A 72,089-nucleotide genomic window follows, 5' to 3' on the forward strand; every position below is an offset into this window, starting at 1 on the left:
AGGGAAGAATCTGGTGTCTCTTGACTCTAAAACATTAATTAAGACAATATACTGTACAGTCAAGGACAATCCTATTGACAGGAAAACCTAGATATCAACCATATTCTAAGGAAGATTTATTCTTTCAGTATTGGAGAAAATTTTAAAACTATATAAGCACACTGAGATAGTGTTTCACAAACAACAGCTTTGAAATTCTTAAAAGACTCACAAAATGAATTTACCCTAGGAGGACAAGTTATATTCATGAATTGCTACTCTGTGAATATCACTGTGGAAAAGATTTTGACATAACCAGCAAGAATATATTATTTTACCTGTCCTTTCTTTGATCCAGAGATTTCATTTTTTAATATATATAGCTAGATTAGGAGTCTTAACTTGCAGTTCCTATTTCTGAGATTATTGGAATACCCTTCAAAGTGTACCCAGGCATAAATAGAAAATATATACATATAAATAGACATATAAATATGGCTATATTACATATACATACATATATTTCCAGAAATTCAACTTTTCTATATACTAAATTCTAAACTCTTTCAGGCTAATGAAGGATTAACATTTTCCTCTCTGTGATCTCTCGCTTTCCCTCTTTTCCATGAACATTTTCCCCTTCAACATTAGCCAGATTCCCCTTTAGAAAACACAGGTACATTCCTCATCCTGTGGGACTCTCCCATAGTGCATTGCCAAGCATCAAACAAAGTGGAAATGTCAAGGTTGATTTTGAGAAATTTCCTTTAATGTTAACTCAGAGAACAAGACACCTTCCTTATATGTCCTTTTGAAAAAAAAAAAAAAGAATCTAAAGTAACAACTTTAATAAAGTTATTTTTTGCTTGGATGAAATGTGCAGATACCAATTTTGCCTAATGTCTTTCTAATCAGTGTGCATTAATATCATTAAATATTTATCACAATTAATCATTCACCCACGATGTTTGCTCAATGTTATGCTATTGTATCAAGCAACCACCAAATCTTATTTACTTTCAATAAGCATAGTTCTCTCTGTTTTCCTCCCTCTCTCTCTGTGTTTTTCTCTCTATCTCTGTCTGCCTGTTGATTAACAGCAGGTTCAGCTACATAACCCATGTCTTGTTCAGTTAGATTCACAATGAACAGATCTCCTTATTTAGGACATGTCATTCAAATGTCAGAGGTGGGGAGGAAATATGGAACTTTTCAGGGACTTTTAAAAGCTTCTGTTTAGCACTGGCCTACCTTATACTGCTGATATATCCTCAGGTCAACCAAAATTCATGAACTGAATTTCAAAGGCAATTTCAAAGGCATACAAAAGCATAGAAAGCCACATATGAGCAGGAAGGAGTATCCAGTCCTTTACAGGGGCAGCAGTGAATAATTAGTAAAATAATATTCTCTACAACAGTCTAGTTTTCTTTTTTAATTTTAAGTTGTTGAGTACTTACTGTTGACAATAAAATTATGTGCTAGCTATAGGAAAAATTGATCATTAGCATTATATGCTTTATCTTTCATGAAATATGTATGAAAAGGCTGAATATGAATATGAGATTCTGTTTTTATTGAGACTGATTTTTCCCAAAAGCTGAAAAAGAAACATGTTAATCACACTTACAGGTTTACTTAAGGAAAATCATGGCTTATAAACTTTACTTGATTAAACAACTTTCATTTTTCTCTGTATTTATATTGCCTTACTGCATTAAAATGAGAAAATGCTGGTTCATATTTTTATTTTATAATAGTATGAAAGTGGAAATTATATTCTTACACTGTTAATTTTGACATTTTTATTCTGTCCTCTGAAATACTCATTTTATTTATGTGACTTCCCTAGTAATACCTCAAACCATTGGCAATACCTACATCCTCACCCACCCAAACTCAGTCACATGGTGTCTATCTCACTTAGTTATACTGTAATACTCCATGCTCACAACTCAGTATTCTACAAAAAAATTATCCAAAATTTTTTTTTATTCTAATCTCATGGGCATGGATACATAATTTTTCTCATTACCTATTCTCTCTTCTCAGAGGACACTTCTCAGTATTTCCTAGGAAGAGTTACACCAGTCTTCTCTTTTCTCGCCTCAATGCACTGTCCTGGTTTGGGTTTCCCAGGAGAGCACTCTGAGATAAGGATTCTTGTTTGTAGGCAAGAATGACCAGTAAGAGAATGTGAACGTGATTTAGGAAAGAGAAACAGCCAATAAATGGTATATAAATTTAGACAGCCTCCATAGTAGGTGACTGCAGTTCAATCCTGATAAAATCTAATCAGCCCAAACCCACTGCAACAGCCTATAACTTGACAGAGTGACATTTATTGAGTCCATGCAGGGCAGAAGGAAACTTGAAAAGAGTCAAGGAAATCTCAAGATGAGGGACAAGGAAGTATAATTTGTCGGATGAATTCTTCTGAGAGGTTCTGAGTAAGATCCAAGAGAAGAAGTGATCAGTTCAGGACTGGTTACTGGTTTTGAAGCAGGATTAGAAGTGAGGATTTAGTAATGATGGTAGATAAGAGCAAAGCAAAGCAAGTGTGGGTGTGTCACTGGTAAGAAGCAAGTAGTCACTAGAAAAGTAGCCTCAAAGGGATGTTTTTCCTCTTGATATTCAGTGCAGAAACACTGTGCAACACACTTCTCAAAATTATCTCTCCTCAAGGGCCAGTGAACTGCAGTTAGAGACCAACTCCTATGAGCTATTAGGTAAAGGGGTATAGAATATAATTAGTATGTGTGTATAATTAGTATGTGTGTTGGGGGGGTAATAATATCTTTCTAACCCCCAAAACCACCTCTGTCCACATTATAGACTTCAGGCAGAGAAATGCAGATATGGTGATTTGAAGTCTGCAAGAGTGTGCTGAAATGTCAGAGAAGTACTGACAGCATATGCAGGGTGTTTATATAGACCAGAGTGTGTTGGGAGCATAAATTGGTACAGTGCTTTGAAAAATTGTCAGATTCAAAGCTGAATATATGTATACTTAATGACCCATCAATTCTAACCCTAGATGTATGGACAACGAAATGCATACAGATGTGAGCAAAAATGCAAGCATGAGCTTAATTGCATAATTTTCAACAGCAAAAGTTTGAAACAAATTAATTTTTTAAATATCATGCAATAGTCATACATCAGCATATTACATTGCAATGCAGATAAATGTCTGTTACACATAACTGATGTGTGTGAATCTTACAAAGAAAGCACTGAGAGAAAATAACAAGACAGAAAGTTCATACTGAATTATTCCATTTCTAAAATGGTTAAAAACAAGCAAAAATTATCAACAGGAATAGAAGTCAGGATGGGAGCGGGGAGTAGTAAACAGGAAAGGTATGAGGTGGGGAAATTTCTATTTTCAGATCCAATTGTGCCTACTTTGTGATAATTCATCATGTTTTGCACTTTATGCATTTTTTCTGTATGAATGCTGTACTAGGTAATTTTGCCAATAAATACATTATATCAATTTGCCTTCCTTCTTTATTTGGATGGATCTTGTTTATTATACATCTATAAAACCATATATGTAATGTATTTTTTCCAACTCCAACCTTTCCACTAGTAGATGACAATCAAGGGAAATTGTATCTGTCCTGTGAAATGAAACTGTTCTCTTGAAAACTGTACCAAGGTCCTCAAGCTGCAAGAAGCGAAGGACAATTAATTTCAAAATTTAACCCTTCTCTAACCTATCGTTCAATAGTATCACAGTTTCTTTTAATTCTGACTCTTTAGCTCCTCTCACTAAATTTTCATTGTTTCTGAGCTTGAGTGAGGAGGATTTTTCTCTTGGACCTTTTCAAATCTCAGTGTTGCACACTAGTGATTTCAGTCCACTTTGGGGGCATGGGGTTTCTGTCAACTCCTTCCTTTGGTATTGGTTTCCTGTATGCAGAAATGGCTAGTTGTTTTTCCATATTCATCATCCCCACCTTCATTCATGTAAGCACTCTGAATATCCCACTAAACACATCACAGCTTCAGAGGAAATTATACGTTCTGTGATAAGCAGAGGCATGAGGTCAAATCCAAGTAAATACATTACGCTGTGTTTGTGTGACTTCTCAGGAATGGACTTTTTAAGAGGGTAGGTTCAAGCCCTCCCTCTCCTCTTTCTCCTTCCTTGTGCCTGGAGTATATAGAAAGAAGCGGCTGCAACACTCACTGTTGTCAGGGGCGGGCTCTGAGGGCCCCAGAGCCGCACCCTGGCCTGATTTCTAAGATGGCGCCTGGCAGTTTGCCAGACACGTCTGCACTCTTAAACAAGTTTCAGGAAGTAACTGTGATTGACTGCTGTGTGTGAGGCGATCTTTGTAACTACCTAGTGACTGATCCTTGATAGGCTAATATCTCAGACCGACTCTGATTGGCTTATGCTTGCTAACTGCCTAGTGACTGACCCTTGATAGGCTAATATCTCAGACTGACTCTGATTGGCTTATGCTTGCTATATAACCCAGACACTTCCTCTAATAAAGTCCTTTGGTCTTTTTGTTCCTGTGAAAAAGAAGCGTATGCGTTGTCATTGTCCCCGCAGGCAGTGGGCAATGATACACTGTGGTCAAGGAAGGAGCAGGAGTCTGATTATTGCAGTGTCCCATGCCAGACATGGATTACATTTTCTTTCCCAAAAGAAAAGACCATTTCAGATTTTAAAATTTCAGTTTAAATCTTACCGGTAAATACTGGTGAATGACTTATGATATGACACCTTCCTTATTTCTAGTAATTACCTCAGTGGAATACAGATAACGAAATGCAGACAGTTTGGGTACAAAGCTAAAATAGAAAATATGCTTTGTGAAAGGCAAGGTAAATTCTTTAATATATTATCTAACAAGTTCTTTCCTTACACATTGTTAGTTTAATTCTCAATATTCCTTTTAGGTTTAATCAAGTATTACCTGAGCTATCATCTTTTTTTGTCTATATAGAATATGCCAATTTCTGTATTTTTTGGGAATACCTGGAGAAATTTTTTCCATAAAATTATAAATAAGAGTTTATTTTCACCAATGAACTAAAGTGTACTTACCAGTCAACATATTTTAACCAAGATGCCTTGTAAACTTTGAGGGCGATTAACCAAACTTGTGACAAATCATGCCTCCTGCCCAGAGCAATTTTTATACACTGCGATTGCATGCTAAATATGTACCTCTTATATTCTCAGTTTTAAACTACCTAAACATGAATATCTCTATAGTCCTATTTATAAAGTGTTCCCCTTGAAAATTATAAAAAGACAACATGTTTACTTAAATTTTATTGCTTAGACATGATAAATCTGATTTTAACAACAAAGAAATCTGTACGGTCAGGCTATTTCTATGGCAAAATGCTCTTCCAGGAAGTTTTAAAGTTGAGACTTAGGGAAAGACAGAAGCATAAACACTCATTCTCACACCTAAGAATTTAAGAATAACTGAGACTCTCTAATAATTGTATGTGTATTTTATTAAGTGTACTTCTGTGCAGCAGTGTATAGAATCTTCAGTGGGTGTGGCACTGACTCTCATTCCCCACAGGAATCTGTCAAGATGTTTTAACCAGTGCAGTAATGAAAGTGCATTGAATCAACTTCTGCCCTGCACCGCTGTCCACCCATTTTCCAGTTCTGAAATGCTTAGCTGTAAACTTTGAATCTGTACTTTTTGATTTCTGCAAAATGGAGTTTTGGGAATGAGTCTTTATCCGTTGTTTATTCAGAAGCTCAGCTTCCCATGTATAATGCCCAATAGTCTTCATGGCTGTGGAGGTCCACTGTTCTCAGTCTTACTAGACTGAATCCTGAAAGTCTGTATTCACTTTGATCCTTAACTAAGGTAACTTTATTATTTTATGTGGGATTACTTCCTTCTTTATGACTCCTTTTAGTATGAAGTTTTAAATCCTTTCTTTGCAGAATGAAAAATGTACAACAATAAAAAATTCTCATTCTAAAGACTTCACAAGCCATAGTATTACATGACTCTTTAGAAAGAGCAATACAGAAATAGTTCAGAGTATTGTTTCTAAATACTGCATGCTTAAAAATGCATATATTTCATGTTGCATGCATTATTTCAATTAAAGTCTACTAATTCTAATGTAGATGGTAAGGATGGTAAGTCATAGGCAGTTAAGATGACTTCTAAAATTATATCAAAGACATTTTATGTGGTATAAAAAATGAATCCAGTTAGCTCATTGATGTCCATGCTTTTTATCTACTTTAATAACAAATCTAACATACGTTTAATTTACATTCTACAATGTTGACTTACTCAATTTCAATGGAAGTAATGGATGTGGAAAATTTCCAATAACTGTTAAAATCTGACAAAGCATTCTCATTATAATAAAACTCATTGGTAGCACAATAAAGACCCCATAACTCTACAGCTAAATGTTATACTAAATACTTTTTGACTATCATAAAAAAAGAATTATTATATTTTATGCCTTTGGTTATATTTTGATATTTATTCACAAAACCCAAAAATGTTAAGCAGTGTTCTGCATAGCTGTATGAATGTAAAAATAATAGCCTTCAATAAAACAGACTATAATTTAGGCACGCTACTCATATGCTATGAAACATTATCATATAAGAATCTAGGTATTGGAAATCCAGTTAGCTTCAATCAACAAACAATATGTAGAATGTACTTTAGCTTTTCCAACAAAGCATTCAATTAAAGACAGACATCATTTGCTTAAATAAAACCTTTTCATTTACAAAACAAATGCAATACCAGTGACCAGGAAATAACTGAAAAAAGAAGAATGATATTTAGGTTCCAATTTATGAATGTCAATAGCCTCACAAAAGTACAGTTTTAAAAGCTGTCTTGAATCTTTTTACAGCATCGGTATCAATAAATAAAATTGCTGTCATTACATTACATAATTGAAATCAAACCACACAGTAATGAAGTAATGAATGGACTTCCATTAGAAGCCCTCTTGAGAATTTACACGTTTCTACTTAAGAAGCTGTGATCCACCTTCTTTCAGGATTGCCACTTCTCCTTGATTTCAAGGACAAGTGAAAGTTTTCAAGTGTGTAGAAATCTCTGAGGGGATTAGTGGTTTCTAGCACATGTTAGGATAATCACTGAATTGTCTTCTTTATCATGTCCACAAACCATACCTAGACACTGTGCCTCAAGTGGGATATAATTTTATTTCTCTTATGTAGCCACTCAGTATGGATAGACAGTTTCTGTTACACAGGACCAGGATCTGAGCTAGCTGAGCAGCTCTGCCTTACCCGTGTTAACAACTAAGATTGTTTCATTTCGAGTTAGATGCACCCAGATAAAGAAAAAAGGAAGAATGTGACCCATTGTAAATATTTTAAAACAGCATGGAATTACTGAAGTAATTTTCATTCATGTCCACACAGTAATAAAATAGTGACATGGCCATACCTAAGTGGAATAAAAGCTGGGTAATGTAGTCTTTAGCCTGACAGTTATGTGTGCAAGGTGGAGGAAAATGATTTGAAATAGAGTTGAGGAGATAGCTATCAAGTGTGCCATAGACAGCAAATATTCTTTCCCCAAATTAATGAAAAACTAAAGGTGTAGGGACATATCGCTTCCCATGTAATTTGTTGTATTTAGTTAAACAGGAATATCCAAAAACTGATGATAGTGATAATGAAGACAATATAAAAAACTATATTTGGTAATAATAGTTTTTCAGTTGTTACTCTAGAAATATTAATTGGCGTGGTGAACAACATTACCTGGTAGGTAAGAGCTTGAACCTAAGAGCCAGATTTCCTGGGGCCAAAACTAACCCAATAACCAGCAATCTGACCCTGGGATAAATGTTTTACTTTCTCTGTGTTAGTCAGTTTTCTGTCACTTTTATGCCTGAGATTATCAAGACACTAAGAAAAAGGGTTTATTTTGATTCACCTTGTGGAGGTACAGGCCATGACAGGTGGACTTATTGCTGTTAGGGTTCTGGTGATGAATCCAGCTGGCAATGGCATGGAGCACAATGTGAAGGGAAGCCACGCATCTCAGGAAGCAAAATAGAGAAAGAGACCAGAATCCTACAGTCCCCTTGGGGACACACCTACAATGACCTTAAGACCCCCTGGTAGGCCCTACTTCTTACTGTTTGTATTACCTCCCAACTCTTCCAAGCTGGGACCAAACCTTTACCAAATGCACATTTGGAAGATACTTAAAGTTCAAACCGTAGCAGTATCTCAAATGTCTTCGCCTGTAAAAGACCGATATGAATAATATATAACTACTGGAATTTTAAGATTTTTGGGATGATACTTGCCACTTAGAAACATATCTGACCCATAAAAGGCACTGAATAAGTTTGAGTTACAATCCTTATCTTTCCTACTATTCTGTTTTTATTTTTTAATTTGATTTTTCATTGTCAAAGAAAATTGTACACATTTATGGGCCAAAATGTGATGCTTCTACAAATGTACATATTGTCCAATGAGAAAATAAAAGTAATTAGTGTGTTATTTCAAAAAGGTATGGTTTTGCCAAACAAGGTGATGCACAATCCCAGAGACCTGGGAAGCTGAGGTAGGATGATATCAAGTTGAAAATCAGCCTCAGCAACTTAGTGAGGCCCTAAGCAACATAGCAAGACTCCCTCTCAAAATAAACAATAAAAAGGGGCTGGGGATGTGGTTCAGTGGTTAAGTGTTCCTGGGTTCAATCCCTGGTACTAAAAGCAAACAAACCAAAATGTACAGTTTTATCATGGTGAAGCATCCAAAATCCTCTCTTCTAGTTATTTTGAAATACATAATTCATTATCATCGACTGTAGTAACCCTACTATTCAATCGGAGGACAGAATTTAGCCTGACCTGTTAAGTTTATAGAACATCCTGTAGGTTCATTCATGTTGCTGCAAATGTCACAATTTCGTAGTTTCATGACTGATTAGAACTCCACTGTGTGCATACCCAACATTGTCTTTCTCCATTCATCCACTGATAGATGCTCAGGTTGATTTCCCATCTTGGCGATTGTGGTTAGAGCTACCACAAAGATGAGCATGCAGATGCCTCTTCAGCACATTAGTTTCACTCCCTGTGCGAGTACCCAGTTGTGGGATTGTTGAGTTGTATGGAAGTTCCATTTTAAGCTTTCAAGGAACTCCAATACTGTTTTCCCTCATAGCCCTGCTAACTCACGTTCCTCCAGGTTAGCTGTGAGAATCTGCTTACTCTCTGCCTCCTTACCAACACTTCATTTCCATCTTTTTGCTGGCAGTCATTTGATTGGGGTAAAATGACATCATCCTGGATTTGATTTGCATTTCCCTGATGATTACTGATGTTGAGCATCTTTTCATATACACTTTGGCGATTTGTATGTCTTCTTTTAGGACCTTTCGGATTGTCTTTTGTTGTTGTTATTGAGTTGTTTGAATTCCTTGTGTACTTTAGAGTTTTGTCACTTGTCACATGTATTATTTGCAAGTATTTCTTCTCATTCTTTAGGTCATTTCTTCACTTGTTGATAGTTTCCTTTGCCATGCAGAAACGTTTAAGTTTAGTGTAATTCCATTTATCTATTTGCTTTTATTGACTGTGCTCTTCGAGTATTATTAAAAAAAAAAAAAATTGCCCATACACTGCACAAACACAGCACAAACACACATATACAAGTTTGCACAGTATACATCATTAGAAAATAGAAACACAATAACAACAATAGAAGCTCCCATTTAATATAGTTATAGGCAAGGAGTAAAAACAGCATTCTACAGCACTATAGGATGACTATAGTTTACAGAAGAATTTAATAATCCTAAAATTTGTATGCAAACAAAAAAGACCCAAAATAGTTAAAGAATTTTTGAGAACAAAGAGCAAAACTGGTGGCATGAAACAGTTTGAATCAAATTCTATCAATCAAAACAGTGTGTGCATAAAAAGAAATAGGAGGACCAGTGAGACAGAACAGGGGGCTCTGAAATAAACCCGCAAATATAGTCAACAGACCTTCAAAGAAAGTTTCAAGAACTACAATTTGGAAAGGATGTTCCCTTTAATAAATGATGTTGGGAATACTGTATATTCTCATGTAAAGGAATTAAGTCAAACCTCTACCTTAAACCATATGCAAAATTGAATTCGAAGTGTATTAGATTTAAACACAAAACCTGACACTGCAAAAAATACAAAAGACATAGGAGAAAAGCTCCTTGACATTGGATTGGGAAACAAAATTTTGGATAGGACTCTACAAGCACTGGCACAAAGACCAAGACTAAACAAGTGGAGCTATTGCAAACTGAGAAGTTTCTACACAGCAAAGGAAGCAATCAAGAAAACAAAAAGACAACCTATGAAATGGGAGAAAGTGTTTGTAAACTATACATGTGACAGCGAGATTCTATCCAAAATATAAGTCAATATGACTCAATAGCAATTATAAGAATTAATGTATAACCAAATATCCCGATTAAAATATGAGCAAAGGACCTGAAGATACCGTTCAGCATGAAGACATACCAGTGGTCAACAGATATCAGAAGGTGCTCAACATCAAGGAAATGCAAATCAAAACCACAGAGAACTATCACCCCACATCTGAGAGGTTGGCTTATAACCAAAGGACAACAGGAGTGTCGGTGAGATTGTGGAAAAGGGGAATTCTTATACACTGTGAGTGGAAATACAAATTGGTACAGCCATTATAGAAAATGTTATGGAAGGGAAGCTGCTAAAAAATTAAAAATAGAGCTACTCCATAGCCCAGCAATCCTACTACTGATTATATGTACAAAGAAAAGAAAATGAGTATCTTCAGGCGGTAGCAGTTGAATTCCCACATCCTTTGTAATACTGTTCACAACAGCTATGGTATAGAAGGAAACTTGTATTTGTTGAAGCTTGAGCGCATAAAGAAAATATGATACACACACACACACACACACACACACACACAACACACACACAACACACACAATTTTTTTTTTGCCTTAAGGAAGAAGAAAATCCTTCCAATTCTGATAGCATGGGTAAACCTGGAAGACATTATTCTAAGTGAAATAAGCCAGACATGGAAAGATAAACACTGCATGATCTCACATATGCAGAATCTAAAAACATTTAACTAATAGAAGCAAGGTATAAAGTGGTGGTGGCCAGAGGCCGGGGTGTATGGTTGAGGGAAATGGGGTATTCAGTCAAGAAACACAAACTTTCTGTTATAAAATGAATAAGTTCTGGGGATATAATTTACAGCATAGTGATCATAGCTGATTATAATATATTCCATACTTAAAATTTGCAAACAGTAGATTTTAAGGATATTCACACACACTAAAATGTGACTATGTGAGGTGAGGAGAGGCTAATTTATTTAATTGGGAGAATCATTTTAAAATAGGTATGTAGATCAAAACCTCATGTTATACACCTTAAATATATACAGTGTTTATTTCTAAATAATAACTCAGAATGGTGGAAAAATGAAGGGTGAAGTGGGGATAAGATACTCACAGCAAATTCCACTGGAGAGACTGAGAAGGCATCTTACCCTGGGAACAGAAAATTTCTTAAACAGACTCTAATTCCTGTCCCCAAAATCCAGGAGCAGAAACATGGTGATCTTGGCTCTCTCATTCTCTCTCTCTCTCATATTATATATATATATATATATATATATATATATATAATTATAATAATATAACATTATCTCATACATATTATATATATGACATAATATGTATATATACAAAATACATAATATATATATATATATATATATATATTTTTTTTTTTTTTGCCATGAATTCTCTTTTCTTTTACCATTTTGTCGTATAGGAATTGGGCCCAGGAAAATTTATCCTTCTTAGTGGGTGAGCAATTTTGTGAGTTTCCTGTCAGTAGAAAATTGGATACTCCAGGGCCACTTCAAATCTCAGAAGTTTCACAGTCTCTTATAATCGTATAATCGATAAATTATCCAAAAATAAACAGTTATAAAGCATGGAAGGGAAGGGCAAGGGATAGGAGGAGAGGGAAATGCAAAAAAATATTGGGAAACTTAAAAGCTTCTGTGATGGTTAATCTTCATTATCAACTTGATTGAGAGAAGCACAGGAAATTAATAAAGCTCATTTGTGGGTTAAAATAATTAAAAATAAGTAATTCTGCAGTTTTGGGAATCAGGATGTTTATTTCCTCTGCATAGCAGATAGGTTACTTATTTTAATTATTTTTATCTTTACACGAACAGAACAATAAAGTATTATCTAATAAATGAAAGTGTTGGACAATGTAAATATCAATTAAATATATAATATAATGTTAAAATTAATTAAATATATAATTCATCAGTGACAAATGTAGGACTAGGTGTTTCTATGATAGAATGATTTTTACAGGTTTATCAATTTCTTTTAAAGATATGCCTATTCAAGTCCTATTTCTTCAGGCATTCTTTTATAATTCATGCTTTTTAAAGTTTTTTTTCACTTCTTTTAAATTATCAAACTTATTAGCAAGGAGCACTTTATGTTTTTTATCTTTTTGGTGTCCTTTTAATATCCTTTTTTCCTTACTGCTATTGGTGATTCCCATACCTTTAGTCTTTCTTTTTTCTCTTTCATTTGTTTTTAGTTTTACTATAGATTTATCAAGTTTATTAGTAATTCAATGAACCGACATCAGATTTTGAAGTTTATTGATATTTGTTTTCTGGCCCAGTATGTGATTTTTTTTGCATATCATGTATCTGTAAAAGAATAAGAATTTAGCAACTGGTGGGCACAGTGTTCCACATGTATCAAGTAAGTTAATCTAATTAATAATTTTCATTATATTTTCCACATACTTATTGAAATTGTGAGTTTGTGTATTTTCATAATAACTGTTATCCACCTGTACCTGCTAATTTATGTGTTTTTCTATTTATTGTTAATTTTGTATTGTTGGTGATTCTATCATTAGGTATATACCTTTGATATAATGTGAGGTATCCTCCATCTAATAAAAATCTTCCACTGCAAAAAAAATAATTATGGTATTTATTAAATAGATTCACTATAAATAAGACAACACATGGTGGTAGCATAGAAAGAAAAGGTTTTATGATATAGAGAAAAACAGAAAGAAATGTGCAATATGGAATTCTTTTCCAAAGCTCTGAATTTAAAGAGGCAAGGATTGCTAAAGGTATGGTCCACAGGTACAGCATCCTCCTAGGAGTCTGTTCATCCTTTGTTACCGTGGCCTCTAAATGTATAATCGAAGATCCAACCCATCAATTGTGATCCCTTTGCCATCAAGCAAAAAAAAAATTCTAAAAATAGCTGCCTTTCATTGGTAAATCAAAATATATTCTGACATATTTTAATTTAATATGCCATCTTACCATTTCATTTGCTTCTATGTGTTTCAAGTATTTCTCTATGTAGGATTTTTAAATTATTTGCCTAATATTTAATTTTCTCCTTAATAGGTTAATGTTATACCTCTTTTTACTATTTTTTGGTATTTCACTTAAAAATAATAATATGCATCCTTTACATATCAAGGTCTCATATGATTTTTAAATATTACATTTTTAAAGAGGGTACATATCCTGAATAACATTTGCTTTCATTTTTCTTCCTTCCTGTATATGTTATTATTGTAATATATTTTAAGTCTACTGATATTTTAAAATTGAGTTTTCTGCTTGAATGAAAGTAATCTGATAATACTATATATATTTATATAAGGCCAAAATCTAATAAAAATAATTTTATACATAAACCCTGTTTATCATCAAAAATGTTTGATTTTAATGGAAGAATATTAAGGAGTTCCAGAAATAGGATTGAGAGTAAAAATAGACAGTAAACAGAAATCCACAGACTACCCACATATTGGTGTTATAAAAGGTGACATCAAGTTGTGGTTAATATATTTTAAAAATAAAGAAAAACATGCAGGTGTTTAGCATAAAATTAAACTCCTTAAATAAAAAATTAATAGATGAAACTTCTACTACTGGTAAGTGAAATTTCTGAGATAAAGAATTTAATAGATGGCTTTAACAGAAGATTTGTCATGGCAGAGAAGATAACAGAGGTAACTAAGAACAAATAGCAATTCTGAAACACAGGAGCAAAAATGACAGAAAATTTTAGTTTAAAAAGTTGAAATTCATCAGATAAATAGTTTAAGTCTTAAGCATAAATATGTTGCCACATGTTAGCCATAAACGAATGTTATATTTACAATATTTAAATAATTTTTGAGATAGTATCAGGCATTCAAATAAAAAACAAAGTGTAGATTCATGAAATCCTATGAAGTTAGGACAGAAAAAATTCAAGCACACAAATGTGCACATTCACACTGTTAGTACTTTTTTGTACAATTTCTTAAACCAAATATTGTAACTAAGAAAACATAAGTATTCCATTAAAAAAAAAACTTTAAGCTTTTTCTTTGATGGCACTGGAATATTTGTGACTTTGATTTTTTTAAAAACAATTTCCTATGAAAAATATGGACTTTTATTCTTCACCTACTACTTTACATTTTTAAATGCCAATAAATTAATATTATAGTAATAATTATTCAAAATAATTTAGAATTGAAAATGAAATGATAGTTATTCTTTCAGGGAGTTCTTCCATTGTTAAAAGCATGCATTTCTATGAATGTTTAGTCTATAAGTTATAGTGTTTTTTTTTTTTACAATTTTACTTATGCTTTGATCTGTACTTCTAATATAGTCATGCATTTTGCTTAATAGTGAAGATATACTCCAAGAAATATGTTGCTAATCACAGGTGCTTACCCAAACTTAGATGGTATAGACCAATTACTTGATGTGCTCTCCTCATGCAAAGAAGCCACATTTAATAAATACATAGAACTGAAACTTAGTTATTTGTTACCATTTCCATATATTATATATTCTATGTAGTTATAAGTTTGATAGTTTTATATGACTGGCACCCCAGTAGGTTTGTTTACAACATGAACACATAAGTAATGCATTTTTCTACAACAGCTATAACATCACTAGGTAATAGGAATTTTTTAGCTCTATTATAATATTGTGGGACCAGTACCCTCTATGTGGTCTGTTGCTGACTGAAATGTCATTATGGTATGGTTATACCTAGCTTATTGTCTACTGGGAAATGAGAAAATAAAACCTCAAACACCCTTTCCACTGACTTTTAGTAGCAGCAATTTATTTTGCTTAATCTTCCCTGAAAGGGAAATGAAAACTCTGTAAAAAATAAATGTCAGTGATGGAGAATATTTGAATTTGCATTTTGGGGTCAACATCAATTGTTTATAAAGAAGAAAGTCCAGGAAAGATGCTATGAATTATGTAACATGCAGAATTCTATATAATTTTTTTGTATGCAATTTGTTTTTGATTCTTTAGAGTGCATGTAACATAAAGATGAACATTTAAACATTTGTCCCAACTGTTTTTTTGATATACATATCTCATGTTAAAATTTAATACACTTTCCTTTAATTTAAAGACAACGTGGAATTAACTTTTTAATACAATGGAACATTGGTTTAAATTTGCACACTTGTAAATTAGGAAATACTATCTAATGGTAAAAAATGTCTTACAGAACTTCAGTTATTCTTATGAATGGCATAATACGAGTCAAAAATATTGTGTTTCAATCATTCTGCATATTTCTCATTTTCTAAAATTGTCTACCATCAAATATGCAGTGCTTCAAATTAAGCTATCTAAAATATTCTATATTGATCCTTTAGGTAATGTTTATCATATGGCTGTTAATATTTTTTCACTAACTGATTAAATGAACATGCCTTTACTTTTCATCATATAATTGAGAAACTAATTATCATCTTTCATAGAAATATTATTAAATTCCATGTATATTCTGAAAATGTTTGAATTTTACATTCAAAAATAATTCTAAAAACCTATAAAAGAGACTTTGCAAATTGGCAAAGAGCAATGAAAAAAGAACTTGCAGAATGGCATTTTCTAACTGTCATTGTGTGTGAAAGAGTTTGTATGCTTTCCAAAATTGGTGTGAGCTGCCAGGTCTGTCAGACATGTTTGTTGGAGTTTGGAAAAGAAACCCTACCATATTCTCCACTCTTGGCATGAGCAACAAGAAAGTTTTAAATAATATAATTTGACCTATAGCTATATATTTCAAGTTTTGGCAAAGTAATATAAAAGAAAAACTGAATTTGGGTTAATGACTAAAATTTTATGTTTGAATTTCAGTATAAGTTCCTAAGTCATTGTTCTAAGTCATTGTTTTTCAAAGACATATTTGAAAGGTACTACTGTCTATTAATTTGATTTTCTTATCCTGGGTGTTAGTCCATTTTCTGTTGCTATAACAAAATATTTGAGGGTGAATACTTTATGGATAAAATAAGTTTATGTGAATTATAGTTCTGGAGCTCCAAGAGCAAGGTATCATCATTTTCTTGGCTTCTGGTTGAGGGTCTCATGATGCAGCATGACCGGAAGCCTAGGTGATGAGATTCATGGGGAAGGAGCATGTGTACCAAACAGAAAAAAAAAAAAGCACTTAATATCAATCTGCTTTTAATAATTAATCCTCTCCCTAAAAAGCAAGAATTCACTCCAATAAGAAAAGCAATAATCTCTCAAAGAGCTAATCGACTTTTAAAGATCCCTTAGTCTCACAGCATCATCCCTTTAAGGAATGAAGCCTCAACACCAATTTTGGTGGGAAGGACCATATCCAAACCAAAGCATTTTCCAATCATATATGTAATACCATTTGTTTAAACTTTACACTTGTCAAATGCAGGCTGCATGGTAGATATAGCATATAGAAAAACGTCTATATACTGAAATTAGTAAAGGACAATTATCAAAATGCATGTTATTATAATTTCAATAATAACACTGCCTTTTAATTCTCAATATGTCCTATTGATTCTGAATAAACCCAGAAAATTCAAAAATCTGCTAATAAAATATATTCAATAATGTTAATCATAAAATATTTGATTAGAAATAATAATTATATCGCTTAGAAATACAGAAGTAATTAATCAATCATTTTATATGTTTAGGCTAAGTCACAAACTGAAATTTGTAGAAGGCAAAAATTCATTCTTTTTGAGTGTTAAAAATTGTCCAACATTTTTCTTTCATTAAAGATAAAATAAATTGCATAAGGGAACTCTGAAGAAGGTCAAAATCTTACATTTTGAGGAACTAAAACTAATTTTAGCTTTGAGTGATATTATCACTAGCTGAATATTCAAGTTTATACTTCACATATACATTTACATTTTTATTTCTATTTGAACTTTGATATTAGTTTATTACCTTTAGTAAGGATGGTCACATCCATTAACTTAGTCAACTCACATAGAACCATTCACATAAAAACTACCTAGAGAAGTTTGCTATACCAGAAAAAAATTTAGTTAACTAAATGAATAATATAGCCCTCTGGAGAATAATCTAAGCCTTCTGTTTTATCAATAAAAATAATTTTTTAAATTTATATTTTATTGATTCAAACGGACAGACAACTAAATGCAAGATTCATTTCCTAAGCATCCATCCATTTAATCAACTGTTCACCTACCCTGTATGATTATCCTTATATTCCTGTTTTAATGAGACTACTGCCAATGCACAGACATTAGCTCTCACCATTCTTTAGAACTTTCTTCTATTGGACAAAGAATCTTCATCAAAGGGTCTGCCCATTTCTCAAGGTGATGTGCAGCCAATAAGTGAGCTATATTGAGTCAAATTTTCTTGGTTCATCTCTGCATCAGAGTCCCATGTAGGACTGAATAAAGATGCATTAGAAATCCCATCTTGGTGTTCCAGGAGAAATCAACTGAGAAAGGGTCAAAAGTTTTTATAAGTTCAATCCTTGAGTATAATAATCCTAATGTCTAAATTCTTAGTGACAATCTGCAAGTCAATTAAAAATCAGATCTATGCACCTGAGGACAGATTCACTGGTTCATGACTTTTGTCTGTGTTTTGTTTTACATGTTAGATACACATTCAAATTTTCAGCTAACACTTTAATGACCAGATTGTTAGGTAATCCTGTATTGACCAGTGTTATTCTTCCCAAATAGCAGTGGAACAATTGCCACAAGTTGGAAGATACTTTCATGGTTTGACTAATTTTCTTTTAACGTGAAAGCATAGAATTTTTTTTAGCACATGCCATCCTCCTTTTAAAAAGCATGCAAACAATGGTATAGTGATATTCACAGGAAAAGGTAAATTCTATTTTAGTAACTTTATTATTATAACTTTTCTTTGAGTACTCAAAATACTAATTGGTTAAATCATTAAATTGGTGTCATTTTATTATTATGAAAAGAAGCTCTTCATTCGGGTTATGTAAAGAATTTGCAAACTAAAATACATTTTCTTTGACAAACTCTAGAATATTCTAATGAGTATTTAAGATTGTCACTGACTGGATAATTTCAAGTTTTATCCTATGAGTGCTGCAGATATTACTTACCAATGTAAGCCAAATTTATTTTAAACTGGTTAAATATATATTATGCATAAATAATAGATATGTACTCATGTTATGGGAAATATATGGATGGTCTTAATGTTTTCCATTCCTTGCCAGACATTAGGAATATAAGCATGAATATTATGTGGTACTTGTTTTTAAGAATCTCATCAATCCAGTGGATAAAATTTAATTACAAAGCACACTGAAATTGTGTGGGACTTTTCTGCTTCCTACTACATCTCCTCCAAAGTCAAGCATGAAACAGATCAGGTTAAGATATAGACACACTTTTAGAATAAACATCCTAATAAAGATGTCCCCCAAAATGTGAAATATGGCAGCATATAATGATCCATTTTCTTTCCTTCCTTCTCTATTCCATATTATTGGAAGAAAGTCAACTGTTTAAAAGGAGAGGCAACCAATAGAAGAAAGAAAATTGCTTCTGACTGGGGAACATATGTAAATAGGTGGATTAAGGTTGAGGAAAAACCCATGTGAGGTGAAGTCTAAAGAGGAAACTAGGTGGTGTGCTTCTTCCCAGCACATTAGAAGTGTCCGTAAAGTATGGTTTAGGGGCTGGGGTTGTGGCTCAGTGGTAGAGCACTTGCCTAGCATGGGTGAGGCACTGGGTTCCATCCTCAGTACCACATATAAATGAATGAGTAAAATAAAGGTTCATCAACAACCAAAAAAAAAAAAAAAAAAAAAAAGATATGATTTGGGACTGACATCTTAAGCAAGGAGAAAAATTCCTGGAAATCATGTTGATGAAAATAAATCAGATAAATCAGTGTAGTTTACTTGTGTTCTCATTGCCTCGAATAAAACCCAAACTAGTGTGTGTTTGTGTTCTTCCAGATTCTGTGGATGTTGATTTTACCTAAAGAAATCTAGTTTAGAATATTGTATTTAGTACCCTCCCATCCATGAAAATGGTTCAATTGTGATATTATCAGACCATTCTGAGGCTGGGAGTGTGTTTTAGTGGTAGAGCATTCATCTAGCATGTGAAGGCCCTGGGTTTGTCCATAGCAAAGGGAAAAAGAAAAGAAAAGAATCTAAAATGTTGTATAGTTTGGATCTGGAATGTCCCCAAATGCTCAATTGTGACAGCTTGCTCCTTAATGCAATGGTGTTGAAATGTGGGGCTGTTGGGAGGGTGATTAGATGGTGATGACTCCAACATCATTAGTGGATTAATCCATTGATGGATTTGAAATTCGATGGCATTCTTGGGAGGTAATGGAAATCTTATGTAGTGGCACCTAGTTGGAGGAAACAGGTGGGTCACTCAGGGAGTTCCCTGAGAAGGCACGTCTTTCCCCCATACCCTCTTTTCTCTTTCTCTGCTTTATGGCTGCTATGAGCTGAGTAGCTTTCCTCTGCTCTGCTCTTTTTCAATGATGTTCTGCCTCACCTCAGGACCAAAGCAATGGAGCCAACCTTCCATGGTCTGAGATCTCTGAATCTATGAGACAAAATAAATCTTTCCTTTTGCATGCTGTTTTTCTCAGTTAGTTTGTCACAGTGATAGAAAACTGCCAAATTCAGAGTTTATCTATTAGGTTAATATAAAGGAATAAAAGAAACCTGTAACAAATTCACTCAACTTGAAGGTTTTCAGCAGAATGCTGGTAAGAAGGAAATTTAAAGCTAGGTCTTCAAGAAGGACTAACATTTTTCTAATTAAACCAGGTGATAAACATATATTTCAGGCAGGCACTCAAACATAAATAAGAAAGATTAGAAAATACTCTTTAGAAATGCCCCTGTTAGGACTGTAAGAAAAACTTAATATTTATTCCATGTTGGAATATCTGGGAATGAAACTGAAATGACAATTTGCTGGCATCATGTCCAATGACAGGCTTACCATGGCAGGTTTACCAGAAACCTTACATGGCCCCCACCCCTGCATTCTCAACTGAGGAGTCCCTACTGGGAGGCTAGTTTGCAGATAGGGTTGCTGACAAATCACCTGAGTAAGGGCAGATAATGCTATAAAGAGGAGGATTAATTCATTTTTTGAAGCAATAATACAGAGCAAGGTCAAGCTGCAGAAGGATCCCCTTATTTCCCCATTATTTCCGGGTTGCTATGAGAGGCATTTGTGTTCCAAGTACCAAAGGTACACTGTACAATTGCCAATATGCTATTCATGGGGGAGCTGGGAAGGAAGGGACAGTCTTTGGCACGTCAGCTCTAGGAACAGCCCTGATTTTCTGCCTTCACATACTCCATCAATCCCCTTGCATTTAACTGTATTTATTCTCCCTCATGATTCTTCTAAATTGACAGTGTTTTTTTTTTTTTTTCCCAAGATTGTTTCCTCATTTCTCTTTTTAAAATCGCCTTTGTAAAGAAAACTAACACTTCAGCTGAATTTTAATTTATGTGAAACTAGTGATCACAAATTTCATCTCCTCTCTGGCAACGATTTTCTGGAAATGTTTTCTCTTTCCTTCTTTCCTCTCCTCCTCTTCCTCCTGTACCTTCTACTTCTTTTTTTACAGTATTTTCACATTGATGTTCCATCAGTTCCTTCTTTATTTACCAGTATACAAACTTCAATTACTCCATAGAAGATTTTTCGGGTGCTTTTGTAATCCTGATTAATATTCCCAAACTGTAATTTGTTGCTTAAATGCATCCAGCATTTAAAAAAGGATTTTCATAGAAATTTAGAAATTTCTTAATAGAATACCTTTTGTAACCCTAAGTGACAACCAGGGAAAATAAGTGTTTGGAAATATTAGTTGTAATCCTTCATTATCTTTCTATTTTTAGTTGGCTATGAAAGCAATTTAAAAAATAATTCTTACCAAAATGGATCACTTAGGTGCGTAAAAGCCAGAACATACAGTAGTTTTCTATTGCTGCCACAACAAATTATTAAGAAATAATAAAAAGAAGAGTTTGTGAAAACCATATGTAGTTCATTTAGAAGTCACAGTGTTAATTCATTTTATGTAAACCATATGCAAGATAGCTGTTTTACAAACTCCGTTTTCCTGGGAAACTGTTTAAAAATAGACTTTTGGTAATACACTTTGTGGAAGAAGGAGATGCAACAATGACAAATTTAGAAAAATGCCATACAGCTAAATGTACATCAGGAAGTGAAATTCAGTATCATATCTTTTCACTGGAATTTAAATACCTGGAGTTAAACCAGAGTAGGAGTTCACTGTTTTCTCTCTTTTCACCTATAAAATATGAACCCCCCTACATCAAGGCACAAAGTTACCTGCAATTAAATGACTAGTATGACTAGGGTGAAGTAAATGAAATGATTAGGACTTCAGAATAACAAGGAAGGAGGGAAGGAAGAGGAGAGAGAAGTTTCAAAAGGGCAGAGGTATTTGCACACTAGAAATTAACTGAAGTGAGGTCCTATAGTGTAGACCACGGTGTAGATTAAAGTTCATTTGACTACTAAATTGTTTAACATGAGTTGATATATATGTGCTCTGATCTGAAGTGACCTGCTTATAGTCTGAACATTTTTTTTGTTTTGTATTGGAATTTGACATATACCTTTCCAAAATTAAAGGAACAGAATTTACACATATAAACCAGTGCTTATTTTCTTATTACAAGGCAATCACCACTAATTCAGGTAGAAGTTTGCTCCGAATGTCTAAATAATAGAATAGCTCTCTCTGTAAGAAGATTGACTTCTGGAGTGGATTAAAAGATTTCACAGAAATCCTCTACTCATTTATATTAGAGTGGGAGAATTTGAATTTCCTTCCAACAGAAATTGCTGTTTTATCCGGTTTGTGTTTCTAAAGGACATCCTAAAAATATAGTTGACTCTATGCCTTTCAAATGTTACAAAACATTTATCCAGCTTAATTTTATGTTTTACTTCCTGATGTTCTCAAATAAATTTTTTCCATTATAATGCAAGTTATTTTAGTAAAAATTTATTAGAGTGTGATAATCTATAAACTATGACATACAAACTATGAATTTACTGGTTTTCTTTTTCTTTTAAATATTTTAAAAGTTCTATTTCTTTTTAAATATTTCTAACTCTTACTATTTAGAAGTTGATTTTCATAAATTTGCAAGTCCCTTCATGTTTCTTAGTCTTCAGAATTCATATTGTGCCATCATTGAAAATTCTTAGCTATGCTAAAATTGAATAATTTCAATATTTTTCTCATTATCATAATCAGATGTTTCTATTACAGACTCTCAAACTTTAGGAAGAAATCAAAGTTCAGGCTAGGACCAGAAAACAGGTTTCTATCAAATAGTGTAGCATGAAGATAATCCCTAAGTAAAGTGAGCTGATATCAAATAATTTCAAAATGGAAATGAGGATAAAGTAAGTTACATTTTCTGTCTTCTATCTTTAAAATGTGATATGACATTTTGTAATAATTACTAAGTTTATTTTTCTTTCTTTCTTTTTTCAGTTTTGGTGGGATGAGGGGGTTGTAAATTCAATAATACATAAGAAGCTGAGCATGGTAGCACATGCTACCAGTGACTCTGGAGGCTGAGATAGGAGGATGGTGAGTTCAAAGCCAACCTCAGCAAGAGTAAGGTGCTAAGCAACTCAATGAGACCCTGTCTCTAAATAAAATACAAAATAGGACTGGGGGTGTGGCTCAGTTGGTCGAGTGCCCCTGAGTGTAATCCTTGGCACCCAAACAAATAAATGAACATAGGAAAAGACAGATGACCTGCCGAAGGCCCTATTAGAAAAAGCCTTGTGCTTCAAATCCCAAAGTGAAACTCAGGAGGAAGAGGCCAGTTCACCATTATCCCTGTTAGAAAGACTTGCTGAGCTTGGGGGAAGTCACAGAGTAAGTTGGTAGCCCAAGTTTAAAAATGAAGCTTAATTTTATCCTTTGTTCCTTCATATTTTTTTCCAGTTTTGCTGAATTATTCCTATATTTCCGGTGTCAACACACAGTAGAGTCTCAGTAAGTGTCTGTTAACTAGAAGAATAATGTCTTCATTTTAGACACCATGAAAGAGGTTGGGTCTTGATAATTTACATTAAAACTTACAAAAGCTATTTTCCCAGATGTACTGTCCTGACTTGAGTGTAGTATAGAGCCCCTGACAACCATACTCTGCAACTCCTGATATGCACATTGCATTAGAACTTGACTACCATGAGCAGAGAACACAGTAAGGACCGTGATCATGTTGCTTCAGATTTATACAAATGGTCCAACTCCAGCTATTTCCTGGTCCAAAGGATCAATGACTATCTCACCATCGAATAGGACATCTCATTGGCCTACTACCTTAATGGAATTATCCTGGGGGACCTCCAGAGAAGGCAATGACTCAGATTCACTGGGTATCGGAGTAAGATACATTTGACAGAGATAGAGAATAACTCTTGGCTTGCTGTTAGATGCTAGTGGAGACTATATATATGGTCATGAGATGACATACAACAGACCCCAAGTTTCCCATAAAGAATTAGGAATAATCTAATTCACAAACCCATAAAGTAAGGTATTTCTAACCAAATTTTCTCATCCAGTAGATTTGGGTTGTACACATTTCAGTTAAGAATATGCCAAAATAACAATAGTTGCAGAAACAGTGTACTCATATTACCAAAATGCCTATATCTGCCATACTGTCATACTTTCCACAACTCATAGTCCTTAGAAGAGTAATGTCATGGTTTAAACATGAGATGTCCTGCAAATTTCCTGTGTTAATGTAGGCCTATTCAAAGATAAAATGATTGGATAATGAGAGCTGTAACCTAATTCGTCCATCCTAGTTTGAATGGACTAACTGGGTGGTAACTGAAGGCAGGTGGGTTGTGACTGGAGGAGGTGGGTCACTGGGGGTGTACCCTGAAAGAGGTCATCTTCCTTGTGTTGCCTTCCTTCTCTCTCTGCTTCTGGGCCACCATGAGCTGAAGTTTTTGTCTGCCATGCCCTCCTATCATGTTCTGCCTCACCTTATACCAGAGCAATGGAGCCAGCTCACCATGGACTAAACCTTTGAAACCATGAGCCAAAATAAACTTGCTTCCTCTAAGTTGTTCTCCTTGGATATTTTGGTCTCAGTGATCAAAAGCTGACTGATATAGGTATGTTCACTATGATGGTTTAAGATGCAAAGTCAACATTTTTTTTCTATCTTTGATCCTTTATATATCTAGTGGAATTCAAAGTCCTATTTTCTATTAGGTTTATGGTAAACCTGGAAGGAAAAAGTCATAAAAGAAATCATCAGATTTTAAAAATAAAGTCACATCATTTCAACAAGTAACATGTAGAAAATGGTCTTGCTTAACATGAATTTCCCCTCTGATGCTGACCTGTAATTCCACAAATGATTACCCAAAGTGCTGGAAACAACAACTACACATGATGATACGTGTCTTTGCTAAAGATAGAAAACATTCATCTCCTCAGGGCACTGGTTTAGATGCACTATTAACATGAATGAATCCTAAGACTATAATTCCTACTTCTAGAAGTATGAGGTATATAATTTTTTACGATGCACACAAAATAATAATCCCCCTAGGCATGAGTATAGGCTAATAAAAATACATATTAAACCCAGAAGAATGGTTACTTGTATGCGGATGAATGATTGAAGCAAAGTTGAATGATTGAAAAAAAGTTGGATGACTGGAAAGAAAAAGAAAGAAAGAAATAATGATTAAAAATTAAACACAGATTTAGGAGGGTGTTTGTCTCAATCTGTGCTTCTGACACCTAAGGAAAATAAAATCAATAAGATACAATTTGTGTTAATGAAGAAAAAGAACCTGTGTAGGAAAGAAATAATAAATAAGAGAGGGGAGAGGTAGATATGGTCACGGGGTGGTAGGCAGTGTTCCCATTTAGATACCCATTTAGGTAGGCTATGGTAACACATTTGAATTTTATTTTCTAAATGCAATTTCACCATGATGTACTAGAGTGTTTTAGGAATAGGAAAAATGTTATCAGACTTAGCCTAGAATGCAACACTCTGGCAACTGTATAAAAACTGCATTGCAGGGTGACAAAAACAAAATTGAGATGAGAGTTACGAAGCTTTTGATTTTCCTGATGAGGCTGTCATGGTTGGCAGAAGAATTGCAGGGAGGCATGCACGAAAGCGACCGTATCACACGACAAGCTACAGTATGTCAATCACATCAAATAATTTCCCCATTGAAGTCCGAAAACCTTGTAAGGACATACTTGGCACAGCAGGGTTTCGACTACACTCACCACAATTCTTCACCCTTTTCAAATGTTGTCTTTTCTGAAAGGGATGTTGCTTAATCTCTTTTCTTCATGCTTTTACATGCTGCTTCTTCAGACGGGTACAACCCCGCCGCCTCTTTTCTCCACCATGATTTTTCTGATTGATTAATCTAGTATTTACTTTCTCTGAATAGTCTTTCTAAATAATTTTCACTTCTGGAACATCTTAGATTCCAGTCTTTGTACTCCATAGTTAGTATACAATTTAGCAGCACTTTTCTTTTAATACAATTTTATTGCATACAAATTTAAATATATGATTTAATAACTGCTATATTATATGATGACTATATATAGTCACCATATAACTAAACACCTTAAATATGCAGCATTTAGTAAATGTTTGATTTTGACTATTCAAAGAAACAATAATGACCCTATTATCTCTTCTTTTTCTTATTTATGTATGTATTCATTTATTTTTGGTTTTGTATTAAACATGTTTTCTCTGGAGTTCTTCTGTAACATATGTTCAGATAGTCACATGATTCTTCTCATAAAATATGAAATCTATTAACAGGTTGACCAAATAATACAATCATCTGCCTATTCATTTCACTTATTCATTAAGGACAATATATGTTTACCAGTGAGTATATCCACGATACTGCTCGACATCTCAGGTGATAAACAGGAAATTTCTATTGTAATGGGATAGCACTTCTGTAGTTCAGAAGACACACAACTTTAAACAAAAGCACAGTGAACATCAGAATGATAAAACTATGATGAAATGCCCATAGAAAAAAGTGGAAATTGAGAAGATAAACCATGTTTATCCTTTTCTCCCTTGACATGTCGACTGCCATGTACTTTATTGTTAGACTCAACAACAAAAAATAAAATGTTAATTAGAATTAGGGTAGCTTGAGTTGTTAGGCTCCATATGTGTGGAGGTCAATAGTTTAATTCAGGAGATTGGTACTCCTTGTTCACATGAATTCTAGTGAGTGTGAGAGCTGGAGTCAGGGTGGAGTCAGGCAACTCTAATGCAGACTGGGCCTAGAAGGGGGTGTTTTGAGATGCCAAAACACTAGATGAAGGACAAGAGCAAATGGAGGATCAAATGGGAGGGTTTTACGAGTTAGGCTTGGAAATTTTGCACATTAGACATGATTCAAATCAGGTTAACAGGTTTGCTGTATTTTCTAGTTATTGCCACAAATATTCTTTAAGAAATTCTGAAATAAAAGTAACATTAACAAAATATGGATAAAAGAAGGATTTAGTAAATAGAACATTTAAGACCAATTTAGACTTATAAGAAAAAAGACAAAAAAATTCTCCATGACAAATATAAACCATAAAGCAAATCCTGTTCAAATACATATGAAAATAAGCACAAAAGATAGACTCTTTGTTGAAAAAAAACCTGAAATATGACTTTATATCCATATTCCAGGTATTAGAAAGATGTTGTTTGATGTATTGTGTTTACCATTTTATTGTGAAAAATTTGGTGCACTCAATATAAAACTTAAAGAAATATGAAGTTGTTGGTATATTTCAAATGCTAATTCCATTACATCTACAGATTTACTTCATCAATCTGATAATAGGACTTTACTATGTGAAAACATAAAAAAGGATAAAATGATAAATACTATAGTAAATTATGAGATGTTATTTCAATAGGAATTCTTCAATGTCAAAATACTTGATATGCAAATCTTGAATGTGTTTTTCCAACATTTTTTTCTATCTGTGTTCCATTTTGAATAATGTTTAGTAACTTGTTTTCTAATTTACTCATTCTTTCCTATTCTGTGTATAGTCTGCTGGGTGTGCAAAAAGTGCTTCATTCTATTACTATATTTCTAGCATTTTTATTTGCTTTAAAAATAATTTAAGTTCTATTTAAATGATCTATTTATTCATGAATGCTATCTAGATTTTCTATTGCCCCCTTAACAATTCTAAGTTATTTTAAAGTCCTTGTCATTTAATTCCAAATTCTTAGTTGTCTCCAAGTATTTTATATTGACTATTTATACTCTTGACCATGGATATACACCGGTCTCTGTGTTTTACTCAGCTTTTTCCCTGCTGTGACTAAATGATCTGACCAGCACAATTATACAGGAGGAAAGGTTTATGTGAGGGCTCAAGGTTTCAGAGGTCTTAGTCCATAGAAGGCAGACTCCATTCCTCAGGGCTCAAGGTGAGGTTGAACACCATGGCAGGAGAGGGAAGCAGCTAACATCCTGGTAATCAGGAAGCAGAAAGAGAGAGTCTACAATCTCCAGATACAAAATATATACCCCAAAGCCACACCCAATTCCAGTTTCCTCCAGTCAATTCTACCGTTTCAATTAATCCTATCTGGGATTAATTCACTGATTGGGTTAAGACTCTTACCACCCAATCATTTCTCTTCTGAACCTTCCTGCATTGTCTCATGTGTGAGCTCCTGGGGGACACCTCACATCCAAACCAAAAAACTCTGTGTGTCTCACTTTATTCTCATTGTATAACAACCAATGTGTGTAAAAAATCAGAGAGAGAAGCAAATGATACTTATGTCCACAATGATACACAATGAGTAATTATAGCTGGGCTAGTCTAGTCTGTAGTTAACAAGGGTCTTGGTTTTGTTGTAGTTTTAGATAGATTCAATTCATCACCTACTTCAAATGTTTGAAGGGTAAGACTTCCTTAAGTGGGGATTCAGATCTGAGTGCCTGTGAGTTTCTGGAGATCTCTTTATGATTTGCAATCCAACCACCAGCTTTCTAACCCTTAGGACTCTTGTAGTTAGGTATTCAGAGCTTGGTGACTGGGTATTCTCTACTTCTGTAATTTTGCCCCTGGTACTCACCCCTCACCCAGTTGCCCTGACTCCAACTTTCAGAGAACTACTACAAGTACTTTCAGTGAATATCAGCATGTCATGGAGGGATTTATTTCTCTAAACACTTCAGTTCTGCCCTAGTTATAGGACAGTCCCTGAAGTACATGTGTGGAAGTCCTGAGGTGCTTTAAAGATTCGTCTTAGTTTTCAAAATCAATCTGTTGATTTACAGCTGGGAAGGCTCTATACAAACCAGGAGGATCTAGCTCAGCTCTCATGCCCATGGTTTAAGCCCACAGAAAAGTCGGTGGGTCAAAGTAGATCCATTCTGGGGCTGAGGCTACGCATGATACCATTAAAATTCAATTAAAATAAGCTTATTATTCCTTATTTCTCTATGCAATGATTTTTTTTCTTCCAATCATTTTATTAGAGATGAAAACAATCTCAGTTTCTTTCTAGAAAGGGATTGTAATTATCTTGAGTTTAGTACATCAGATCTTTGGATTCTGAGCACTTTCATAACTACAAAACACTATGAATCAGTTAGCTTATCCTACCTATTGTAAGTTCTGTATGGAAGCAGTAGTTAATGTAGTCATATTTTGAAGTTCACTCATTCTTTATTTCTATTTTAAACAAACTGAAGAATATCTGTGGACATAAAAATTCCAAATAGTAATCTTGCTTAAGTGATCTGAAGAAATGAAGTTAGCTAAATGGGTCATAAGAACAAAAATCAGTCATTCTGTAAGAACAGGTAAAGCAAATCAATTTATAGATTTAAAACTTTTACTCATGTTCTCATAAACTACTACTCAACTTCTATCTATGCCTTCACAGTCTCTTTAAAAGTGGCTATTATATTCTCTTATTTTGTGAAATATCTGGAAATATCATTGTTGACTACACTTTGACTGGATTTCAAATCTCTATCTCCATTCCAATTATAATTGTATCATAATTGAATATTTAAAGTGGATACTACCAAATTCTTTAGACATAAGTAACCAATATTTAATGTTGGGATAAGTATGAAACTTTCTAAAATTAACATTAAAATTTAATTTTATTCATATTTGTGTGCCAAGAATCACATCTACTGTTTCATCTTTTCTCACTCCCTATTGTATGGATGAGAACACACACTATAATTTAAAGGAAATGGTGATAATTATCTAGAGTCCTTAGGGTCCAATAGTATTTAATAGCACCCTTTTAAGCTTTTCATGGCTATGTCAGCCTTAGGTTTATAAAAAGAAAATATAGTAATCTACATTATCACTCCCCTGAATAGATATAAAGAGGAGACCCTTCACTTTAGGGACCAGTTAAATAAAGCTTAAATCAAACCAATTGGCATCAGTATCCCCCAGAACATTTTGTCTATTCATATGCAGAATCAGTTAGGTACAGTCTAAATGTCAGTGGACTTTATAAGGTTATCTCAACTATTTTTTTTAATTTAGTTGGGGATCAGATCAAGGACATGAAGCTAACCTTGTGCCACATTACCAACTAAAGAGGAAAAGAAAAACTAAATAGGAAAATCTTATATTTTTCATAATTCCTTTAACAATTATATGGCATGATGAATAATGCCTACAGAAATTATGAATAGTTATTTCAGAAATGGGAGAAATAACAAAAGAAAACAATCGGGAGAGAACTCAAACTTCTTTGTCTTCACTACTAAGATAGTATTATTATTACATTTTATTTTCTTTCAGTTTGTTTCTGTACAAATTTTAAATTAATGTAATCTCACTCTCCCTCCTCATATGTGTGTATTTGTATGTGTGTGTGTGTTTGTGTGTGTGTGTGTGTGTGTGTGTGTGTTTTATATATAAAACAACATAAAAATAGAAGGAAAAGATAGGGTGTTTTTAAAATTATTGTTGTGGTTGTTGTTTTTAACCAGAGCTTTAACTTGGAGGTACTTAACCACTGAGCAACATTCCTAGTCATTTTTTAAATATATTTTATTTTGAGACCAAGTCTTACTAAATTGCTGAGACTGGTTTTGAACCCACCATCCTCCTGACTCAGCCTCCCAAGTCACTGAGATTACAGGTGTGTAGCACAATGCCCAGCAACTGAGATTACAGGCGTGTAGCACAATGCCCAGCAAAAAAGTAGCTATTTTACCTTTTTAAATTTATATAACTCTAGAGCAATGCATTTGAAGAACTAGGAAGATGAGTTTACAGACATTTTTTCTTTTTCATGTTAAATTATTTTTACTAATCCCTTTTAATTTAATAGGTTTATTTTTCAGGAAACAACTGTGCCCTATATACATGTTTCTGAAAGCATCAGATTCAGGTCAAAATATTTTACTCTGATAGTAACCAGGAACAATAAAACAAAAACCCCAGTATTAATAAATGAATCACTATGGTCCCTAATAAAAGGGAACCAAAGCAGCTGATGAGGAAATAATCCAGATTCCTAACAATAAAATCGATTAAATTACAAAATGTTTGACAATGGTGGCCTACGCCTGTAATTCCAGCAGCTTGGGAGGCAAAGGCTGAGGTAGGAGGATCGTGAATTCAAAGCCAGTCTCGGAAAAAGTGAGTTGTTAAGCAACTCAGTGAGACCCTGTCTGTAAATAAAATACAAAATGGGGATGGGAATGTGGCTCAATGGTCATGTATCCTTCTACAATATAAAATAGTTGTCCATGTTGTTATTTTTAGTTCTTATTTATTGTACTTACTATTTTGTGTCCTCTTCATGATAGAAATGTATACATTGGACTACTAAATGTTTTGAATTTTTCCTAACCATCTGCCTCTGATCCTTTTATTGTGAATGGAAACTAGAGATTATCTGAACATCAGCTCAGAAGCACAGTTGGTGAATATTAATTTTAGATGCTTTAATTTTTTTTGTATTCAGACAAATCATTTTAGAAGTTCTCATGTTCCTTCACCTCATGCTCCCCACTTCTGGAACAGTGGTAACATCTTTCTCCAGAAGTTATTTTCTAAGATTTATGTTACCCTTTTGCATACAAAGAAAGAGGTACATTATTTCTTCCCTACTTCCTGGTGGTGTTGGTCTCATGAGATAAGCGTGAGGAATACCAAGTTGTGAAAAGTCTAATGATAATGAGACTAGATCTTTTTTTTTTTATTGTAAACAAATGGGATACATGTTGTTTCTCTGTACATGGCGTAAAGGCATATCATTTGTGTAATCATAAATTTACATAGGGTAATGTTGTTTGATTCATTCTGTTATTTTTTTCCCTTCCCCCCCACCCCTCCCATCCCTCTTTTCCCTCTATACAGTCCTTCCTTCCTCCATTCTTGCCCCCCTCCCTAACCCTAACTCTAACCCTAACACTAACCCCTCCCACCCCCCATTATGTGTCATCATCCACTTATTAGCGATATCATTCGTCCATTGGTTTTTTGAGATTGGCTTATCTCACTTAGCATGATATTCTCCAGTTTCATCCATTTGCCTGCAAATGCCATAATTTTATCATTCTTCATGGTGGAGTAATATTCCATTGTATATATATACCACAGTTTCTTTATCCATTCATCAATTGAAGGACATCTAGGTTGGTTCCACAATCTGGCTATTGTGAACTGAGCAGCTATGAACATTGATGTGGCTGTATCTCTGTAGTATGATGATTTTAAGTCCTTTGGGTATAGGCCAAGGAGTGGGATAGCTGGGTCAAATGGTGGTTCCATTCCAAGTTTTCTAAGGAGTCTCCACACTGCTTTCCAGAGTGGCTGCACTAATTTTCAGCCCCACCAGCAATGTATGAGTGTACCTTTCTCCCCACATCCTCACCAACACCTGTTGTTGCTTGTATTCTTGATAATCGCCATTCTAATTGGGGTGAGATGGAATCTTAGGGTGGTTTTGATTTGCATTTCTCTTATTACTAGAGATGTTGAACATTTTTCCATATGTTTGTTGATTGCTTGTAGATCTTCTTCTGTGAAGTGTCTATTCATTTCCTTAGCCCATTTGTCAATTGGATTATTTGCATTCTTGGTGTAGAGTTTTTTGAGTTCTTTATAGATTCTGGAGATTAGCGCTCTATCTGAAGTATGATTGGCAAAGATTTTCTCCCACTCTGTAGGCTCTTTCTTCGCATTGCTGATAGTTTCCTTTTCTGAGAGAAAGCTTTTTAGTTTGAATCTATCCCAGTTATTAATTCTTGTTTTTATTTTTTGTGCTATGGGAGTCCTATTGAGGAAGTCTGGTCCTAAGCCAACAAGTTGAAGATTTGGACCTACTTTTTCTTCTATAAGATGCAAGGTCTCTGGTCTGATTCCGAGATCCTTAAAGACTAGATCTTTTTACATCATCCTGCAGGTGATCAGGCATTTAAAATTTTTCATACGACAAATCCTAAGCATCAAGTAGACTTTGCTATACATTTGACACCAGTAAAATAGTCAAGCTTGTCTCCTGCTCACTCATGCTCTCCCTCCCTGTCACTGTCTTTCATTTTTCTTATACTTCATCATCTATAAAAATAGGTGCTAAAATATTGGGGAAAACCAATTCATATGCAGGAAAACTGCCATTCATCTAAAATTATCTAGTTACATTTATTGATTAAGAAATGATTGTTGGATTCCACTTTCACAATAGTCATACATTTATCATTTTTTGTGTAATGACATAAAATAATTTTAGTCATTGTTAAATAAAATGCTCTTTCTGATCATACAATAGTGACAAAACTAATTAATGTTGATGTTCAGTTGACTGAAATAAAGCCTAATGTTTAAATCATGAGAATGTGAAAGCACTTTAGAACTGATGGTAGGCACATTGTTTTAAATAAATGATCACTAAAATTAGGAAAATAATGCTTCATTCATTTTATTTACTAGTTATCTCAGTGCACTATGGAATGTCTTCTGATGTCCACTATAATTAACTAGTTTGTTTTATGTTATTGAATGAATTTGGTTAGTATTAAGAATACTATAAATTTGATCATCCTTTATAGTTCCTTAATGTACTAAATTTCTAGAATTTACATATAAAATGCAAAGGATGAAGATACATGGACAACACCAGAATTAAACTGGCAAGTACGCAGTATCTTAGAAGAATCAGAGAGGGTCCTACTGAAGAACCCTGCACTCAAATCTCATGCAGGACAGTCCTGCTACAGAAGTTAAAGTGCCCACAAGGGAACCCCACTTTGACATGTGAGACTCTGAGACTCTGGAACACTGGTAACATCTGTCTCCAGAGAGGAGACCCCTGCCCCACAGTTAGGGTATGGAGCAGAATACTTGAGGCTACCAGTTCTGACTCACAGGTCTACCTACAGTTCTTCCAAGACATTTGTAGTCCCTCCTCAATTCTTAGCAAAAATAGACTAAATTGCAACTAGTGGAAGTGCTTGGCTAATTTTCTTTTTCTTTTCTAAGTAGGATATATAAATATATCAGGAAGAAACTTCACAGATAACTCTGAAAAAAACATAAACTAAAGTTGACTAAATACCTTTGTAAAAAATAATAAAAATATAAAAGGATATGCACATGAGTAAGAAATAGTAAAATATGAAGATAAAATTGAGTATTCTGAGGATAATAGAATTTTATCATATCATTAAAGCATGAATAGACAACAGTAAAAAAGTCAATTAGAGATCATTATATCAATGTGATAATATACTATATAATATATAATACCATAATTAATTTCAGTGTATATATTTATACACATTTGCCATATATATGTACATATATATATAAATATGTTTGTTAATGATTATAATGAACAATGCTGCAGAGCAAATTATTAAGCTTAAAATAAGAATGAAGAAGCAATGAGATGGAAAGATAAGAAAATCTATAGAACTATATAGCAAGATTTATGTGACCAGTATTTCAGAGTAACGAAAAAAGAGAATGTCCATATAGACATTTAAAATGAATTAAGAGCATTTCCAGATTGAAGATGAATAGAAACAGACATCAAGTGACTACAAAGTGAGCTAAACAGATTATTTTTTTAAGTAATAAAAGCATAAGAGTAAAATCCTTTTCAAAACCAAGTAAGTTAAAATTAAATTGTTATGCCCTAAAATGCTGATGCTGATTTAAAAAAAAAAAAAAAAAACCACACCCAAACTCTGGAGAGAGACTGATATAAATAATAACAGGAATAAAATGATAGATATCAGAGGCCTCATTTGGACACAGGATGCAAAATAAATCACCATAGTCAAACTTTGGTTAAAAATTAAACAAAAGACACAGTGAAGATGGCCTCTTTATAGGGGCTGGTGTGGAGCTGGGTTCAGCAGGTCTCTGGGCTGCTGAGGAGGTGCTTTTACCTGACTGTGCCCACGGTGCTGTGGATGACAATTCACGATGCTATGAATCAAGGTATGAATGGGGAACTGGAAAGAGATGAGAAGGTATTTCTGCTTGGGAAAGAAGTTGTCCAGTATGAGGGGGCATGCAAGGTTAACCGAGGTCTGTGGAAGAAACAGGGAGACAAGAGGATTATAGATACTCCCATATCTGAGATGGGCTTTGCTGGAATTGCTGTTGGTGCAGCTATGGCTGGGTTTGGATCCATTTGTGACTATATGATGTTCGGTTTCTCCATGCAAGCCACTGACCAGTTTATTCAGCTGCCAAGATCTACTACATGTTCAGGGGCCTCCAGCCTGTGCCCATAGTCTTCAGGGGGCCAGTCATGCCTCAGCAGGTGTAGCTGCCCAGTGCTCACAGTGCTTTGCCATGCGTGACTGGCACTGCCCAGGCTTAAAGGAGGTCAGCCCCTGGAAATCAGAAAATGTAAAAGAACAGGTCAAATCAGGAGTTGGAGATAACAATCCAGTGGTGGTCCTAGAGAATGAATTATGTGTGGAGTTCCTTTTGAATTTCCTGCAGAAGCCCACTCAAAAGATTTTCTGGTTCCTGTTGGAAAAGTCAAAGTTGAAAGGCAAGGGACACATATAATGGTGGTTTCCCACTCAAAACCTGTGGGCCACTGCTTAGAAACTGCAACGCTCTAAAGAGGGAATTGAATGCTAAGTAATAAATATGCATGCCATCAGACCAATGGACATTGACACCACAGAAGCCAGGGTCATGAAGACAAATCATCTCATAATGGTGGAGGGAGGCTGGCCACAATTTGGAGTAGGAAATGAAATTTGCGCCAGGATCGTGGAAGGCCCTGCATTCAATTTCCTGGATGCTCTTGCTGTCACTGGTACTGAAGTCCCTCCGTATGCCTTATGCAAAGATTCTAGAAGACAACTCTGTACCTCAGGTCGAGGATATCATATTTGCAATGAAGAAAATATTCAATATCTAGTTTAGACTTGAATATCAGGTCATTGGAATTTACTTAAAATACATGCTGGGACTTCACCTGGAAGTACTGCAAGACCTTACTATTCATAAAATTATCTCTAAGGCAACACAGGTGTTTTTGTACTGGTGGGATGTTTAAATGTGACTGAGTGGGAAAGTCTCCAGTCTCCTGCCCTAGACTCTATGCTTTCATTTTCTGTTACAGCTGCTCTGTTCTTTGAATAAATTAATGTAAAATTTTACCTCTTTTGCTGGAAGGACAAGGTATGAATGTGGCATAGTACTGAAGAAAGTTATAGCCGAGAAAGATAACTTATATGTATAAAGTGCATAATCTACAATAAAAAGCAAACAAAAATCATTAATTTGGGGGCTGGGGAGATAGCTCAGTTGGTAGAGTGCTCGCCTCACAAGCACAAGACCCTGGGTTCAATCCCCAGCACCGCAAAAAAAAAAAAAATCATTAATTTATAATCCTTTCTCCAACCAATGGGGGGAGAAGGTTGAAAATAATAAAGTCAGACTTTAAAAAAGTTGGATTTTACTTAAATCATACATTTCAGCCAATTAAAAGATGTCTCAAAGTAAAGTTAATAATGAAGAAGCAAAATTATATCTATGTTTAGTAAAACAATAATATTAAGTTTAAATTTATATTCTGTTTAGCAAAATAAGAAGAAGACTAACAATGGTGATGGTATGAACTTGGAAGTTTACTAAAGCAGACACAAGAGGAAGGACTTGAAACCATCTGAAAAGTTTACATCAGTTGTAATATATTCATATATTCATTAGTTTTAATCCCCTTTAGGAAATTTAAACTTCTAGAATGATTACAAAATGGTGTAATTTTCAAATATTAGAAGAAAAAATAAGATCAAGAAAACATGATCAATCTCACCCATGTTAGGAAAGGGAAAGTAGACAGCATTAAAATATTATGGAGAAAATTTTCAAATAAAGTATTACATCCAGTATCCTGCCTTTGGTGCATTTTGGTGTTCCACTTCTCCCATTTTTGCTTTTTGTTTTATAGTGTTGTTTTTAGGCAGATGAGGAATACCTTTTTCCAGAAAGATCTGTGGGATTGTGTATCTTTTGACCGATCATCTTGGGACTCACTTAGGTCTTGCCTAGTTGTAAACAAATCAGACCAAATGGCAATTAAATTGTACCTTTCTGCACGCCTCTCAGAGGGCACAAGCCAGCAGAGTGCCCCATGAATAGGAGTCTGGACCCTGAATCAAAATACCACCTAAGACAGAGGTTTAATAATATACACCTTTCAATTTAACTGAGAACACCAACCAGGTTACAGCAAGTCTTCCAGCAAAATAAGCACTCATTCTTGTTTTGGGCTACCTGATCATGTAAGAGTCTGGATGGGAAGAAAAAGAAAGTAAAGAATATCTAGGTGTGGTCCCACACTTCAACTGTACCTATCCAGGTACCTCACTGCCCCTGGCGATGGACAGAGCTGGGAAAAATAAACTTTTGTGAGGGGCAGTAGTTTTTAGGACATGTTCAGCATTGTACAAGTGATCCAGCCAAACAGTAGATAGGGACTGTGTGACAGGCTGGCACAATTTACTTTCAAGTCATTCACTCCTGAATTCTGTTTGCTCTGTGCTTCCTGTAAAATAAGGTCCATTGAATAGCAATTAGATTCTATGCCAGGTTCTGTGGTTTGAGCCACAAACAACATTCATGTCTGATGATGGCATGTGTATATCCTAATAGTACACAGAGTTATCCCTCCAATATTTGGATTGTGTGTTGATGGTGTCTGCAAATAGATAGGTAGTAAGGAATTCATCTCTCTCTTCAATATAGTAGAATAGAGATTCCTTATGGACTAATTTTCATTCTCAATTTGTGGCTGATCAATGTCATTCCCTGACATTAATCCATCTGCTATCTTCCACACTGTCATTAATACAGTGTTTCCCTCCCCTTATCTACGTGTTTAGAGCTTCTTGTGTCCTGTTTTCCATTAAATGTAAATACTATCAATACTTCTATGTTTCACCCCTGAATTAAAAAGTCATGATAGTTACCCATTATTCCAAATGGAAATCTTGATAGAGAGGCCGTCCTAGCAATTCTACTGATTCATTTTTACTACTTCAGGTGACTCGTCCACACAATAAAATAATCAGTGGTTTTGTATAGTTATGCCACACTTCGCACTGTTTCAATTTTAAAGGGCCATTTTGTAAAAAGTAATGTGGGCTCACATATCTCTCCTTGCAGGAAATGTAACAAAGAAGTAGACTTACTTGACTCTGTTAGGGTAAATCATCCAATTCTTTGCATAAAGTATCTAACACTGAGGGCTATTTCTCCCAGTCATGTGCCTCCTTATAATTTCAACAGGAGTACTAGGATAATTTTCTAGCCAGGGGAATCCTTTTCTGCTTGAATATTCCTTTCTACATCCATGAATAACATCAGGGATCTCCATTCTAGCAATATGTTCACTTCCGAATCCTTTTCATAATGTCCCCTATTTGAGTTCCTTAAAATTTCAAAGATTCAGTTTCTGCAAATTGTTTTAGAGTCATCTGAGGCCTCAACTGTGACTTAGTAGCATGGAATTATGAGGACTGTTTTTGTTTCCCGGAATGACTATTTGTTCTTCTACTGGCTTTGGTTTGCTTTATAACACCATGGTAGTTGTCAGGTCAGACCTGTTTTGTAAAACAATTATTAAGAAAACGAGAAACACCAACCAAAAGTACAAAATGGTGCTTCTTAGCAAAATACTTTATATAAAACTCATACAGAAATAAGCAGTTGTAGTTGTCTAGGTTTTACAAATTCTCATCAAATGTTATGGTAATGCTGATGAGTTATTAAACCCTGAGAACCACATACGGGTGGTGGATCATTAAGACACACATGTCTGAGAAATAACCAGCTGCTCCCTTTAGAGTCCAAGCTTTGCATTTACAGAGACAGGAAATGAGTGAAACTAATTCCCCACCCATATTCTGCCACCTCTACACTCTTCTCTTGTAATGACACTAATTATTCTCCTGGCATGACCCAACACTGAGACCTAAGTCTTGAAGTAGTAGATATACCACAATCCAGTGTCTCCCATCTCTGAACTTCACCCTTAGTATTTTAACAATTATTTTCCTTAAGCTGTAACTGACTTTCACAAAATCCCAAGAGAGGCTAAACTTCCTTTCTGGAGGACAGTGTGGAGGCGATCAGTCTTGGGCAATTAAAGCTTACCTGTCACATGGCCATGACAACCTTCTATCACAAAATTGTCAAAACAATCTTACCAATTAAATCACCACAACTATTTTCTTCTTGGAAACCTTTCTCTGAATTCACTGCTTTTCTCTTCCTTTTCTCTTTTGTTTTCTTCTCCCCCTCCCACTCCCTCTGCTTCTCCTCTAATTGCTTTTGTGGTGCCAGGGATCAAATCCCGGACCTCAAGAATGCTACACAAGCACTTTACCAGGAGCGCTGATTTTCTTTAGCATAACACAACTTTTTTATGATTAAGTAAGAAAAATCTCATCTGTTACATCATCACATGGTTAGTCAGAGAAACACTGCATTGTAAAGAATGTCAGTGTTGGCTCAACCAAAGTCCTCATTTCTATAACATTCAGTTACAAATAATCAATCTTCTAAAGAGCCCAACACAACATTCTTAGATTTCTGCATTGAATTCCTCCACAAAAATAATCTTCTAATGGGATTTTTCACTAACTAGATTATAGTTCTTTATTTTTACAACTCACCACAAACAAAAGCACTGCTTTTCTAAAGTATCTGACCTCATCTCTCTTTTTCAACTCAATGTGGCTTTTATACATACTCTAGCATTTCTTTCTCTTTTAAAATTGTGCTGAAATTTCTATGAGTCTGAAAGGGTAAAGTCAGCCTTAAATTTTTATTACATGTTATTTGACCTTGAAATAAAATTGGTATGCTAAAGCACATGTGTAAACACACACAATACAATTCTTAAATTGAAAGTACTTAGATGAAAATTAAACGAAACATCAGTGGTTTGTGCTAAATATATGTACTGCCTTATAGTAGTTATTAATAAATAAATGGCACTTATTATTCAAAAGATAACATAAATTAAAATCTATCTGCATGTATAGTTTTTCATCTACTCATCTGAAAAATGGGTTCAAAATCATCATGAATTTCAATATTGTGAGAAATAAAAGCATCAAACATAAAAATCCCTGTCATTGTTATTGGTACTTCATCATATTTAAACCATCTTCAACAAATTTTCTCTCCATCTATTTCTCTAAACTTATGTCATACTATTTTCTTCCTAGAGTGACATAGTATAATATTAATTCTTTCTCTTCCAACAGGTTATTTCTTGATGAGTGTGTTGACTATGATATTTTATCTACCAGAAATATTCTTTGTCCTTTGACTTGATGCTCCTAAAATTCCAGGTATCAACAATCTCTCATAGAAGCCATTGCTTACTCTTTTTTATGAAATAGTTCACCTTTAGTACCACAGCACCTCGTTCTGTTTCTTCATAATGATCAACAAAGTTAAGGGTTACCAAAAAGTGAGACCAGACTATATATTTCTCTATGACTTAGCAATAAAGAAAGCACTAATACAGAAAATTAATTCAAAGGAAAATAAATGTGTATGAAGATTTTGTTTTGTAATAAAGGAAAACACCAACCAAATGATAAAACTAGAGAATGAACTGTGGACATGGAATGAGCAAAACCCAAGAGTTAAAATAGGCAGGTTACTAAGTGCTTACCTCATGTTCAGCACTAAAAGTTCTGGATAGAATATACCCTATCTGTACCTACTCCTTTATTCTAGTAACTGTCTGAGATAGTTACTACCCAATTCCAGGCAGAAGAACAAAGACACAGATGGATAAATAATCTGTGCCCATGGTCACAAAGCTAAGAAGGAACAGAGTTAGAAATTGAATATAAGTATCCCATCATAACCAAACTAATTTCCGTGTTGTTTTCTCTGAAAATATTAGGGTATACCAAGATTAACCAAGAACCTACCTAAGATTGGAGATGATGAGATAAAAGGAGAGAATTTTTTTTTTAAAATGCCTTGTAAAATACTCTTATTTCTGAAGGCAGGAGAAAAAAAGAGATATATAAAAAAACATTTAATTCTAATCACATATGAGTTAAAACTTGAATATCTACTAATAAGAAAAATAGAAACTACCACAGCAAAAAAAGAAAAAAAAAAAACATTAACTCAGGAAAGAAGGAAAACAGAATAGCTAAAAAATACAGAGAAATATTCATAGGGGTCAGATTTTAAGTATTACTGGCCATACCACAGCTCATGTCAAGTGTATGAGTGAAAGAAAGACAAGGACAGTGTGTTTGGAGGAGTATAAGGTGAGCTCTGGGAGAGGCAGAACTGACCAAATTAGTTTGCAGCATTGCTAGCCAGGGTTATCTTGCAATCTGTACCTAAGGAAAAACAGAGGAGGACTGATTACCTGAAAAACAAAGGTTAAATTAAAAACATGTCCTCATTAACAGTGTCTGTGAAACAGATAAGTTAACAAACCACAAACAAAAGCCCACTATTATCACAAAATAAGGTGGTTTTTTTTCCCCCAGTTTAAATATGTTAAAAGAAACAAAAAAGTCTTGGTTTCAATGAAAATTCCTTAAATGAGAGTGAAAACATGCATTAAAAAAAAAATCAATTAAATAGATAAATGACTGCATCAAATGTTACCTCTGTGTGTATCACAGGAGTTAGAATTTTAGTTCTGATTTGCAGTGTTAAAGATCTTCAGAATCATTAAGGATGCTGTAAATATTTAAGTGAAGGAATTGAACATTAAAGACATTCTTAACAGTTTTATTGTAAATTTAGAGGATGAAGACAATTCTGGTTTAACCTGCTAGTCGCCTGCCCTCCAAGTTATTAGAAGAGCAGTATGTCTATCAAACATTGATTTCCTGGTAATGGAAATAGTTGTCTTCAGGGACACTATAAACTGCTGCACAAATTTCAAGTTTCGTTCTCATCTCTTAAAAATCCTGGTACTATTCCAGATTTCCCAGTTTCAAAGCCAAGGACTTGATGAGTATTTTATTTTCAGCCACTATGTTATCCTTAGGGGTAGACACTGGTTGAATTAATACTAAAAATATTAGGAATACATTTATACATACTTACTTCATTTCCTCAAGACAGCATGGTTATGTCAGTTTCAGCATTCATGTTTACATTTTTAAAAGATGAATTATGCAAAATGCAAGTGGGCATGTTATCCCTTTTATATGTTGGAGTTTTCAGTTTCTTACTGAACCAAAATGAGTAATTTGTCCTGAACAGATTAGGCAGGGGCAGAAGAATCAAGGGAAAGTGTTCTAGCTAATTACCGTGTCCCATATGCATCCATAAGGACAACGGACTGAGTCCCAAACAACACTATTTCTCTTCTGCCTTCATTGCGATCACAAATCCCTATCTTCCCCTCCTTCCTTCCTTCAGGCTGATTGCTTTTGCTTTTGTTATCTTTACTTTCACTTCTTGTGTAAGTGGCTCAAAAGTTTTAGGTTAATAAGTCCTGAAAAAAAAAAAAAATTTTTTTTTTTTCTTTTCCAAATCACCAGTGTGGCCTGCCAGAGGTGGCAGAGGTCTCGAAGCACTTCACCAGGACATGTCAGGTCATGCCTCTAGATTGATTTCTACAAGGCGCTCAGCGAGGATTTTAATAATTTTCTTTATGTGTGAGCATCCTGAACTGTGTGTGAGTTTTATGATGGAAGAGCTTTATTTTGGTTTCCTCCATATCTTGGGATTTGACAAATGCAAAATATTAATGAAAGTGAAATCATTAATACAACTTAACTTTTTAAATGGTGACAAAATAAGTAAATGAGCCAATGACTTTCTTCAATGGCACATTTTATCTTTTATTGGTGGGAACAGCTATGCTATTTATAAAAGAATTCTCAATGGGAAACTACCCTCTGATCCAGTGTTCCCATTTCATAGGGAAGTAGACTAAGACCCAGAGTTAAATCTGGGTTAGTTTCCTGCAGCTGAAATCACAAATCACCATCAACTTGATCATTGGAAACAATAGATATTTTTAATCATGTAGCTCTGGAGACTGGAAAGTTGAAATCAGTAGCACAGGACTGAAATCAAACTGTTGGCAGAGCTGTGCTGGCTCCAGAGGCTCAGAATGAATATGAATATACATTTCTTTTGTCTCACAGCTCTTACGGCTGCCAACTATTTTTTGGATTAAGACCATATCACTCCAATATATGCCTACATGGCCACATTGTCTTCTTCTCTAGTTTCCAATTCCTGCTGAGTCCTCACCAAAAGCAGCTTTCCTGTGCATATATACAACAGTGTCTTTAAGAGATTTAGACTCTTTCAATTATATCTCTCCAAATTCTTCCAACTTGTATCTAATGCCCAATTCCATGGCTAATACTAAATATTTGTACAGAGGAATTCCACTTTCCAATATCATATTTCTTTACAAAATATAGTTAACAAAGAATGATAGACCATCTCAGTGAAATGTCTATGCAGCAAAACTATAGCTTTTCTGGAAATAATTAAACTAATTTTTTTTTTCCTTTTTGTACTCAGTAAGCTTAGAGTAAATTTTAAATATAGTTACCTGTAAACTTTCATTAAACAAAAACACCATTGAGTTCTTCTTTTCCAATTTGTATCCCTTTAATTTCTTTGGTTTGTCTAATTGCTCTGGCTAGAGTTTCAAGGACTATGTTGAATAGAAGTGGTGAAAGAGATGGCCTTTACAATGTTAAGGAATGTTCCCACTATCCCAATTTTTTCTAGTGTTTTGAGCATGAAGGGATGCTGTATTTTATCGAATGTTTTTCTGCATCTATTGAAATAATCATGTGATTCTTAACTTTAAGTCTGTTGATATGGTGAATGACATTGATTTCCGGATGTTGAACCAACCTTGCATCCCTGGGATAAAACCCACCTGATTGTGGTGTACTATCTTTTTAATATATTTTTGTATGTGATTTGCTAAAATTTTGTTGAGAATTTTTGCGTCGATGTTCATTAAGGATATTGGTCTGAATTTTCTTTCCTCGATGTGTCTCTGTCTGGTTTAAGTATCAGGGTGATATTGGCTTCATAGAATGAGTTTGGGAGGGTTCCCTCCTCTTCTATTTCATGGAATACTTTGAGGAGTATTGGAATGAGCTTTTCTTTAAAGGTTTTGTAGAACTCGGCTGAGAACCCATCTGGTCCTGGACTTTTCTTTGTTGGTAGGCTTTTGATGACCTCTTCTATTTCATTGCTTGAAATTGATTTATTTAAGTTGTATATATCCTCCTCATTCAGTTTAGGTAATTCATATGTCTCTAGAAACTTGTTGATGTCTTTGAGGTTTTCTGTTTTGTTGGAGTATAGATTTTCAAAATAGCTTCTAATTATGTTTTGTATTTCACACATGTCTGTTGTGATGTTTCCTTGTTCATTCCGAATTTTAGTAATTTGAGTTTTCTCCCTCTTTCTCTTTGTTAGTGTGGCTAAGGGTTTATCAATTTTGTTTATTTTTTCAAAGAATCAACTATTTATTCTGTTAATTGTTCCGATTGTTTCTTTTGCTTCAATTTCGTTGATTTCTGCTCTGATTTTAACTATTTCCTGTCTTCTACTACTTTTGGTGTTGGTCTGCTCTTCTTTTTCTAGTGCTTTGAGCTATAGTGTTAAGTTGTTTATTTGTTGATTTCTACTTCTTTTGTTGAATGCACACTATGAAATGAATCTTCCTCTAAGTACTGCTTTCATACTGCCCCAGAGATTTTGATATGATGTATCTTTGTTCTCCTTTACTTCTAAGAATTTTTTAATTTCCCTCCTGATGTCTTCTGTTATCCATTCATCATATAATAGCATAACTATCCCTGTTCGCTGATGACATGATTATATATTTAGAGGAACCTGGAAATTCCACCAGAAAACTTTTAGAACTCATAAGTGAATTCAGTAAAGTAGCAGGTTACAAGATCAATGCTCATAAATCCAATGCATTTTTATACATAAGTGATGAATCTTCAGAAAGAGAAATTAGGAAAACTACCCCATTCACAATAGCATCGAAAAAAATAAAATACTTGGGAATCAATCTCACAAAAAGGGTGAAAGACCTCTACAATGAGAACTACAGAACACTAAAGAAAGAAATTAAAGAAAACCTTAGAAGATGGAAAGATCTTCCATGTTCTTGGATAGGCAGAATTAATATCATCAAAATGGCCATACTACCTAAAGTGCTATACAGATTCAATGCAATTCCAATTAAAATCCCAATGATGTACCTTACAGAAATAGAGCAAGCAATCATGAAATTCATCTGGAAGAATAAAACACCCAGAATAGCTAAAGCAATCCTCAGTAGAAAGAGCGAAGCAGGGGGTATTGCAATACCAGATCTTCAACTCTATTACAAAGCAATAGTAACAAAAACGGCATAGTATTGGTACCAAAATAGAAAGGTGGATCAATGGTACAGAATAGAGGACACGGACAAAACCCAAATAAATACAATTTTTTCATACTAGACAAAGGGGCCAAAAATATGCAATGGAGAAAAGATAGCCTCTTCAACAAATGGTGCTGGGAGAACTGGAAATCCATATGCAACGGAATGAAATTAAACCCCTATCTCTTACCATGCACAAAACTCAACTCAAAGTGGATCAAGGACCTCGGAATTAGACCAGAGACCCTGCATCTTTTAGAAGAAAAAGTAGTTTCAAATCTTCAACTTGTTGACTTAGGATCAGACTTCCTTAACAGGACTCCCATAGCACAAGAAATAAAAGCAAGAATCAACAACTGGGATAGATTCAAACTAAAAAGTTTTCTCTCAGCAAAGGAAATTATCAATAATGCGAAGAGAGAGCCTACAGAATGGGAGAATATCTTTGCCACTAATACTTCAGATAGAGCACTAATTTCCAGAATATATAAAGAACTCAAAAAACTCTACACGAAGAATACAAATAATCCAATCAACAAATGGGCTAAGGAAATGAACAGACACTTCACAGAAGAAGATGTACAAGCAATCAACAGATATATGAAAAAATGTTCAACATCTCTAGTAATAAGAGAAATGCAAATCAAAACTACCGTAAGATTCCATCTCACCCCAATTAGAATGGCAATTATCAAGAACACAAGCAACAACAGGTGTTGGCGAGGATGTGGGGAAAAAGGTACATCATACATTGCTGGTGGGGTTGCAAATTAGTGCAGCCACTCTGGAAAACAATATGGAGATTCCTCAGAAAGCTTGGAATGGAACCACCATTTGACCCAGCTATCCCACTCCTTGGCCTATACCCAAAGGACTTAAAATCAGCATACTGCAGAGATACAACCACATCAATGTTCATTGCTGCTCAATTCAACATAGCCAGATTGTGGAACCAACCTAGATGCCCTTCAGTTGATGAATGGATAAAGAAACTGTGGCATATATATACAATGGAATATTACTCCGCCATAAAGAATGATAAAATTATGGCATTTGCAGGCAAACGGATGAAATTTGAGAATATCATGCTAAGTGAGATAAGCCAATCTCAAAAAACTAAAGGACGAATGCTTTCTCTGACAAGCAGATGAGGACATATAATGAAGGGCGGGTGGGGTTATCATTAGGGTTAGGGTTAGGTTTAGGGTTAGTGTTAAGGAGGGTGGTAAGAATGGAGGAAGGAAGGACTGTATAGAGGGAAAAGAGGGGTGGGAGGGGTGGGGGGAAGGGAAAAAATAACAGAATGAATCAACCAACATTACCCTATGTAAATTTATGATTACACAAATGGTATGCCTTTACACCATGTACAAACAGAGAAACAACATGTATCCCATTTGTTTACAATTAAAAAAAAAACACCATTGGGTATATAACTACAAAAATCTGAATTTTTATAAACTACATATGAATATGTAGGTGAGAACTTTTTTAATTTCACCCGGATATATTTTCTTATGAAGTAAACAAAAGAATTATCATCTCTATTCATAAATGTCTATCTCTTTCAGTTAAAAATAGATATGAGCTATAGAAAAAATTAACACACTGTATGATTAATAAAAGTGAATTTCAGGCAAAAGAATTAGGTTTTATCAACCATTCAACAGGTCAATTTTTCTCATTCCAACTATAATTTAAAATCACAAATGATGAAAGATGTACTGTGGCCATGAAGAAAATTCATGGGTTCATCAAGATCATATAAAGGAGGGTTGAAAATTGGATTGATGTGTGTTAGCAAGTTGTTTTTAAGAAAAGGCATTAAAATTGGCTGATAGAATTAAAATATTTATAACTGCAACCCCCAGTGAACCCTTACTTTAACAATAAATATTCTCTTACTTAATTTTTCTTCTTATTCAAGTAGAAGCTAAGTTTGAGTTTGTGGCAATTTTAAGGTGAGAGCAAGGATTTTTGTGTGGGAAACTTCAAGAACAAATCTGTAAAGAGAACACTTCCAGAGTGGAGGTGTAACAGACCTTTCCCCAGCTAAACAATCCTACATTGTCAAAACTGTTCAAAGTGATCATTCAGAAGTATGTGGAATTGTTCTGAGGGCATCATACAGCACAGGTAGAAATGTTTACTCAGGAAAGCTACTAAATTTCTGTGAAAACAGTGAGTGTCAGTGACATTGGAGCCAAATCAGTTCCATTCCAAACAGCAGCCCTGTGTGTCAGAAGCTCTGTTCCAGGGGGCACAACCAGGAGGAACGGGGATCCCTCATCAGACTTCTTCCAGAGGACAAGACCACCAGCCTTTTCCTTTACCCCAACTCCATGTGGCAGAACTGCTATTTCAAGCAAGGACAGGAAGAGCTCTAGGACATCCTTTTTCCCTACCTGCCTCACTGGCAGAGTGGAAGATCTAACCCAGGCACTGCAGGACTAGAAAACTTTGACCCAACCAACCCCACTCAGTTCCTTGTAGCTTAGAAGTTCCACACTGGGAAAGAAAACCAAAATGACTAATAACTACCATCGACCCAGATTTTTGCTTTCAAAGCAGCATGTCACTCTGAGAAAAGTACTTCACTTCCTCATACACATTTCTTGTGCAGTTGCACCAGTAGTATTCCACAGAGGAGGCAGTTCTTAAGAACAGAGACCTCTACAATTCTATACCAATGAACTGAAAATGAGCAGAACCTGATGGGGATACCAACATAGGAAAGAACCATTAACAGTGAGACAGAGAGATCAAGGATATATTTGATGCAAACACTGCCCCAAAACAGTTATCAATATACAAATTCCATCGTATTTCCATAAAAAAGCAACAAATGAACCAAAAAATAAAGAAAATAATTTAAATTTCAAAACATAAAACATAATAAAATATTTAAGAATGTAATTAAGAAAAGAGATGCAAGACTAGTACTCCAAAAACTACAAATTATTCTTGAAAGGAATTTAAACAACACAGATAGGCAAAAATATTGCCCCATGTTCACAGATTGGAAGACTTAATATTGCTAAATTGTCACTGTAGCCAAAACTTACCTGCAGATTCAATGCAATATGTGTTAAAATCCCAGGTACTTTTCTTATTTGGAAGTGGTAAACTAATCCTAAAATTCATATGGATATGGAAAGAGACACAGAAGCATCAACCATTTTGACAGAAAAAACTTAACAATTTAAGAACTACTATAAGACTCTAGCAATCAATACAGAATGATACTTTTAAGAGGACAAAAAAAATAGATCAGTGCAAAAGAATTAAGAGTACCCAAATAAATCCTTGTATTTATGGTCTATGGATTTTTTACAAGAATGCTAAGCTAATTCAATGAGGAAGAAATAGTCTTTACAACAACTGGTGCTAAAACCAAAGTGAAGCTTCTTTGAAAAATATCTGGGCAGTTCTTCAAAAGGTCAAATAAAATTTTTATATGATCTAGCAAGTTCTATTCCTAAATGTATATACCTAAGAGAAATGAAAACAATATAAAAATACATACCCAAAACTTTTTACACAAATATAGTACACAAATTATTCATACCAGTATTATTCATAAATTCCCAAATTTCAAAACAATTTGAATATCTGCTAACTGATGAATAAAGAAATGAAGAGTGTCACAGTGAAATGTTATTCAGTAATAAAAAAAGGAAGTACTGAGACCTAGGCGAACCTTGCAACTATTAACATAAGTGAAAGAAAGGGCCACAGGTTGCATTATTACGATGGGAAGTCTAGAATAGGAAAACCAATAGATTTAAGTAGATGCCTTCAGTTGGTAACTGAAATGTTGAAAAGCAATGTGGAATCTGTAAACGGGCATGAGCTTTGTTTTGGGGTTGCTGGTTGTATGGTTCTGTGATACCCTAGAAACTATCCTATTGTACACTTAAATTCTGGTATGTAATTTTTTTTAAAATATCAGAAAAATCCCAAAGAGAATTGCCAGAAATATGCATTTCATTTCTTTCATTTCACCATCATAATACAATAAAATCAATTAAAAACATACCATCAAAATCTTTTCTATCATATTTTAAATGGCTGGACTTCAAGGATTTACATATAACATAAATTACAAATGTAGGGTTACATAAATTATTTCTTTATACATGAATAATAATCTTTCAAATATTCAAAATTTTCTTTATGCACATCAAAAATCTATGGATGTTGTTAAAATAAAAATTTTGTTGGTAAATAGAAAATTTTGAGGTATAAAATTATCCAATTTTTATCAGTCCCCACAGAGCCTCAGAGAAAGAAGAGAAGCAAAAGATAAAATTGCTTTTCCACCCATTGGCTTTCCCTGTGTAATGAAGTGACTAATCTTTCTTATGCCAAAACGAATATTCCACTAAGCTTGGACTTAGTAGAAAGGAGACTGAGCTGATGTATCCCTCTGGGTACCACATGAGTGATTAGGCTGTCCTTTAACCCTTCCCTTCTGCTGCTGATATGTATGAAATATCACTAATATATTTACAGGTATGATTTTCCTCTTAATTTCTTTAGGAAAACAAATATTTTCCTATTTACTAGTGCATAAACACCTCAAAGTACATCAATAATAAAATATAATTTTTTGCACTATAAATCTGTAAATGACATAGCTATTCTTATATTTAACTTTCAGAACACAGTCAGTCCTTGGCTCACTTCCCATTTTTATCATGTGAGTCACACATGCCTTTCCCACATGAAGGGACCCAGGGATGATTGTGCCCACTCTAGCATCACAATTCTCTTTTATTCAGGTTTCCTTGGCCTTTGTAGGTTTGCTTAAGGCTTTTTACAGTGAAGGGATAAGTTTTTCAGAGAGGACCCGATACAGCCTTTTGCACCTTGTCAATGACAGCAGCAGGCTTTTGATTTCTAAAGCACCACATTTTGCTCGTGTAGCAGTAACATTAAACTACTACAATAAAAAGGAAGTGATAAGCCACTAGTAAATGTGGATAAAAATGTGATATATTTATAAACAAAAACTATCTTCTAAAGCATTGTAGATTAATGATAAAGAGATAATTACACACATCCCAATGCCAAATGGAACTGGAGTGTTAATATAAATTGTATTTTAATGTCTTGTTTCCTGCCCTAACCACTTAAAGAATCTTAGAAAATAGAACAGCTTCCTCCACTTCTAAATATCACTACATTTTCTATATGAGTTAACAGTTTAACACAGACACTTGAAAATCAATGTCTTATAACTGAATGAAATTACCAAATTAGTAAAACTCTTCTCAGCGAATATATATATATATATGTATACACTTGACAACTAGAAATGCTTAAGGGAAAAAGTAAATGCAGATGTTGAAAGTACCACTCTAAATCTATAATGAACTATGAACTTAATATATTTAATTTTTTAACATGTTCTTGCCAGATATAAAATTGTTATTGAGACATTTCTCTTAAGGAAAATATAGTGAGTTCTCTTATTTAAGACTATTTGTTTACTGATAAAGTGAAATCCATATGTAATACAGTTATCCAAGTTAATAAGACAAAAAACAGGAATTGTGCATAGGACAGGTCATTAATTCTGTTTTGTCTCTGTCTCCATATTGGTAGATAAAACATATACATTGGAGAAAAGAGAGCCTTGTTTTTTTTTTTTTTTTTTTTTTTGTGGTGCTGGGGATCTAACCCAGGGCCTTGTGCTTGCAATGCAAACACTCTACGACTGAGCTATCTCCCCAGCCCAAGAGAGCCTTTTTAACAAACAGTGCTGGGAAAATTGATCATCCATATATACAGAAATAAAACTAGACCCAATTTCTCACCCTGCTCCAAAACCTACTCAAAATGGGTCAAAGAGCTCAGAATTAGACCAGAAACTAGGCAACTCCTAGAATAAAACATAAGGTTAACACTCCAGCTTTAAGGCACAGGAAATGACTTTCTCAATAGGACCCCTAAATAATGCCAGGGATTAATAAATGGGACAACATCAAATTAAAAAGCTTCTTCGAAGCAAAGGAAACAATTAGGAATGTGAAGAGAGAACCTACAGAAATGGAGAAAAAATTTGCTAACTACTCTTTTGATAGAGGATTGATACCTATAATATAAAGAGTTCAAAACTCTTTACCCTCCAAAATTGAATAACCCAATTAATAATTGGGCAAATGAACTAAACAGACACTTCGCAAAGAAAGAAATACCGATGACCAACATATTGATGAAAAAATGTTCAACATCATTAGCAATTAGGGAATTTCAAGTCAAAACTATACTGAGATTTCATCTCACATCAGTTAGAACAGCAGTCATTAGGAATACAATTAATAATAAATGCTGGAGAGGGTGTGGAGAAAAAGTAATACTTCTACACTGTTGGTGAGAATGTAAATTAGCACAGCCACTATGGAAATCAATGTATGCTTCTCAAAAGACTAGGCATGGAACCACCATATGACCCAGCAATACCACTCCTCAGTATTTACACTGAAGAATTAAAGTCATCATCCTACAGTGACACATGCATGTCCACGTTTATAGCAACACAATTCACAATAACCAAACTATGGTGTCCATCAATGAATGAGAGGATAAAGAAAATGTGGTGTGTATATATATACAGTGGAATTTTATTCAGACATAAAGAAAAATAAAATTGCAACACTTGCAGGAAAATTGATGGAACTAGAGACCATCATGTTAAGCAAAATAAGTCAAACTCAGAAGGTTAAGGGTTGTACGTTTTCTTTAAGCTAGAGAGGAAAAAAAGCAAAACAAAGTGGGGTGAATCTGCAAAAAGTCACAGGGAGATCAGTGGAGGACAGGAACCCAGGGTGTGAGGTATCTAGGGAAGAGGAAACTTCTTGGGGGTGATATTGGCTGAATTATGTTGTTATGTTGAGTGCATGTATGAATACAGAAACACAAATCCCATCAATATGTACAACTATAAGACACCAATAAAAACATACAATATTCATATATATATATTATGTACATTTCACATAATATATTAAAAAGTAGATTACTTTATAACATTGCTGTTATTAGAGTGTATCTTCTCCAATTGTTTTCACCTGGTTAGATCACATATTCACAGATGGGCATCAAAGTAGGCATTAGACTCCAGAAAATATACAAAGAAGTCCTTGTATGTACTCATGTGTATTCTTTTCTAAGTGAGTTGTATAAATTTCATTCAATTCTTAAAGATTATGTTGCACAACAGACATTGAGTCAGTCAACATAGTATATAAAACTTGCTGAAAATATTGTTGGATATTTGTTTAAAAGCATATATGCAACCAAATAGTTACAAAAGGAATTACAGTTCCCTAGATGCCAGTCTATGCAGGTTGTAAAAAAAAAAATATGACTGTCAGACATTTGTAATGGCTATTTGGCTCTAGTATGATCTTAAGATTTGTTTCACTATGAATTTATTTACTTCCAGCCAAAACTCAATACTAGTGAATATATCTTGCATTGGTCTAGAAATAATTTCAAGACCCCTTTCTGGGAAATGTACTTATGAACTTATTATGTAAGGTGAAAACCTTTAAGTTGTGTAGGATGAAGGGAGGGAAATAGCATGAGTAAGTAAAAGACTGTCTCCAAACTATCAAAATGACTGAAGTCCATATATTAAAACTTGGATGACAATGATTATTATACTATATGGCCTCCTTAAAGAATGCATTTGAAAATACAGAATATTATTCAGTAATTAATTATCAATTATTTTTATAAATGTTATATGTATATAGATTTAACTGTAGCCATATCTATACCATATTTATTCCTCATAACAATTTTATGAACAAGGTACTATTATTATTTTTATTTACAGATGAACATAATAGAGTTTAGCAAAGTTAGATGATTTACTCAAAGATATAGTGTAAGTGGACTTTCATCCCAACCTGTGTGGGTCAAGCATCTCTAGTTTTAACATTTATTCCATTACTTCTTCCCAATGTTGAATTATCTTAAATCAAAATACTGAATCAGAGTAACCATGTGTACTTAGTTTCAGTAAACTCTATAATTATGATAAATAATTGTTTCAGCTGTCTGCATTAAAATTATTAGACTTCAAATCTAGAAGAGTTAGAGGCAGAAGAATAATTAGTCCAGATTTTTTTTTACTTCCTATAATAAATATGAACAATACTTTTGAATTCCACCAACATGCACCATTCTTTTCTAAATAGAAGGAAATAGATCACTTCTTGACTTAATCTCCTCTAGGATATTAACACAAGCAATTCAAAATACATTTTTTAAGTTAGTGTTTTTATTGTTCTTTTTTTTTTAACCTTAAAATTTGAGAACTCTGTAAATGAAATGTGAACAAAGAGCATCATCTTGCTTTTACTCTGGGGAAGTTAAAGTCAATGAATGACTATGAGCTCAATGGCAAGTCATTAGCAAAACTATTTGGATTAATGGGTAAAGAAAACGTGGCACATGTACCTGATGAAACACAATTCAGCAATAAAAAGAATGGAATTCTCTCATTTGCAACAACATGCGTGGAAACAGAATTCATTACATTAAGTGAATTAAGCCAAGCACAGAAAGACAAGTACCACAAGACCTCATTCACATGTAGAATCTAGAAAAACTTAAACTCACAGAGTTTGAGAGTAGAACCACGGTTACCAGAGTTTGGGTTGAGCAGGGAGCAGGAGGGATGGGGAAGGAAGGGTAGTGGGTATTAAATTATAGTTAGCAGCAAGAAGTTCTGATGGGCTCCTCTGCATAGTAGGATGACTAGGAAACAATAATGAACTACACCTTCCAAATAGCTAGAAGACAGGATTTTGAATGCTTTCACCACAAACAAATGGCAAGTGCCAAAAGAGATATGATTAACTGGATTTAAACATTTATTGCACAGTATAAACATGTATGAAAACACCATGATACCCATTAACATATACAATTGTTATGACTTTTTGTATTACTTAAGATGAATTTATAATTTTTTAAAAATCCTGTTTGCAGCCAGTGCTACAGATGTTGTTTTTAACTAGGTGGTATTGGCACCTTATTTTGCCTTCAATATTGTTTCCTGGTGTGTCTCACCAGAGATGACACAATGCAAAATAATCTGAAGATCATGGTTTAAATTTCAACTCCATACTCTCACATCAGAGCATGGTTTCCTTAAGTAGATTGTTCAAGTTATTCAATATTTTGGATCTTTAAATTATTAAATATTTTATTAAAACCTTCAACTATAGTCATTCAGTCATTTTATATATTTTTACTGATTCTACATATAATGCAACATCAGTATATAGCTGCATAAAATGTAAATGTGTTGCTCTTTGAAGAGAATATTTTAATCAACTTGTTTGAACTTCTGTATCCTTAGGCAAGAAGCATTCTAAAATGTATAATAAATGCTCAAAGAAAAATTCCAATGGTAACTCCAGAATCAATAAGTACTGTAAAATTTGTGGATATTAGAAATCACACACATAAGCAAAAATTTATTTATGTCCATTTTAATTATCAACATCCAAAATCCTATATTCACTTTTGACCTTTCTTCTGCATCTACCATATACAGGTGAGTTTAAGCAAATTTTCTTTTTATATATCTGGAATTATTCCTGATTTCTATAATCCCTTATTTCTATAATACCATCACTTTGATGCTATTCCAAAATTATTCTGTGCCTTTATTTCCATATCAGAATCCATTCCAGCAGCTTCCTTCCTTCTATTTATGAGTTCCCTTTAAGCAGGATACAGTCAGTCTTTCAATTCATTTAAACCATGGCATTTTGTAGCCTAAGAAAATGTAACATTGTAGAATCGGAGTCAAGTTTTGACTTTCCACCTTGTTGTTTTATATAATTTGGGAGTTCCCTCACCCATTTTAACAATCATATGTCCCCTATTTTACAACAGACTATTCATTCCAGTAACTCAGATTAACAGTCTCAGTGTTATCAACCTTTGCCACGCTCATTCATTCCAACTTCACTATTTTTTCTTGCTTTACTCTTGTCTAACTTCTCTGTATTCCTCTGATTATTTAAATCTTTATATTTCCAACTTCTTTGGTTTCATGACCTCTGAAAGCTTTTGTTTTTGCAGGTCTTAGGTAATCATAATTACAATTTTAGGAGTTAAAACTGAAAAAAATATTAATACATCTAAATAGAACAATTTATGTGATTCATCAATAACACAATCTTATAAAAAGTTCAAAAAATACTGAAAGTAATGTCATTGATTTAAATTTGCAAATCTCAATATCTGGCTTCATAGTAGACATTAGATTCCCATGTCTTCTGCATTCAATCTGTTACAGTCTGTTGTTTTGCTTGTGTATATGAAGAAAATTCAGTCTCACCCAGATCTGCAGTAGGAAAAGGGAGAACCTTGCAGATATTTCAATATAGTTTTGGCACTCCTGGTGCTCTTCAGATTATTTACTTAAAGTTCCTAGCTGAGGCCCATACCTTCTATGCTTTTGATATATTTTTTCTGACTTGTTGAAAACATTAATACATTAATACATGAGTTGCATGTAATGTAACTAAATAAATGTTTAGTATTTTAATTTTCTTATAATGTTTGCCTGATTTTTAAAATTATACATATAAGTGTATGTATGTGTGTGTGTATACATATGTGTTTGTGTGTGTGTGTGTATATATATATATATAATATATATATATATATATATATACATATATATAAGTTTGCATACATTTCACATTGAAGCTTATAATATGCTGCTTCAAAACCTGGTTTCTGTAGTTGTTTTAAAAAACATACATTGCAACATTTGGAAAAATTAACAATAATGTATAAAAATGTGCATTCTTCATCTGTCCTGTGTAAATCATTTATTAGGTACAGTGTTCAAACTCATGTGGGATTTCTAACACAGATATTTATAAGGAGAATGAAGAATAGTTCCATGTGACTGGGAACAATCAGATTTCCCTTGCTCTGAAAACATATGCCCAAGTTTTTCACTTGCTTTGTGCATGGCCTACTTATGAATCTCTTAAATTCCCTGCTTTGCTGCTTTCTGAAATGTACCCCAGATATTATCTGGGAATGTCAGAGATCTCTTCCTTAAGTTTCCAGGTCTGTCCACTTCTCTCACCATTTCCTCCATCCACTAAGCTTTTCCTGACATCTTCTTATTACCTTTATCTGCTCACACTGTCAGTTATAGATAGAAAACTGAAGATAACTATGTATAATATTGAAGCTTACTCAGTTTCTGCATACATTTGAAAAATTATATTCTCAATCACAAACTTACGAAGTCTGAAGTCCTTCAACAACCTACTTTGATTTCTTTCTTTCCCTTTTAAAAAAATGTTTCACACCTAGCATGAAAATGCTTTAAAAATAATATGTGAGCCACCAAGCCCACTGGCACTTTTATCAATTGTCACTCTGAAGTTGTACAGCACCAAGAAAATATTCTACTCTTGCGACGTCTGAAAAGTTGAAATAGCAAATTTCTTTCTAGCCTCAGATCCCTCAGCACCAATCTCGAAATTCCAAAGAACTATCATGCTACTTACTTCAGAACCATATATTTTCATTCAAATAAACACAACTCCAACCTGTTCCTCACATACATTTATGCAGACAAATCAAACAGATAGCTATGCTATTATCTGTTAAAGAGTAGTTACTGAAAGTCCAAAAGAGGCATTTCAACTTTCTTTCTTTTTTCAAAGTGTTCCACTTTTGTTCCAAGTGTTCTGGATTTAATTCCATAGGTTTAAATCCATCCTACCAAAAAATAAAATAATAATAAGATAAAGGAAAAAGAAAAAAGTCAAAATCAAAGGCAGGTATTTGTGGGTCAAGCCAAATTGGAGGCACTGACACACCAAATATAAGAATGTATGAGTCACCAGGAGTCTGCAGGGTTAATTAAGAAAATAATTGAGAGATGCACATTAATGTGGATTCAAAAGCAGATTCTAAAGAAATGACAGAACAGGAAGGGCAGAAAGACCTTAGGATAGACCTAGGCCATCAAGCGGAGGGCACCAAGAGGAACTGAAGGGATTCAAAGAGTGGCAGCTCTTGATCTACTCAGTAACCTGTCAGGCAAGACCATCCACCGTGTGTAAAGGAGCTGAAAGAAGATGAAGGGTTTGAGGGGAGTTTAAAAAAATAATTGGCCCTGTAGAAAATGTGAAAAGAAGCCAATTAGCGATAAATAGGATTGCTGAGTAGGATCGAATACCCAGTCAAGGTTAAAAATCATAAATTTTGATGAGGCAATTAACACTGTTAGGTGATTTCCATTAGTCCTTGATTGCCCAGGGGTGGGGACATTAACCTGGTGAAGGGGCATTCAGTGGTAATGAGAGAAGGCAAAAGGGGACCTGCCAGAGGTTGAGGTAAAGTAGCTATTTTTAGTGTGTTGAAAGTTGTTCTTCAGGCGAATTAGAGGGTCAGTAGACTCGTATTAATAACTATGAATTATCTGGAAAAAGTCAGCAGCGTAAGTTATGCTTGTGTTCTACATTTCACATTATTGTTTTTTTCTCTCCAGGGAATCTATGGAGTGGGTGACCACACCTTACAGAAATAGTCACCCTGACCCTTGAAAAGTTGATCAACATTCCAATGTGACAGTCACTAAGTGGCATGTACTGAATTCTTCAGCCAGGATCCAACAATTACGTGCTCTTGCTCTTCTGGGGGCTTTCCTAAATTGACAATCTCAAGACTCAATTTTAATATTAAGGTTTTACAAAGGACTGAATGGGTGCATTTACATATGTCTATCTGGTTTGTGAAAATGCAACTAGCTATAACTTTCTGATATGTGAACTTGTCTGAATACATTTTAAACTTCAATATAAAGCTTTAAAAAATAAATAAGAAGCATGCATGGTGGCACATGCCTGTAATCCCAGCAGATTGGGAAACTGAGGCAAGTTAGAGGCCAGCCTCAGCAACTTCATGGGGTCCTAAGCAACTTAGTGAGACCCTGTCTCAAAATAAAACATAAAAAAGACTGGGGATTTAGCTCAGTTTTCAAATATCTCTGGGTTGAATCCCTAGTACTAAACATAAATAAATTTAAAAAATGAGACATTTGATGTTGATAAACTCTGCCTAAGAGGTTCTGAAAGATAGCAGAAAGTTACTTTTAGTGACATATGCTTTTCATTATCAAAGTCTTCTCCAAGATTCATGGATCATCTCATCTGTAAGATAAGGACTTCAGAATTGTTGAGTGCTAAGGAGTCTGAGCTGCATACTTCTATACATGCTTTTAGTTTTATCCCCCATCCCCTAATTTTGATACTGGGTTTGGAAAAAATGAATGAGCTAGTACTTGAATTCTCATGAAATGTGCAAGCATGATTAAAGTTTTATTGCAGGTATCTGTCTTGGAACTGTATAATCATTATATCACATATATTAGCAAATAGTGTCCCAAGACTTCAAAAATAGAAGTTATATTTTAAGAGATTTTTGAATCAAGATATACTTTTATTGATTTAAGTTAAACTGAAGTGATGAGAGTAGTTTCAGATAAAAATGGAATCTAGAACTAAGAAGGAGAGATTTTATTTTAAGATGTTACTTCAATTTAGAAAAGGAACTATTCCAATAAGGGGATGGGGACTATGACAATAGAATTCTCTGAGCCTCAAATTAAGTATCTCAAGAATTAAGAATTTCTTCTTACAGATAGGAGTAAGGAGGTCATAAAAGTTGCTTGTGGGGAGATGGGATGAGAGGCTAGCCATATTGGGGTAGTAGGTCAGAGAAAGGTCTTACCCTGAAGTCTGCCTATTTTCCAGAGGGGCTGTTTTGGGAGTGTATGTGGCGTTGGGATGCGGGTAGGTAGAAGAGCAGGGCTTAGGAAGAAGGAGCACACCTGAGCCCAAGTTTGGTGAATAAACATGTTCCAATGACCATGGGGGCCAAGTAGTTTAGCCAATCATCTGTGAGGCAAAGAACAGAAATCTGATGGTCTTTGGCCTTGTCATAGGTAAACCTAGGAGATATCCATGAGTTGTATCAAAGTCACATGAAAAAACAGCTTGTTTGCAATAAGCCATTTTCCAGAAAGATGGGAGGAAAGATTACTTAATCCTCACTGTGTTCCAGGACCATGGAGTTCAGTTAATTTCAACATTGTCAGGGTTCTGTTATATGTATTATGTAGGCAAAATCTAAATGATACAATATAATGGCAATATATAGGGATACCTTAAAATGCATTTTAATATTTAATCTATGTTGCACTGACTCTGAACAGGAAACAGATTTAGCAACAGAACAACTAAAATAATATGAAAGACCAATGTTTTAGTGTATCCACATAGAAATTGATATACATGTAATAGGATCTCTTATTAAACATGAGTAACCCACTATTATTGTTTGGATGCAAGGTGTCCCTCAAAAGTTCACATGTGAGACGATGCAGGAAGGTTCAGGGGAGAAATGATTGAGTCTTAACCCAATTAGTGACTTAATCCCTACTGGGATTAATTGAAGTGGTAGGGTGTGGCTGGAAGAGTTGGGAATTGGCATGTGTCTATGGGATATATATTTTGTATCTGGAGAATGGAGTCTCTCTTTGCTTCCTGATGATGTGAGTTGCTTCCCTCTGCCACATTCTTCCGCCATGATGTTCAGCCTCGCCTCAAGCCTGAGCCAGCCTTCTATGGACTAGGACCTCTGAAACCATGAGCCCTCAAACTTCTCTTCCCCTACAATTGTTCTGGTTGGGTCCTTTAGTCACAGCAGCCAAAAAAGCTGACTAATGCACTAAGCAGATTGTGAAATGGAATACAGTAACAACCCATTTAAGAATAACATATTTATTTAAAAAATAATGAGATAAATTTAGCGTCATGCCACTTGAAATAAAATTTCTACCTCTATTTAAAATTGCAAAATGAGTATAGTTCAGAAGAGTTTTGTTCACATATTCTTTTTTTTTAAATATTCAATTTGTTGTTATTTTGATGATTATGTTGTCCAACGTTTACTTTATAGTATCTATTTTTACCTTTTTCCCAAAGTAGGCAGATCAAAGATTTTTATCCAGCATTCTTTTCTATTCTTCTCTGAATGAATCAAGACAAAAATGCAAACTGATAACAGAAATCAAATCTGTACTCATATTGTATAGTTTTCATGCCACACACTTGATTTTCATTCTTTGGGTTTTCTTTTCTGTTTTTCTAATTCATATTTATGGTTCTACTTATTCTGTTATGTATGGCCAGTACTTTAATGATCTATTTAGCAATATTTGGCAATATTATATTCACAAATTATACTCTTGAAATCTGACCCTGTGATTTTTATGGGTCAATCTCAAGATCCTCAAAATATTATGGAAAAATAGAGGATTAAGAAAAAGTTTCTCCTGTGTGAGTATATTTGTCCCATATATTTCCTAGAGTCTCTGAGTCCATGTCATTGGCTTTCATGGTAAAAGCAAAATATATTTGATCAGGAAAACTCAGTAAAGAGGAATATCAAAAGAAAAATAAAGATTTAACATTTAAATCACCCGTAAGTTTCTACAGGATGTTGTTAACTATAACAGAAGGAATTTTGCAATTTTCAATCTTTTGCACAATAAACACTGTAATATATTTTATCTTAGTTATTCTCACATTTTAATCCTACAAAATGGGACTTATCAATCCTATTTAAAATGGGAATATCTTGAATGGGAGAGATAATGACAACGAACACTCTGAAAGAGCAGGAACTCAGATCTGGAGCTCTTCCTTACAATGGTCTGCACTCCTTCACTATAATTTTTCTTCTATATATCATAGCCTCAAACAGACATTTGTGTTGTATTTGCCAATAAAGTTTATAATAATTAAAATAATTATTTTGAGCATTTACTATGGGCAGCACTATCGTAAGGGCAAAGCAACTATTATTCAATGTTCACAGCCATCTTAGGTTTTTGGTACTTTCCCATTTTGCAAAAAGTTTTGCCTGGTGGTTAAATTTATACAGCTAATGAGCACTGTAAGTGAAATTTAAATCTAAGAAGTTTGACTTGATAGCCCATACTCAATCACTGTTTAATAAAACACTACATATAATGAAAAATAATGATAGACTGTACAAAAAAAATGAATATTTTTTGCACTTGGTAAACAATGTGGTAATAAAAGCTGGTAGAACATTGATGGAGGGAGCCATGTTGGTTTAGGCTGAACTGAGAATATATTCTATCTCATCCAATCTTTTATAAATCTTCATGGACATATTTTTGGCGGACATATATATCTGCTTAGTATGTACCTAAGAGTGGAATTGTTGAGGCATAGGTATTCATGTCTCTGGCTTTAGTCTATCTGTCACAACATTGTAACTCATTTGACAGACTAAAGATTGCTAAGGTTTTTTGATCTGCACATTTTCAATTAGCAATTTAACATTTCCCTATACTGACTTAACTATATGAGAATACTAATACTCATAAACTCAAAAAGCAGCCGAATCATTCTCTGGAATGATCATATTTGTTGAAGTTCCTGCCTGGGAGGATGGAAATAAACTTTTTTTTCACTTAAGTTTTTGACATTTTTAATGAATGAATATTCTTTATTCCTTAGCATTCTTCCTCTTGAAAAACCAAAACAAGAACACAACCAATACCTCTCTGTGTTAGTTTTCCTAATATTATTCCTCTGATTTAATATTGGGATGATGCCTGCAGATACAAAGTACCAGAATTATCCTGGTGGATTTGGAAAAGAAGTATATGAGAAATTTTATATTTTCTTTAAAAAAAATAGTACTTTCAAATTAAAATGATTCAATATTCCCCAAAAAAACACAGAAGATATATAGTGCCAGATAATTAAGAGCTGGTTATATTTTCTTAGGCACCTCATCTTGGTTTAGAATATCTATATTTTATTTAACTATTACATAACTATTTTGTTTCATGAATTAGAGACCCAGAGAGAACATGGAATAATCTCAAAAATATTTTCATTGAATAGACTCTCTGTACATATAGTGTATTAGTCAGTCTGTTATAGTTTGGAGATTTTTTTTTGGTGGGGGGATAAGAATTCAAAGCACAGAAACAAAGCAAAAACAAGCAAATGGGATTATATCAAACTAAAATGCTTCTCTACAGCAGAGGAAATAATGAACAGAGTAAAGAGACAAACTGCAGAAAAGGAGAAAATATTTGCAAACTATTCACCTGACAATGGATTAATATTTAATATATATTACACATATTATAATTAATATATATTAATATATATAATATTTATAATATTAGGAATTTGAACAACTCTCTCCTTAAAAAAATAAAAATAACAAATAAATATCCCCACTAAAATCAGGCAAATGATCTGAATAGACACTTCCTAAAGAAAGGCATAGAAATTTTATTTGGTATATGTGTTCAACATCACCAAGAATTAGGGAAATGCAAATCAAAACCACAGTAGATATCACCTCACTCTAGGAAGAATGGCTATTGTAAAATAGACAAATGATGACAAGAGAGAAGGGAACACTTATCCACTGTTGGTGGGAACGTAAATTAGTATAGTCATTATGGAAAGCCTTAAAGATGATCATTAAAGAAGTAAAAATAGAACAATCATATGACCCAACAATCTTACTACTATTTATAACTAGTCATGCAAAAGAAAGGAGATTGGTAAGCTGAAAAAAATATCTGCATCTTCATGTTTTATGTAACATGATTCACAGTAGCCAAGCTATGGCATCAAAGTAGGTGTCTATCAGTAAAGGGTAAAGAAAGTGTGGTATATAAACACAATGAAATATTATTTTAAAAATATTATTTACCCATAAAAATAATGAAATTCTGACATTTGTGGACAAGTGGATGAACTTGAAGGAAATGATGCTAAGTGAAACAAGTCAGGCACAGAAAGACAAATGCCAGGTAATGTCAATCATATGTTGAAGCTAATTAAGTTGATCTCACTGATGTAAAGATAAGAAAAATAGCTTCAATATTGTCCTGTAAAACTTAAAAGAGCAAATAAAAAATTTAATAAAAAGAAAAATAGTTTCAAGAGGCCAGGGAGGGTTGGGAGAAGGTGATGTTAGAGAAAAGCTACTTATTGGATAAAAAACACAGGCAGGAAAGAGGAATAGGTTCTAGTGTTCTGTAGCACAAGAAACTGACTCTGGTTATCAGGAGTCTATTATATGTCAAATATTTAGAAGAAAGGATTTGGAATGTTCCCAAGAAATGATTAATGTTTCAGGTGATGAATATGTTAATTAACCTGATTTAATCATTTTATATTTTATATACATATTAAAATATTACACTATATTCTATAAATATGCAGAATTCTGCATCAATTGAACAAAGCAAAATGACTTTTGTTTGTTATTTTATTATCCGTGTACTTCTAGTTCCATGATAGCAGCATCCATGATTTCATGCTAAACACTGTTTCTTCTTTGCCAAGTATTATAGCTCTTACCTGGTGGATGTCCAAGAAATATTCATATATAACAAAATAAAGTCATATATGTGTGTGTGTGTATATATATATATATATATATATAGAGAGAGAGAGAGAGAGAGAGAGAGAGAAAGAGAGAGAAAGCTATTCATATAGATATATAGATAATACATATGGATGTAGATAGATATAATAAATATATATATTGTACTGGAGATTGAACCCAGGGTGTTTTAACACTGAGCTACATCCCCAGCCATTTTCATTTTTTATTTTGACATAGGATCTCACTAAGTTGCTTAGAGCCTTCCTTGTTAAGTTTCTAAGGTTGGCCTCAAACTTGTGATCCTTCTGTCTCAGTCTCCTGTCACTGGGGTTACAGACATGCACCACCACACCTGGCTACACTTTTATTAATGTAAATCCTTGGTATACAAGAAAGCTTCAGCAACCACAAAAATTTCGTTGACAGCTTAAGAGCTTGCTCATTTCTCCAGTTAACTGGGGTAGTTAACCAAATAACTTGTGAATTAAATAGCTAGACTACTGAATAGCACGGTCAAATGGAAAGATAAATATTTTCCAAAGCAAATTCTAAAAACTCAAGTATAATTGATAGTTGATTGATTGAACAAAGCTATCTCATCTTATTTACAAATGACAGTTTGGAGAAGGGTTTTCAGATCTTGGGTTCTTGCTAAACATCTTTAACTTTATAACAATGGTAACTTGGCAACCTCTCTGAAATGTCTCAATTCATCCACCCTATTCCAGCTTAACTGTAATGTTAATACATGTGGATATGCCACGCTAGCTGCACAATGCTGTACTTGCATCTCAATGCCATCATTTTCAACTCAATTTTAAATAAGGAACATAAAATGGAATCAGAGACTCCACATGATTTATCATATCAAGACAAAACAAAAACAAATGTTATAAAATTAAATTACTATTCTATAGAATTGTATAATTCTAAATGCATGTGAGTGTGTGTGTGTGTTTATGGAAGTGTAGGTACTATCAGAATTTTTACTGATCAACATTTTTATATTTTTTAACCAAGTGTTGGATGTGTATTTTAAACAAGTTATTATTTTAACATAGATTTCTAAGACCAGTACAGTGACGAAATAAGAAACCACTCCTTTTCCCAGGAGAGGTATAGTTTAAATTTATCCTTTTTTGGGCCAAATCTAATAAAGGGAGAAAATAAGTCCCTGTATTTCCAACATGCTGTTTATTACGCCACCACAGCTTAATAATTTATTTGGTTTAGGCTTTGTAAGCTGACCGTTTCTAGTTGCAACATTCCTGATTTTTATATTCAGTTTGAAAAAGGATGGCCCCCCACCCTCAGAGAAGCTAGCTGTTAACAGAAAGAAGAGAAAAACGAGATTTCTCTTATCCAGCTCCATCCAAAACAAGGTGCTATGCTTTCTGTGACTTCGATTTGACAAGTAAAGCCCTGGGCAAGCATGTAGCATCACTGCTTGTCACTGTAAGGCAACAGAGTGGAAAAGACAGGCGATAGTGTGGAAATAAGCAAGTGTAGCAGGTAACTAATTAAGATTAGGAGTGAGCAGTGAAAGATTTTCTAAATCCAAGACACCCAATCCTTCCATATCTACCATAATACAAAACACACATGACTGCCATGCAACTAAGCTCACCTTAGAAAATACTTTTTTCCTATAAATTTTAAAGTAAATATGGTAGATGAAATGAAAACTTCAAATGAGTCAGAAAGCAGAATGACTCTACCTCTGTTGTACAAATTGTCTCATACAGAAATCAGTATTAATATATTGCAAATTAAGAGATCAAATATTTGTTTCCAATATTAAAATCATTCTTCCTATTTCTCTTTCCTTGCCAGTTACAACCCATGTATGTCTATATGTGTGTATATGCATGTGTGTGTGAATATATTTAATATTATGAAAGTCAAAATGTTACAAGGAATTGCATGTATTATAGATTCTTTGTTTTAAAAAAATTTTTTTTTAGTGGTAGGTAGACTCAGTACCTTTATTTTATTTTTATGTGGTGCTGAGGATGGAACTCCGAGTCTCATGCACGCTAGGTGAGCGCTTTCATAGAGCCACAACCCCAGCCCCAGTACAGCTTCTTTATGACTAATTTGTTAGTTCCCACATTTTCTTTTCCATAGAAATTTCCTTTATTTTTCGCTCTTGTTTTCATCACTTTTCTTTCCTTTTAACTTTTTATTTCTTCCTTTTGTTCATTATTCTAAATTTGGGGGGGGGGAGTTTAATTTTTTTTTATTTTATTTTATTGTATTTATTTATTTATTTATTTATTTGGTACTGGGAATGGAAGCCAGGGGTGATTAACCACTGAGCCATATCCCCAGCTCCTTTTAATTTTTTTTTTTTTTTTTTTTTTTTTTTTTTAATTTTGAAACAGGTTCTCACTAAATTACCTAGGGCTTTGCTAAACATTGCTGAGCTGGACTTGAATTTGTAATCCTTAGCCTCCTCAGCTGCTGGGATTATAGACTTGAGCCACTGAGCCCAGCTTTGTAGGAGACTCTTTTGTGTATCAGGTTCTTTTTATACAGGAGATAATATGCGGAAAGTTTACATTCTAGAGTAATTACTATATAAGGTGATTTTTGAAATCAACTATTAAAATTGTGTTAAGAAATATAAATTACAAAGTACCCACTAGAGTTTGCTTTTTCTCATCTCTCCTTACATTTCTTCTCATGTGAATTTATTCTTAAGTACAGTCATTTCCTGATCTGTAGCCCTTATTTTCATTGTAAAATTTGACAAAAGTTGAAGCAGTAAATCTTCTTACATTGTGCAATGTGTTTTTTAATAGACTCATTACTGCAAGCCAGTTTAAACTGTGCACAGAAAAAAAAGACAATGTCAGGAAACAAAATAATCCCTGTTCTCTAGGACATTGTAACAGAGTAGGAAGAATTCACAACTGCGTTAGGACAAATTTTCTTTCTCATGTGTTGCTCATCAGTATTCCCAGGAACTTCATGACCAGGTTGTTGAGGATCCAAGGAAAAGCTATACTTATATTATTTGCAACAATTGAAGCTCATTGCTAGTACAACCTGAAGTTGAATAGGAATCATCTGAGCAGCACAGCTATGTATAAGAATTCTTTATACTGAGCATACACAAGTGACCTCTGAACAAACAATTTTGAACTTAATGATCGCACATTTTCTTTTTTCTAAAATTATACATTCAAATGGAGAACACTGACTGATTTCCCTGGCCCTTCCATTCATCAGAACTTCATTGTACTTCCATATAAAGTTGCCTTGAGTTTATGGAATTATCCCTCTTTTGCAACTCAAAAGTCATATTCATCTATTGAATAAGGAAGTTGCAGGCATTTTAGAGTCATCTGAAGAAAGTTTTTACTATCAATGCCAATTCCTTTCCATTTTCATAGTGATCCCACTAAACTGAATGTACTGTGCCAGTTTGCAACCTGTAAACCAGTTGCTGACCATTTGGTTCAGGACTTTCCCATTCTAATTTTCTTGCCAATTTTGTTTGATGAACCAAACGGTAGAAAAATTAGCTAAATGAATACTGCTTAGAAAAAGGAAAAACCTGGCAGTTGATTTTTCTTATGATTTCCAAATATACTTACTGGTACTTACTGGTAAAAGGAGTAAAACTAACATAAAATATAATCTAACAACCCTATTTTTCGCCATGCCAGGGATCTTACTACCTGCTCCCTCCATAATTACTACCTTCCAGCTTCTCAATTTTTTTTCTAGATTTTCAGCTATTTCAATTCCCCTGGCCAGTGGAGAAAACTTAGTCTCTTCCCTCATAGATTCTGAACAGTACATTTTGTATATAATGGAAATATTTTTCCTTTTACTGATAGTAATGGCAGTGCAAAGAGGAAATAGAGGCTGTTAGTTGTCCACATAAATCCTATGAACTCAAAATATACCAGAGTTCTCTTTCCTTTCTGTTCTTCTACTGATACAAGGACCCTGAAATATCCAGCTGATGGCATCCCTACCAGCATTTGCAAAGCCTCCAAGGCATCAGAATGAGCTCAGGATTTTGAAGATAAAGTAACCTATTTCAAAAGTGGGTCATCCTATGTGGCAGAGTGTCACTAACTCAAACCTTTCAGGCACAGATGGGCAGTTGGACAACAGAATAAATATGAGTGTAACTGACCATTCAGAGCAGAAACTCTCCTTCAACAGAATGCCTGCGATTAAAATCTAAATAAATAAGAAGAAATTTGACCTTTCATCATCAACTTCTGAACAAGAACAGTGGTTTGCAGAGTATACCACTTCACAATAAAATCTTCCCCCGAGCCTAACTTTTCTCCCTGAGACTTTCTGGCACATTCACCAAGGCCATTAGTAATTTAGTTCCAGCCTGAGCTTTCCCATCCTATAAAACCAAATAAAAGATAAATTAGATTTTATCTGTATTCATTAACTAAGAGAATAAAAGCATACTCAGATACATATTAGTTTAAGGGCATCCTTAGCAATTTAGCAAGGCCCTCAGCCACTTAGCAAAGTCCTGTCTTAAAACAAAAAAGTAAGAAGTACTGGGGATGTTGCTTAGTGGTAAAGCACACCTAAGTTCAATCCTCAGTATGTGGAAACAGAAAAATATATATATATGAATTCATCGGGAACTTGAGAAATTTGATTATGGACCTTACTTGTACTTTCTGAGATTTGTACAGATTATTTGCTTACTTATTGTCTATGTTCAATGATGGATTTTTACCAGGGAGTAGGAGATTTGCATGCCCATATCTGGGAGCATGATCTTCCACCGAAATGAATGAACACAAAAACTAGACTATGTGTTGTAATTCTTCTGTTAGTATCTGCTGAATTCCACACCTCCTTAAACTAAGTGGTCTATTATGCACATTTGATAACATTTATTTCTGAGGCAAGAGAGACTGAGTCACTGGTAGATCTCATTTTGCTAAAAAGATATTCCTGACTCTGAATTCCTTTGAAAATGTACACTTTTGTTATGTACATGGTAAATGAATCAAATAAATACACTACTTCCATATGGGAAAGAGAAAAAAGTCTCTTTCATAATGATATATGATAACATCAGCTCAGTTATAGGACACCTTCCAAAAGCCAGGTGTCTCCATATGCAAAAATAGGACTTCCCAGTCCTGCCATGCATGTGTCCTCATGGGGCCTAAAGGAATGTCTAAATTCTATTAGTGGGAAAAGATCAGATTCTTATTGTTCTTTATTTATTTTTCTAATACATTGAAGAATAAATTTTATACGTAACAAAATTGAATTATTCTAATGTCACATACATTCAAAATATGAACCCCAAATTCTACTGAGTTGTCAATAAAACTAGTCATTCTACAATTGCAATTAGAGTTCATTAGATGAACAGCAATTTGAAATAATGAATGCCTATACACACCCTTCAAACAGAAATACCATTACTAACTCTGATTGCATCAGTCTTTGTGATTAAAGCCATTCTAATGAGTGAGTGTGTGCTGGTCTCTCACAATGGTTTTAAGTTTTAACTTATATCTTGTCATTTGTTTAGTGTAGCATATGTTCTAGTTAATAGTAGATATGTATAGAAATAATCAAAATAGAGCCAGATAAACTTTCTAACAAAAATAAATTATTTTTCTATTCCATCACACTTTAACATAACTTTAATAAATAGCATTAACTGTTCCATTTGCAGGAGTGGGGTTATTAAAATGAATCCCTGAATCTTTCCCATATATAATTTCTGCTTGAAATCTAAAAATTATAGTAAGTACATTACAGGCACAGTTTATTATATTTTAATTTCTGTAGATAATCTAATAAAGATATTTGCTCCAATTTTAGCCTAAGTATCTTCAGTATATTCTAGGCATTCTGAAAAATAGAATACAATTAAAACATCCCTTGCTGTTCTCTATGAGCTGCATATTAATAGAAAATTCATAAACATATAATTTACTAAAGTTTAAGACATACTGTGATAATGCTATAATGAAAGAATGAAATTCTGTAGGAGGTTAGGGAAAGATGTCTTTCTAGCAGATGAAATCATCTTTCCACAGTGCAGAGTTGAATAACCAACAGGCAGGTTATTCATTTTTAGATGTTGTTTCAGGGAGGAAATCGAGAAAAAAAATCAAAGTTCTATGCTCTTATTCTGATGCTTTTCCAGCCTAGGTGTCTTACTCAGCTATTTCACTGCTGTGACTAAATGATCTGAGCAGCACAACTGCAAAGGAGAAAGGTTCCTTTGAGGGCTCACGGTATCAATGGTCTTAGTCCATAGAAGGCTGGCTCCATTCCTCCTTGGGGCTCAAGGTGAGGTTGAACATCATGGCAGGAGAGGGTGGTAGAGGGCATCAGCTTACATCACCATAATCAGGAAGCAGAGAGACTCCACTTGCCTGATACAAATACATACCCCAAATTCACGCCCCAGTTCTCACCTCTTCCAGCCACACCCTGGCTGCCTCCAGTTACCACTTAGTTAATCCCATCAGGGATGAATTCACTGATTAGGTTAAGACTCTCAAAACCTAATCATTTATCCTCTTAACCTTCTTACAGTGTCTCATATGTGAGCTTTGGGGGGACACCTCACATCCAAACCATAAGACTAGGATTCCCTGTAATCATGGAACAGGGATTGAAACTGTTCAACTAATAGTGGATAGACTGGCAAGACTTTGGAAATAAGATTCCAGGTGCAATTTAGAAAGATTTTAGTGGTACTGTCTTGGGGGGGGGGGTACTATCAAAGAAAGAGAGAGAGAGAGAGAGGCAATGTAGAATCATACATATGTGTTTTTTTGTTGTTGTTTTGAGGCAATTGTGGTTGTTTGTTCTTAATCAGGGAAATAACATGACTTAATCTGCCTTTTGTGGAAAGATGTAAGTGGTTTTCAACTATTAGGTAGGTAGATTTTGACAGACACTAAAGCAAAGACTACTTATAGGGCTACTTTGAGAACCTACTGGGGGAAGCCAGAATTAAAGACAGGTGGTTACTGTACATAGGTGATCTGATCAAATGGAGTAAATGGAAGCTGATTGGGTCCAGGAAGTTGGAGACCACTCCTGGGAGATTGAAATGTTAACATCCCCAGAGCCCTTTGATTACCAAGATTACCCACCTATACTATTCCTCCCAAAAGTTTGAAGACAAGGGAATTGTTAATGAATGTCCCCTGGGTGACTTCCTGCCTGGATCACTCCATGTGGTCCTTCCCCCTGCCCATCGGCTTCTCACCTTTTGACCATCCCACAGGCATCTCCTGGTCCTAGTCACTTACACAGGAAGGAGAGAGATAAGGGGGAAGAGGGCAGAAGAAAAAAGAAAGCTGATATATATAAAAGGAACAGGCTGCTCCCACAACTTGGGCTACCAGGATACCAACTATGTCTCCCTTGTACTTCCCGGGACAAGTCTGTGTTACTACTTTTTAAATAAAACCTGCTTTCTACGCTTGCCTTGGCACTTCTCTAATGTTCAAACGTCAACATTCGAGGAAGCAGAACTCATCACCAATAACCAGTGGTATCACGACTAATGTAATAAATATGGTGAACAAAGGCATGACTACAAAAGATTACAAAACAGCAGCAATGTACTATGTGAGTGGGGAAAGGTGGGCTATGTGAGGAGTTCCACCACTTAGCTAGAATGCAAAGAAATAACAAGGGAGTGAGGAAACGACCAATCAGAATCAAAGTATAGGGAACATTTAGTACCTATGCAGAGTCAGGGGGAGTAATTGTTATGGTTTAGATGCGAGGTGTCCCCCAAAAGTGAGACAAGGTAAGAAAGTTTAGAGGTGAAATGACTGGATTATGGAAGTCTTAATTAGCCTAATCAGTGCATTGATAGGGATTTACTGCATGGTAATTGTAGGCAGGTAGGTGTGGCTGGAGGAGAGGGGACTCTGGGAGCATGCTTTAGGGTATATATTTTGTCCTTGAAGGGTGTCTCTCTGCTTCTTGGAGTGTGTTCCCTCCACCACACTCTTCCACTATGATGTTCTGCCTCAGCTCAAGCCCCCAGGAATGGAGCCAGATATCTATGGATTGAGACCTCTGAAACTGTGAACCCCAAAATAAACTTTTCCTCTTCTAATGGTTCTTGTCAGGTCTTTTGGTCACAGCAGCAAAATAGCTAACTAAAACAGTAATCAAAAAAGGAAAAAT

At 34.3% G+C, this 72,089-nt stretch overlaps 1 pseudogene; it reads left to right on the plus strand.

Annotated features, from left to right (window-relative positions):
* The first annotated feature begins 34,818 nt into the window (after positions 1-34,818).
* On the plus strand, positions 34,819-35,885 carry LOC124962331 (pyruvate dehydrogenase E1 component subunit beta, mitochondrial-like; annotated as a pseudogene).
* The last annotated feature ends 36,204 nt before the right edge of the window (positions 35,886-72,089 follow it).

Source organism: Sciurus carolinensis, chromosome 12 (genome assembly GCF_902686445.1).
Source record: "Sciurus carolinensis chromosome 12, mSciCar1.2, whole genome shotgun sequence".
NCBI lineage: Eukaryota > Metazoa > Chordata > Mammalia > Rodentia > Sciuridae > Sciurus > Sciurus carolinensis.